Source organism: Carcharodon carcharias, chromosome 13 (genome assembly GCF_017639515.1).
Source record: "Carcharodon carcharias isolate sCarCar2 chromosome 13, sCarCar2.pri, whole genome shotgun sequence".
Taxonomy (NCBI): Eukaryota; Metazoa; Chordata; class Chondrichthyes; order Lamniformes; family Lamnidae; genus Carcharodon; species Carcharodon carcharias.
In genome coordinates, this window is record NC_054479.1 from 145,328,599 (window position 1) to 145,400,687 (window position 72,089).

Sequence of the window (72,089 nt, forward strand, 5' to 3'; positions counted from 1 at the left end):
GTCCGTCACCTCCATCCAGTCCCCCAGCTCCATCCAGTCCCCCAGCTCCATCCAGTCCGTCACCTCCATCCAGTCCGTCACCTCCATCCAGTCCGTCACCTCCATCCAGTCCCCCAGCTCCATCCAGTCCGTCACCTCCATCCAGTCCCCCAGCTCCATCCAGTCCCCCAGCTCCATCCAGTCCGTCACCTCCATCCAGTCCCCCAGCTCCATCCAGTCCCCCAGCTCCATCCAGTCCGTCACCTCCATCCAGTCCCCAGCTCCATCCAGTCCGTCACTCCATCCAGTCCGTCACCTCCATCCAGTCCACCAGCTCCATCCAGTCCGTCACCTCCATCCAGTCCGTCAGCCTCCATCCAGTCCGTCACCTCCATCCAGTCCGTCACCCTCCATCCAGTCCCGTCACTCCATCCAGTCCGTCACCTCCATCCAGTCCCCAGCTCCATCCAGTCCCCCCAGCTCCATCCAGTCCCCAGCTCCATCCAGTCCCCCAGCTCCATCCAGTCCCCAGCTCCATCCAGTCCGTCACCTCCATCCAGTCCCCCAGCTCCATCCAGTCCCCCAGCTCCATCCAGTCCCCAGCCTCCATCCAGTCCGTCACCTCCATCCAGTCCGTCACCTCCATCCAGTCCCCCAGCTCCATCCAGTCCCCAGCTCCATCCAGTCCGTCACCTCCATCCAGTCCGCCCAGCTCCATCCAGTCCCCCAGCTCCATCCAGTCCCCCAGCTCCATCCAGTCCGTCACCTCCATCCAGTCCCCCAGCTCCATCCAGTCCCCCAGCTCCATCCAGTCCCCCAGCTCCATCCAGTCCGTCACCTCCATCCAGTCCGTCACCTCCATCCAGTCCCCCAGCTCCATCCAGTCCGTCACCTCCATCCAGTCCCCCAGCTCCATCCAGTCCGTCACCTCCATCCAGTCCGTCACCTCCATCCAGTCCCCCAGCTCCATCCAGTCCCCCAGCTCCATCCAGTCCGTCACCTCCATCCAGTCCGTCACCTCCATCCAGTCCGTCACCTCCATCCAGTCCGTCACCTCCATCCAGTCCCTCAGCTCCATCCAGTCCGTCACCTCCATCCAGTCCCCACCTCCATCCAGTCCGTCACCTCCATCCAGTCCGTCACCTCCATCCAGTCCGTCACCTCCATCCAGTCCGTCACCTCCATCCAGTCCGTCACCTCCATCCAGTCCCCCAGCTCCATCCAGTCCGTCACCTCCATCCAGTCCGTCACCTCCATCCAGTCCGTCACCTCCATCCAGTCCCCAGCTCCATCCAGTCCGTCACCTCCATCCAGTCCGTCACCTCCATCCAGTCCCCCAGCTCCATCCAGTCCCCCAGCTCCATCCAGTCCCCCAGCTCCATCCAGTCCGTCACTTCCATCCAGTCCGTCACCTCCATCCAGTCCCCCAGCTCCATCCAGTCCGTCACTTCCATCCAGTCCCCCAGCTCCATCCAGTCCCCCAGCTCCATCCAGTCCGTCACCTCCATCCAGTCCGTCACCTCCATCCAGTCCGTCACCTCCATCCAGTCCGTCACCTCCATCCAGTCCCCCAGCTCCATCCAGTCCGTCACCTCCATCCAGTCCGTCACCTCCATCCAGTCCCCCAGCTCCATCCAGTCCCCCACCTCCATCCAGTCCGTCACCTCCATCCAGTCCGTCACCTCCATCCAGTCCGTCACCTCCATCCAGTCCGTCACCTCCATCCAGTCCCCCAGCTCCATCCAGTCCGTCACCTCCATCCAGTCCCCCAGCTCCATCCAGTCCGTCACCTCCATCCAGTCCGTCACCTCCATCCAGTCCGTCACCTCCATCCAGTCCGTCACCTCCATCCAGTCCGTCACCTCCATCCAGTCCCCCAGCTCCATCCAGTCCGTCACCTCCATCCAGTCCGTCACCTCCATCCAGTCCGTCACCTCCATCCAGTCCCCCAGCTCCATCCAGTCCGTCACCTCCATCCAGTCCGTCACCTCCATCCAGTCCCCCAGCTCCATCCAGTCCGTCACCTCCATCCAGTCCGTCACCTCCATCCAGTCCCCCAGCTCCATCCAGTCCCTCAGCTCCATCCAGTCCGTCACCTCCATCCAGTCCGTCACCTCCATCCAGTCCGTCACCTCCATCCAGTCCGTCACCTCCATCCAGTCCGTCACCTCCATCCAGTCCCCCAGCTCCATCCAGTCCGTCACCTCCATCCAGTCCCCCAGCTCCATCCAGTCCCCCAGCTCCATCCAGTCCGTCACCTCCATCCAGTCCGTCACCTCCATCCAGTCCGTCACCTCCATCCAGTCCGTCACCTCCATCCAGTCCCCCAGCTCCATCCAGTCCGTCACCTCCATCCAGTCCGTCACCTCCATCCAGTCCGTCACCTCCATCCAGTCCCCCAGCTCCATCCAGTCCCCCACCTCCATCCAGTCCGTCACCTCCATCCAGTCCGTCACCTCCATCCAGTCCGTCACCTCCATCCAGTCCGTCACCTCCATCCAGTCCCCCCAGCTCCATCCAGTCCCTCACCTCCATCCAGTCCCCCACCCTCCATCCAGTCCCCCAGCTCCCATCCAGTCCGTCCAGCCTCCATCCAGTCCGTCACCTCCATCAGTCCGTCACCTCCATCCAGTCCTCCAGCCTCCATCCAGTCCGTCAGCCTCCATCCAGTCCCCAGCTCCATCCAGTCCCTCAGCTCCATCCAGTCCGTCACCTCCATCCAGTCCCCGTCAGCTCCATCCAGTCCGTTCACCTCCATCACAGTCCCCCAGCTCCATCCAGTCCGTCACCTCCATCCAGTCCCGTCACCTCCATCCAGTCCCTCAGCTCCATCCAGTCCGTCACCTCCATCCAGTCCGTCACCTCCATCCAGTCCCCCAGCTCCATCCAGTCCGTCACCTCCATCCAGTCCCCAGCTCCATCCAGTCCCCCAGCTCCATCAGTCCCCCAGCTCCATCCAGTCCGTCACCTCCATCCAGTCCCCCAGCTCCATCCAGTCCGTCAACCTCATCCAGTCCATCCCAGCTCCATCCAGTCCGTCACCTCCATCCAGTCCCCCAGCTCCATCCAGTCCGTCACCTCCATCCAGTCCGTCACCTCCATCCAGTCCCCCAGCTCCATCCAGTCCGTCAGCTCCATCCAGTCCGTCACCTCCATCCAGTCCGTCACCTCCATCCAGTCCGTCAGCTCCATCCAGTCCGTCACCTCCATCCAGTCCCCCAGCTCCATCCAGTCCCCCAGCTCCATCCAGTCCCCCAGCTCCATCCAGTCCGTCACCTCCATCCAGTCCGTCACCTCCATCCAGTCCGTCACCTCCATCCAGTCCGTCACCTCCATCCAGTCCGTCACCTCCATCCAGTCCCCCAGCTCCATCCAGTCCGTCACCTCCATCCAGTCCCCCAGCTCCATCCAGTCCGTCACCTCCATCCAGTCCGTCAGCTCCATCCAGTCCCCCAGCTCCATCCAGTCCGTCACCTCCATCCAGTCCGTCACCTCCATCCAGTCCCCCAGCTCCATCCAGTCCGTCACCTCCATCCAGTCCGTCACCTCCATCCAGTCCCCCAGCTCCATCCAGTCCCCCAGCTCCATCCAGTCCGTCACCTCCATCCAGTCCGTCACTTCCATCCAGTCCCCCAGCTCCATCCAGTCCCCCAGCTCCATCCAGTCCGTCACCTCCATCCAGTCCGTCACCTCCATCCAGTCCCCCGCCTCCATCCAGTCCCGTCAGCCTCCATCCAGTCCGTCACTCCATCCAGTCCCCCAGCTCCATCCAGTCCGTCACCTCCATCCAGTCCGTCACCTCCATCCAGTCCCCAGCTCCATCCAGTCCCCCAGCTCCATCCAGTCCGTCACCTCCATCCAGTCCGTCACCTCCATCCAGTCCCGTCACCTCCATCCAGTCCGTCACCTCCATCCAGTCCGTCCAGCTCCATCCAGTCCGTCACCTCCATCCAGTCCGTCACCTCCATCCAGTCCGTCACCTCCATCCAGTCCGTCACCTCATCCAGTCCGTCACCTCCATCCAGTCCCCCAGCCTCCATCCAGTCCGTCACCTCCATCCAGTCCGTCACCTCCATCCAGTCCCGTCAGCCTCCATCCAGTCCGTCACCTCCATCCAGTCCGTCACCTCCATCCAGTCCCCCAGCTCCATCCAGTCCGTCACCTCCATCCAGTCCGTCACCTCCATCCAGTCCGTCACCTCCATCCAGTCCGTCACCTCCATCCAGTCCGTCACCTCCATCCAGTCCCCCAGCTCCATCCAGTCCAGTCACCTCCATCCAGTCCCTCACCTCCATCCAGTCCCTCACCTCCATCCAGTCCGTCACCTCCATCCAGTCCGTCACCTCCATCCAGTCCCCAGCTCCATCCAGTCCCCCACTCCATCCAGTCCGTCACCTCCATCCAGTCCGTCACCTCCATCCAGTCCGTCACCTCCATCCAGTCCGTCACCTCCATCCAGTCCGTCACCTCCATCCAGTCCGTCACCTCCATCCAGTCCGTCACCTCCATCCAGTCCCCCAGCTCCATCCAGTCCGTCACCTCCATCCAGTCCGTCAGCTCCATCCAGTCCGTCACCTCCATCCAGTCCCTCACCTCCATCCAGTCCGTCACCTCCATCCAGTCCGTCACCTCCATCCAGTCCCGTCACCTCCATCCAGTCCCCCAGCTCCATCCAGTCCGTCACCTCCATCCAGTCCGTCACCTCCATCCAGTCCGTCACCTCCATCCAGTCCGTCACCTCCATCCAGTCCCCCAGCTCCATCCAGTCCCCCAGCTCCATCCAGTCCGTCACCTCCATCCAGTCCGTCACCTCCATCCAGTCCGTCACCTCCATCCAGTCCCCCAGCTCCATCCAGTCCGTCACCTCCATCCAGTCCCCCAGCTCCATCCAGTCCGTCACCTCCATCCAGTCCGTCACCTCCATCCAGTCCCCCAGCTCCATCCAGTCCGTCACCTCCATCCAGTCCCCCAGCTCCATCCAGTCCCCCAGCTCCATCCAGTCCCCCAGCTCCATCCAGTCCGTCACCTCCATCCAGTCCGTCACCTCCATCCAGTCCGTCACCTCCATCCAGTCCGTCACCTCCATCCAGTCCCCAGCTCCATCCAGTCCGTCACCTCCATCCAGTCCTCACCTCCATCCAGTCCCCCAGCTCCATCCAGCCCGTCACCGGCTCATCCAGTCCGTCACCTCCATCCAGTCCGTCACCTCCATCCAGTCCGTCCACCTCCATCCAGTCCCCCAGCTCCATCCAGTCCCCCAGCTCCATCCAGTCCGTCACCTCCATCCAGTCCCGCCACCTCCATCCAGTCCGTCACCTCCATCCAGTCCCCCACCTCCATCCAGTCCGTCACCTCCATCCAGTCCGTCACCTGCATCCAGTCCGTCACCTCCATCCAGTCCGTCACCTCATCCAGTCCGTCACCTCCATCCAGTCCCCAGCTCCATCCAGTCCCCCAGCTCCATCCAGTCCCCCAGCTCCATCCAGTCCGTCACCTCCATCCAGTCCCGTCACCTCCATCCAGTCCGTCACCTCCATCCAGTCCCGTCACCTCCATCCAGTCCCTCAGCTCCATCCAGTCCCCAGCTCCATCCTGTCCCGTCACCTCCATCCAGTCCCGTCACCTCCATCCAGTCCGTCACCTCCATCCAGTCCGTCACCTCCATCCAGTCCGTCACCTCCATCCAGTCCGTCACCTCCATCCAGTCCCAGCTCAGCTCCATCCAGTCCCCCAGCTCCATCCAGTCCGTCACCTCCATCCAGTCCGCCACCTCCATCCAGTCCGTCACCTCCATCCAGTCCGTCACCTCCATCCAGTCCGTCAGCTCCATCCAGTCCCGTCACCTCCATCCAGGTCCGTCACCTCCATCCAGTCCGTCACCTCCATCCAGTCCCCCAGCTCCATCCAGTCCGTCACCTCCAGTCCAGTCCATCCAGGTCCAGCTCCATCCAGTCCGTCCCCAGCTCCATCCAGTCCCCACGTCCATCCAGTCCGTCACCTCCATCCAGTCCGTCACCTCCATCCAGTCCGTCACCTCCATCCAGTCCGTCACCTCCATCCAGTCCGTCACCTCCATCCAGTCCGTCACCTCCATCCAGTCCCCCAGCTCCATCCAGTCCGTCAGCTCCATCCAGTCCCCCAGCTCCATCCAGTCCGTCACCTCCATCCAGTCCCGTCAGCCTCCATCCAGTCCGTCACCTCCATCCAGTCCGTCACCTCCATCCAGTCCGTCAGCTCCATCCAGTCCGTCACCTCCATCCAGTCCGTCCAGCTCCATCCAGTCCCGTCACCTCCATCCAGTCCCGTCACCTCCATCCAGTCCCACCATCCATCCAGTCCCCCAGCTCCATCCAGTCCCCCGTCACCTCCATCCAGTCCCCCAGCTCCATCCAGTCCGTCACCTCCATCCAGTCCCCCAGCTCCATCCAGTCCCCCAGCTCCATCCAGTCCGTCACCTCCATCCAGTCCGTCACCTCCATCCAGTCCGTCACCTCCATCCAGTCCGTCACCTCCATCCAGTCCGTCACCTCCATCCAGTCCCCCAGCTCCATCCAGTCCGTCACCTCCATCCAGTCCCGTCAGCCTCCATCCAGTCCGTCACCTCCATCCAGTCCCCAGCTCCATCCAGTCCCCAGCTCCATCCAGTCCCCCAGCTCCATCCAGTCCGTCACCTCCATCCAGTCCCCCAGCTCCATCCAGTCCCGTCAGCTCCATCCAGTCCCGCACCTCCATCCAGTCCCCCAGCTCCATCCAGTCCGTCACCTCCATCCAGTCCTTCACCTCCATCCAGTCCTCACCTCCATCCAGTCCGTCACCTCCATCCAGTCCCCCAGCTCCATCCAGTCCGTCACCTCCATCCAGTCCGTCACTCCATCCAGTCCGTCACCTCCATCCAGTCCCTCCCAGCTCCATCCAGTCCCTCCACTCCATCCAGTCCCGTCACCTCCATCCAGTCCGTCACCTCCATCCATCCGTCACCTCCATCCAGTCCCCCACTCCATCCAGTCCGTCACTCCATCCAGTCCGTCACCTCCATCCAGTCCTCACCTCCATCCAGTCCGTCACCTCCATCCAGTCCCTCACTCCATCCAGTCCTCACCTCCATCCAGTCCGTCACCTCCATCCATCCGCACTCCATCCAGTCCGTCACCTCCATCCAGTCCTCACCTCCATCCAGTCCGCACCTCCATCCAGTCCCGTCACCTCCATCCAGTCCGTCACCTCCATCCAGTCCGTCACCTCCATCCAGTCCCCAGCTCCATCCAGTCCCACTCATCCAGTCCGTCACCTCCATCCAGTCCCCTCACTCCATCCAGTCCGTCACCTCCATCCAGTCCGTCACCTCCATCCAGTCCGTCACCTCCATCCAGTCCGTCACCTCCATCCAGTCCGTCACCTCCATCCAGTCCCCCAGCTCCATCCAGTCCGTCACCTCCATCCAGTCCCCCAGCTCCATCCAGTCCCGTCACCTCCATCCAGTCCGTCACCTCCATCCAGTCCGTCACCTCCATCCAGTCCGTCACCTCCATCCAGTCCCCCAGCTCCATCCAGTCCCCAGCTCCATCCAGTCCCGTCACCTCCATCCAGTCCGTCACCTCCATCCAGTCCCCCAGCTCCATCCAGTCCGTCACCTCCATCCAGTCCGTCACCTCCATCCAGTCCCCCAGCTCCATCCAGTCCCTCACCTCCATCCAGTCCGTCACCTCCATCCAGTCCCGTCACCTCCATCCAGTCCGTCACCTCCATCCAGTCCCGTCAGCTCCATCCAGTCCGTCACCTCCATCCAGTCCGTCACCTCCATCCAGTCCGTCACCTCCATCCAGTCCGTCACCTCCATCCAGTCCGTCACCTCCATCCAGTCCCCAGCTCCATCCAGTCAGTCCTCATCCAGTCCCCAGCTCATCCAGTCCGTCACCTCCATCCAGTCCGTCACCTCCATCCAGTCCGTCCCGCTCCATCCAGTCCGTCACCTCCATCCAGTCCCCAGCTCCATCCAGTCCCCCAGCTCCATCCAGTCCCCCAGCTCCATCCAGTCCCCCAGCTCCATCCAGTCCGTCACCTCCATCCAGTCCCCCAGCTCCATCCAGTCCCCCAGCTCCATCCAGTCCGTCACCTCCATCCAGTCCCCCAGCTCCATCCAGTCCGTCACCTCCATCCAGTCCCCCAGCTCCATCCAGTCCGTCACCTCCATCCAGTCCCCCAGCTCCATCCAGTCCCCCAGCTCCATCCAGTCCGTCACCTCCATCCAGTCCGTCACCTCCATCCAGTCCCCCAGCTCCATCCAGTCCGTCACCTCCATCCAGTCCCCCAGCTCCATCCAGTCCGTCACCTCCATCCAGTCCCCCAGCTCCATCCAGTCCCGTCACCTCATCCAGTCCGTCACCTCCATCCACGTCCCCCAGCTCCATCCAGTCCCCAGCTCCATCCCAGTCCCGTCACCTCATCAGTCCGTCACCCTCCATCCAGTCCGTCACCTCCATCCAGTCCCCCAGCTCCATCCAGTCCCCCAGCTCCATCCAGTCCGTCACCTCCCATCCAGTCCGTCCACCTCCATCCAGTTCCGTCCCCTCCAGTCCTGTCCCCCATCATCCAGCCTGTCCCCCTCGATCCAGTCCGTCACGCTCCATCCAGTCCGTCCCCGCCCATCCAGTCCGTCACTCCATCCAGTCCGTCACCTCCATCCAGTCCCCCAGCCTCCATCCAGTCCCCCAGCTCCATCAGTCCGTCACCGCCATCCAGTCCGTCACCTCCATCCAGTCCCCCAGCCTCCATCCAGTCCCCCCAGCTCCATCCAGTCCGTCACCTCCATCCAGTCCGTCACCTCCATCCAGTCCCCCCAGCTCCCTCCATTCCCGTCACCGCTCCATCCAGTCCCGTCACCTCCACCAGTCCCCCAGCCTCCATCAGTCCCGTCACCTCATCCAGTCCGTCACCTCCATCCAGTCCCCCAGCTCCATCCCAGTCCCCCCACTCCATCCAGTCCTCACCTCCATCCAGTCCTCAGCCTCCATCCAGACCGTCACTCCATCCAGTCCCCCGCAGCCCTCCATCCAGTCCCCCACGCTCCATCCAGTCCGTCAGCTCCATCCAGTCCGTCACCCTCCATCCAGTCCCCCAGCTCCATCCTGTCCGTCACCTCCATCCAGTCCGTCACCTCCATCCAGTCCGTCACCTCCATCCAGTCCCCCAGCTCCATCCAGTCCGTCAGCTCCATCCAGTCCCCCAGCTCCATCCAGTCCCCCACTCCATCCAGTCCGTCAGCCTCCATCCAGTCCGTCACCTCCATCCAGTCCCCCAGCCTCCATCCCGTCACCAGCTCCATCCAGTCCGTCACCTCCATCCAGTCCGTCCAGCTCCATCCAGTCCGTCCCCTCCATCCAGTCCGTCACCTCCATCCAGTCCGTCACCTCCATCCAGTCCGTCACCTCCATCCAGTCCCGCCACCTCCATCCAGTCCCCCAGCTCCATCCAGTCCCGACCTCCATCCAGTCCCCAGCTCCATCCAGTCCGTCAGCCTCCATCCAGTCCGTCTCCTCCATCCAGTCCCCAGCTCCATCCAGTCCCCCAGCTCCATCCAGTCCCCCAGCTCCATCCAGTCCGTCACCTCCATCCAGTCCGTCACCTCCATCCAGTCCGTCACCTCCATCCAGTCCGTCACCTCCATCCAGTCCGTCACCTCCATCCAGTCCCCCAGCTCCATCCAGTCCGTCACCTCCATCCAGTCCCCCAGCTCCATCCAGTCCCCCAGCTCCATCCAGTCCCCCAGCTCCATCCAGTCCCCCAGCTCCATCCAGTCCCCCAGCTCCATCCAGTCCCCCAGCTCCATCCAGTCCCCCAGCTCCATCCAGTCCCCCAGCTCCATCCAGTCCGTCACCTCCATCCAGTCCCCCAGCTCCATCCAGTCCGTCACCTCCATCCAGTCCGTCACCTCCATCCAGTCCGTCACCTCCATCCAGTCCCCCAGCTCCATCCAGTCCGTCACCTCCATCCAGTCCGTCACCTCCATCCAGTCCGTCACCTCCATCCAGTCCCGTCAGCTCCATCCAGTCCCCCAGCTCCATCCAGTCCGTCACCTCCATCCAGTCCGTCACCTCCATCCAGTCCGTCACCTCCATCCAGTCCGTCACCTCCATCCAGTCCCCCAGCTCCATCCAGTCCGTCACCTCCATCCAGTCCCCCAGCTCCATCCAGTCCGTCACCTCCATCCAGTCCCCCAGCTCCATCCAGTCCGTCACCTCCATCCAGTCCGTCACCTCCATCCAGTCCGTCACCTCCATCCAGTCCCCCAGCTCCATCCAGTCCGTCACCTCCATCCAGTCCCCCAGCTCCATCCAGTCCGTCACCTCCATCCAGTCCGTCACCTCCATCCAGTCCGTCACCTCCATCCAGTCCGTCACCTCCATCCAGTCCCCCAGCTCCATCCAGTCCGTCACCTCCATCCAGTCCGTCACCTCCATCTAGTCCCCCAGCTCCATCCAGTCCCCCAGCTCCATCCAGTCCCCCAGCTCCATCCAGTCCGTCACCTCCATCCAGTCCGTCACCTCCATCCAGTCCCCCAGCTCCATCCAGTCCCCCAGCTCCATCCAGTCCGTCACCTCCATCCAGTCCCCCAGCTCCATCCAGTCCGTCACCTCCATCCAGTCCCCCAGCTCCATCCAGTCCCCCAGCTCCATCCAGTCCGTCACCTCCATCCAGTCCGTCACCTCCATCCAGTCCGTCACCTCCATCCAGTCCCCCAGCTCCACCCAGTCCCCCAGCTCCATCCAGTCCGTCACCTCCATCCAGTCCGTCACCTCCATCCAGTCCGTCACCTCCATCCAGTCCCCCAGCTCCATCCAGTCCCCCAGCTCCATCCAGTCCCCCAGCTCCATCCAGTCCGTCACCTCCATCCAGTCCGTCACCTCCATCCAGTCCGTCACCTCCATCCAGTCCCCCAGCTCCATCCAGTCCGTCACCTCCATCCAGTCCGTCACCTCCATCCAGTCCGTCACCTCCATCCAGTCCCCCAGCTCCATCCAGTCCCTCACCTCCATCCAGTCCGTCACCTCCATCCAGTCCGTCACCTCCATCCAGTCCCCCAGCTCCATCCAGTCCGTCACCTCCATCCAGTCCGTCACCTCCATCCAGTCCGTCACCTCCATCCAGTCCGTCAGCTCCATCCAGTCCCCCAGCTCCATCCAGTCCGTCACCTCCATCCAGTCCGTCACCTCCATCCAGTCCCCCAGCTCCATCCAGTCCGTCACCTCCATCCAGTCCGTCACCTCCATCCAGTCCGTCACCTCCATCCAGTCCGTCACCTCCATCCAGTCCGTCACCTCCATCCAGTCCGTCACCTCCATCCAGTCCGTCACCTCCATCCAGTCCCCCAGCTCCATCCAGTCCCCCAGCTCCATCCAGTCCCCCAGCTCCATCCAGTCCGTCACCTCCATCCAGTCCCCCAGCTCCATCCAGTCCCCCAGCTCCATCCAGTCCATCAGCTCCATCCAGTCCATCAGCTCCATCCAGGTCCTCACCTCCAGCCAAGTGGACACCTCCTCCATTGAAGAGCTGGAAATAAGCAGCCTGGAAGACCCATCACAGCGCTTACCCACACCCTCCACCAGCGCAGAGACACACACCTCGGGGGGACCTAGATCTAGAGCAGGCTCAGGTTCACAATCTGGTGGTCACCGCGTAGACACGTGTCTGCAGCAGGAGGGGGCAGGTTCAGCCCAGCTCCCCGGCACTCGGAGGACTGCGGGGGAAGAGGCTTCTGTGAGGTTTGACAAGCCTCTGGATTTGGCCTTCCAACTCATCGTGGAGAGGCAGCAGAAGGCGTGGGAACATCATGCAGAGCTGTTGGAACCTCACAACAGACTGGCACACAGGAGTGCGTCTGCCTGTTCTCAAGTGATGCCCACATGTGTGCGCATGGAGATCTCCATGGGAAAGATGGCTGCCGCCATGGTGACCCTGGTCCAGCAGAACATGGAGATGTGTGCAGACCTGCACTCCATCATGGGAGCTATGATTGAGTTCCTACAGTGGCAAAGCAAGAGGGAAACAGGGCACCTCAAGGTCCCTCGAGGTGCTCCTTCCCCTCAAGGAGTCAGGCCAGGGTCCTTGGACACCTGATGGGAGGAGGAGCAGCAGCTGGACTCCCCTGGGTCATCCACTCAGGAATCTCAGAGGCTGTGCATTCCCTCTGAGACCCCTTTACCTGTGACCCCCTCAACCTCGTCCTCTGTCATTGCAGAGGGAGCAACTGGCCCACAGGAGGACAGCCAAAGCAAGTCAGGGCCTTCAAGGCCTCGGTACTCCAGAGGACCCACGCTGAAATCAAAAGAGGCAACAGGGCCAACACAGCACAGGCTGTCTCCACCCCTGCTGCGGATGTCAGGGCAGCACCTAGAAGAAGTTTTCGGTCTAGAAAAGTATAGAAATTCTGACCACAAGTGGTTGCACAGGGAACACATTTTTTGTCACTTAATAATTGGAAAATATATTCATTTTCACTGAGTAATATGTAACGGTGTCTTTCAGCTTCATTGACAGGCTCTGCAAGCCCTCCCCTGATTCCACCCCCTCCCCCCCCCACTAGCAGTTCAACTGTACGCAGCCAGCCCATGAGTGATTCCAGAGGGAGAATTGTGTATGTGTGGCAGGGCCTTTCAGAGCCTTGTACAAGTCTCTCCCACGCATGCAGATCCTTCTTCCATCATATTCATCCCAATGTCCCGAGTACTTTCAATCTTGCCTGCTGAGGGTCACTATCGATTGTCCATCTGAGCTGACCTGTATCTCCACCACCCACTGATCACACTCCCATGCAGCACCTGAGTCTGTCCAACACGAGGCTCCACTCACTTTCCATTTTACAAGATGGTTATTGTGAAGCATGTGTTCATCTACCCCACCACCCCCCCACCCCCCCCCACCCCCACAGTCTCTCATGTACTTTCCTCCATCACTGTTGACCCACCCGGCATCCCCTTCCACCCAGAACCTTTTCTTTCTGGGATGTCCAGGTGAAAGCACATTCCCTATCCTCCCGAGGATCCCACCCCCATCCAGATTGACCTCCCTAAACTCCTCCTCCTACCCCGAGGGTCCGTGTCTACCTCCAAGACCTCACCAACCGCCCTTGGCGACCCTTCTACCGCTACCGTCACACCCTCACCCTCCCACCCTTCTAGCTCTCTCTGACCCCTCACATACTAACCATCCCCTCCTACCTCGCCCACCCTGAGTTCACTCCCCAGGAGGCAGTCATTGACTTTACAGCCCCCACCCCTTGCATATTCACCTGGACATCCCCCTCCCCTTACTTCTTCCTCTCTGCTTACTCCTTCCTGTGCCTTACTCCTTCCTCTCCTGGACTCCTTCCCCCTCCAAGCTCCTTCCACCTCTGAGCTCCTTCCTCCCGAATTCCTTCCCATACACCCTCCTGCCCCTTACACCTATCTCCTCACTTGCTGCATTCTCCCCTGTTACACGCGTCTCCCCCCGTACTCCCCCACACCATTCCCAACCTCACCCCCAATCCCCACCTGACCCTGGTACACCTTCCTCTCCCAGTTAAATCTCGATCTTCCTCCCACACTCACAGCTGGATCTTCCTCTCCACCCCCTTGTCGATCATCCATTGCAGCCCACGGCCAAGACACTGATGTCCCAAAGCAGGCCCTCAACAGTGACCTTCCATGAGTTGCTTCACGGCAGAGCCATGTCCATGAGGATCCACCCAGCATGTGATGCACGATCTTCCAGGGTCCGGTAGCTTTCAGGCTCCAGCATCTTCTGCTCCTCGGATGTCTGCAATCTGAGCAAGGCCCTAACGGTAGCTCCCAACTTCTTCATGTCGCACTTGTCGAGACGTGTTCTAGGCCAGCGTGTTTTCCCACCGATGTGTGCAGTAAATTTGACGTGGGGGAATGATTCTGGTGGGCAGGGCTTCTAATGATATGCAGATGTATTAAAATGATGTTCCTGATGTGCAAGAGAGAGCAGTCTGCCATTGATGGGTGGAGCAGATGATCGCAAATTGGCTTCACAATGACATGAAGCCACTTTTTGGCTTTCCTGCCATATTGTCTGCACATGGTCCCCTCATGACGCCCAATGCCAATGAGGACAGACACTTATACTCACTGTCTAATAATTCAGCAAACAGCTTCTCAGAAATACATTGTGATGGTGACATTCCTGCAGTTTGAAGACTGCTGTGTAAAAAAGAATATACATTTTAATACATGAAGGCAATGACATCTCCCAAGGATACAGGAGAACCTGAAGCCACATGGTGAATTTATCTATCGCCAGCTGATTGGTAACAAGGATAATTGTAGCATCTATTACAGAGCACTGAGTGTTGTTCATCATTACATTTTTTCAAAAGGCTGCTTAAGGATTTTTTCATACATTGAAAACTTGAATTGGTCAAACAAACAGATATTCCTTTTATTTAGATCCTCATCAATGCTCGATATTTTTCTGTCCAATCTTCTTTCCATTCATTGACGCATTGACACTCCACCCCCCACACCCCCACATCCAAAGGTTCCAGTCAAGTGGCCAATATTCATGAACAAACCTGAACAATGGGCAGACTAACTAACTGCAGAGAACATGATCAAGGAACCACTCCTGCCATAAGCCAAGATCCACATGAGTTTCTTTCAACCAGAGGGTACTGAGAGTTAATCAGGAACAAGCACATGGTTTGATTTTCCTCTCCCTTAACCCAAGGTTGCCCTGGCGTGGCTGTGCCAAGGTAACTTAGCCTAAGCAAGGTTTTAACTTGAGATCTTTCTTCAATGGCTCAGAGGAAGGGAATTTACTCCTGAGGTGTGAAGAGGTCAGTACAAGTATCTCTGTAGAGTGGGGAGATATGGTCCACTTCACCTTCTCTCGCTCTGCACAAATTACGCTAGGACACACTTCGTATAAGACGCCAACAATAATAACTTGCATTTGTATAGCACCTCTCACAATTTGAAAATGCAATAAAGTTATTTTTTTTAAATTGCAGTTGCTACTATAATTTTGGAAAATGTGTTAGTCAATTTGCATACTCAGGCAAGCACAAACAGGGATGTAATAATGAGCAGATAATCTAATCTAGTCATGGCGATTGAAGAATAAATATTGGCCAGGACACCAGGGAGAACTCCAATATTTCTCTTCAAAATAGTGCCATGGGACCTCTTGCATCGATCTGAGACGGCCTTGGTTTGTTGTCTACCTGAAAGACATATTTTGTCTCTCCCTATGTGGCAGTGGCATCCAAACTTTGACACTTGGTAACCATGCCATAACCAGCAGAGAGGTACAAGCACTGATCTACTCAAAGAAGGATGTCGAACTCAGTTTTTCGGCTTGGTGAGCAGGGTCAGGGCCCACTCGCTGGCGCGTGGAATGATGTGCAGTAATGTCGGGTGTGTATCCCAGCGCCACCACGCATCATTCCAATTTTCAGTTCAGCAAACTGTCAAAGGCCTATTAAGGCCAGTTAAAAACTAATGAAACACTTACACACAGCTGCCCGTCCAATCCTAAGGTTGTGGAGCAGGCGAAGTGCCCAGGCGACCTTCGCATTTTTCTTGGAACCTCATCTACAGGCGGGATGAGATTTCATAAATGTTTTATAAGTGAAATAAAGATTTTCATTAAAATTCGTAGACATGTCCAAGCTCATGTGACACTTGCAGATGAGGGGACATGTCCTAATTTTTCTTGTCCTTTATTAAAATTTTTGAAACTCCAACTAATCTCTCTGATGCAGCTCTGTGCCTCAGGGAGATTCCTGCACTCTCTCAGGCGCATGCGCAAAAGAGCCTAGGCCCCGAGTCAGGCTACTCCCCCCGCCAGCACAGGGAGCGCTCAGCGCTTCCGGGTGTGTTTCACGCTGGCAGGGCCTTAATTGACCCGCCCACATAAAATGGCGGTGTGCAGCCAATCGAGGGCGGCGATCAGCTGTGCGCCTGCCCACACCCACTCCCGGTCAACCACCAACCCAGCGGCCCCCCCCACCCACCCTCCCCGATGGGGAGAAAATTCTCCACAGTGTGTGGAACATCCCTCTGGCATTTGTCCATCCAGAATAAGGAGAACATGCCAAGTGCTGCAGATGCCTTTACTGATTCCTTCAAAATGTAATAGCTGAAGATGGAAATATTTTAATGATTATGAGAAAAATGAAAACAATGCATTTGTTTGAGGGAGTAGTTTGTGCATGTTTTTAATTAGCTATTTGAGGGAAGCAACAGAAATATTTTTCAATTTTTTTATTTTTCCTGTTCCAAAACACTTTGTAGCTCAATTTGTTAAAAAGCTTTCACAGATAAGCCATATCAATATCCTCTCATAGACATGTTCCTGTTCCTCAGTGACCTTCCTGGAGATGGTTAGCTGAATATCCTGGGTAATGATCTCGTTTCTGTATAAAGGAATTTCCATCTTTCACAGCAGCAATCAAGGAATCTGCAGACTATATTCCTATGGGCCCCTCTAAGTTTGGCTGGCATTTCAACACAATTGCATTGGAACTCCAACTCTCACACCTGCCAAACATCATTGTTTAGAATTTGTTTTCCAGGTTCGACATAATTTCCCATGTTCACTTGATCCTCTAGGGTCCACATGACTTCATACCAACTCATTGGGCTATCCCGTCAGTCCACATCTGATAACATGGTCAAGGACTCCTGTCAAATCTCTAGCAGCGAATTCCTAGCTTAATCACTTGCTGGCTAAATTCCAACAAGTAAATGTTCTCTTACTGAAACCCAGGGGGCTCAATTTGAACTCCTGGATGGGACACAGGAGGAAGTTCAAAGAGTTTTAGCAGACAGGGTTTATTAGCATGCCCCTTGCCAACTTCAAGAGCAATATTGTGTATCTGTCTTCATTGTGAAAGACACAAAAAAATCCTAAGGATTGTAGAGAATCAAAGGTCAAAAGGGAGGGAGGAACTTAAAGCAATCAGTCACTAGAGAAAGAGCACTAGGTAAACTAAAGCGACTAAAAACCAGGATCTGGTGGCCTGCATCCTAGGATTTAAAGGAAATGTTCGCAGAGATAGTGGATGCATTGGCTGTGATCTTCCAAAATTCCATAGATTCTAGAAAAGACCAAGTGGATTGGATAATATAACAGCTCTATTCAAGAAAGGCAGGAAACAGTAAGAAAGAAACAATAGGTCAATTAGTCTAAATCTGTCATTGGGAAAATGCTAGAATCTATTATTAAGGAGGTGATAGCTGGCCATTTAGAAAATCATAATGTAATCAGGTAAAGTCAGCATGCTTTTGTGAAAGGGAATTGGATGGATGAAGGGAACTGGTAGATGCAGTGCATTCGCATTTCCAAGGACTTTTGATAAAGTGTCACATAAAAGGTCACTGCACAAGATAAGAGCTCATGGTGTTGGGGTAATATAGTGGCATGGATAGAGGGTTGGCTAACTAACAGGAAACTGAATCAGGATAAATGGGTCATTTTCAACCTGGCAAACTGTAACGAGAGGAGTGCTGCAGGGCTCATTGCTGGAGCCTAACTTTTTGCAATTTATATTAATGATTTGGATGAAGGGGTGGGGCTGTATTATAGCCAGATTTGTTGATAATACAAAGATAGGTATGAAATTAAGCTGTGAACAGAAAGGGCTGGATTTTCGCAGAGTTGAGCCTGCAAAAATGGTGTGCAGGACCTAATTCCAGGATTCATGCCCTCATTCATGGTGTCAGCAATGTTTTGTTGATGTGAGATTAACGGTGTAGATAATGAGCCCATACCCTGCATTCCTGAGTTGGCTGACTTCACTTCACTTCATCCTGTCTGAACAGACCCTAATGAGCTAATACATTAACAAGTCTATCTTATACCCTAACATTCAGAATCAACAAGGGATACATGTGAATTAAGAGGCAAACTGTGGTCGAACACACTACACTACACAATAAAGGGCAAATGCAACCAACTCAGATTCCATGGGCTTCTCAGCAGTCCACCCAGACACTGTGAATTACATAATCTCATTAAAACTCTGTCTCCCTCATGAGGGATTTCAAGTCTTCAAGTCTTTCAAAAATCTATCCTCTGAATTCCCTCCAAAAGTCACCCAGGCTCGGACTGCACAACAACTGCCCACCTCATGATGGTTTAATTCCTTTCTCCTAACATTAAGTTCCACTGGCTACCCAAGGCTGCACTCCAGCACTGGCTAACGGAACAACTCCAGCTCTTCATCCACACTAAGCAAAGCACCACTGCTCCAAAGTGTTATCTTTGCCCCATCAACCCATGGAGTGGAATCACAGGCCTTACACCGGCCTTTTCAGCTCTTCAGGGCTTCTCCTGAGCTCACACTACCTGGAACCTGCCAACAGCAGTACTTTTGCTGCCTAGAGTCTCTTCAATCTCCCGGGGCACCCAGTGCCGTGGATTCTCTCTCCAATGGTTCCTACTGGTCATTGCCTCCCAGTGGCCCTGTCTCTTTGGGCTCTCCCCTTGGGTTTGCTCCCTCTCTCCTGGGACTTTCTTTGTTAAGGCACCTAAAACTGGGTCCCATGATCATTGTTTTTGTGCCATGTGGGTGCACTCCCGATGTCATAGGAACATAGGACTTAGGAGCAGGAGTCGGTCACTCAGCCCCTCGAGCCTGCTCCACCACTCAACAAGATTATGGCTGATCAGGCCATGGTCCCAACTACAGACTGCTGTCCACCCCCCACAGCCTTCAACTCCCTTTTTTTACCAAGATTCTGTCTAACTCTGCCTTGAATAAATTCAATTACCCAGCTTCCACTGCTTTCTGGGGAAGAGAATTCCACAGACTAACTACCCTTTGAGAGAAAATAATTCTCCTCATATCCATCTTAAATGGTAGACCTCTCACTCTTAAACTACGTTCACTGGTTCTAACCGCTCCCACAAGTGAAAACATCCTCCCGGTATCCACCCTGTCAAGTCCCCTTAGGATCTTTTATGTTTCAACAAGATCGCCTCTCATTCTTCTAAACTCCAATGGATATAGGCCCAACCTGTCCAACCTTTCTTCATAACATAAACCCTTCATCCCAGGGAAGAGTCAAGTGAACCTTCTCCTAACTGCTTCCAATGCAATTATATCTTTTTTCAAATAAGGAGACCAAACCTGTATACAGGTAGCCAAGTCCTTTTACTGACAAAAACCAAAACTAGAACAGAGCATGCGCAGACTGTTCCCTGCTGTGCTGGAACTTCTGGGCTTGCCAGAAATGGAGTCTTCAGTTTTCCACCCGGAACAAGGTAAGATCACATTTCTTAACAGACTGACTAATGGATTAGCTCAGCGGGGGCTTGTTCTTTGAATAGAGTCATAATGCTATGGAACATTTCACATGAGATCTTGATTATGTGTAATAGACAAAAAGATGATGTAGGCAGTCACCAGCATTGAACCCGTGCACAGACAGTTGCATGTTATGAATAAATTGCACTAATTATTTTCACTGAAGCCAGTTACAAAGCGATCACCCACAACTCATTAATCGGGAAGGCCATGTTGGGTAAACTTATACTTTTTTTCCCTCCTTGTTGTCATTTTTGTATTTACATCCCTCAATGGGTCATTCTGTACCTGTGTCTATTTTTTTCTGAGATTCACAGGTTTTATGGATTCGTTGGTTGTTGGGGTTGATGTTGAGGTGACTCCTCAGAAGGCAAGTGTAGGAGTGGGTGGGGCAGGTGGTGGTTTTGCTCGATGCTGGAGGTGCACAGGAACATAGCCAGCATAAGTTCACTTTGGAGGGAATCTCACCCCCTATGGCAACAACAATGGCTTCAGTTCCAGCCTCGGACACTTCCTGTTCTCATTCTCTTCCACTGTCTCTAAAAGACAATAAAGAAATCAAGCACTTACAGTGGGCTAATCTCATTAACACCAGCGCACCTGCTTTAAGCAGTTGGAACTATACGTACCTGTAAATAAAGGCAAAATACTGTGGACGCTGGAAAACTGAAACAAAACAGAAAATACTGGGAAAAACTCAGCAGGTCCAGAAGCAAGTGTGGAGAGAGAAACCGAGTTAATATTTCAAGTCTGTATGACCCTTCTTCATACCCACTCAAAACGTGAACTCTGTTTCTCTCTCCACAGATGCTGCTAGACCTGCTGAGTTTTTCCAGCATTTTCTGTTTTTGTTTGCGTTATATATACCTGTATTGTTTTCTTCACAAGAGAGGTAACCTCATGTTCTATTATTAAAGAAACACCATAATCCGTTGGATAAGATGGGATGGTGTATAATGGAAAGGACGGGTGGTGGATCCATGGAGCATTCGATTTCTAATGGATTTGTTGACCGGACAACTATGATTGTGATGATCTGCTTTAAGTTCACAATCTAAGGTTTCTGTGCAGAGTTCCCTGAGTGAAGTATAAAGCAAGATTCAAATGGAGCATGACACTGACAAATGTCGATATTTCTACTGTTGACTCGATGTTATGACCCAGCAGTTGGTAAAGGTGAGTTATTTAAAAATCCCAGTGGGAAACTTTAAATAACTGTCATAACCTATATTTTAGTTTTATATGTTTGAGATGCAGCTCTAAATCTAGGAATCAGACTACCAGTTCTGGAGAGGTTTTTATATTAAACTAACTGAAACATTTTATTTAGCTACAACACATTAACCACATACACATGGCTACAAATTACTACTATGATAACTTTTAAATTCCCAAACTAATCTCCATTGAGGCAACAGCAACCCATAGATTTTTATCAGACACCAGGCCAAGCATTTTCACCTTACAAATTGAAAATGAGATTCCTTTCAGTTTGGTTCCTGTGGAGACATTTGTAGGCTTACAGCATTGCCTCTGCCCCGCACACATAAAACTGCTATTGGTTATATCCAGCACATCTCATTGAATATAAATCCTTATCACTAGCCTCTCTGGACTCCACCTCTTCTAACAATAAAACCCCTTCCATAATACCAATTGTATTAGTAACATAAATATTGCTTGGTCTCTGCTAGCTAGGTGCCAGATTTCACCCCCCTGAATGCTCTATTCAAAAAAGTGCAAATGCACTCTACATCTCTTACATCTCAAAGCTAGTGCACATCAAAACACCCAGACTAGCTGGCTTTAATCCAATTAAGGAAACCAACAAACTAAACGTCTACTTAAAATAAAAATAATTTCCAATAATATACATTAATAGCTTCATGACACTTGAGTAAAAGTGACCCCAGCAACCAATTCTGCAATAATTATTTCAGCAAAAGAATGTCAAGCATTTGATGGACTGTCACTTCAAAACTATAAAGACTTGTTCCAAAATAAAGTCAGTATAATTATAAAGATCTATAACGTGTTAAAACTCCTATCATATATTGGCTTTAATTTAGTTAAAGTTGTAGTTCCATTTAAAAATGATAGTAACCACTTGGTGAATTACCAATAATAAAGCAGGTGAGAGGCACCAGCGGAAAGTAGCAGGTGATATGTTAAGGCTGGGATTTTACAACCCCATCATAAAATGCCACCGGTATAAAACTCCGCCCATGGAAGGTGATGTTTTCACCAATGATTAGAAGCATTAGAAGAGTAAAAATTTATCAACTAATATTCATTACAAAACCACGGACTCCCACAGGAACCTTCACATTTCTCACATCTTGCTTTTTTAAAGGACCCTGTTCCGTTCTCCCAGTTTCTCTGTCTCCGTTGTATCTATTCTGACGATGCCATCATCTACACCAGTGCTTCAGTCATGACTTCCTTATTTGTCAACCGAGGATCCCCACCCACTGTCGTTGACAGGGCCCTCTACTGTGTCTAAGGTCACTCACTTCTGTTTTCAACTGTTCCTCTCCATCACAGTGCCATGATGGGGTTCCCCTTGTCCTAACTTTCCACCCCACCAGCCTCCATATTCACTGAATCATCCTCTGCTATTTCTGCCAACTCCAGCATGATGTCACTATCAAGCACATCTTCCTCTCATCACCCCTTTCAGCATTCCAAAGGGACCATTCCCTTTGTGACACTCTAGTCCACTCCCCAGTCACCCCTAACACCTAACTCCAGCACATTTCCATGCAAGCACAGGAGGTGCAATACCCGCCCTTCCACGTCTTCTCTTCTCACTGTCCAAGGTCCCAAACACTTTTTCCAAGTGAAACAGTGATTAACTTGTATTTCTTTCAATGTAGTATACTGTATTCGCTGTTCATGATGTGGTTTTCTCTTAACTGAGGAGACCAAACTCAGACTGGGTAATAACTATGTGGAACAGCTCCATTCAGTCCACAAGCAATGGTTTACAGCTAATTATCTTTGTCCTGCAGACATTTAAGATTTTTGAGTGTAACGTTTTTGATGCTGCATTGTAGATATGACACCTTTGAAAGGCGTGAGTCCATGGATATGCACTTTAAACTATAAAAATTACTTTTACATTTCCAAAGAATGATTGATTATACAAATATCATTGTGTCACAGGTGAAACAATTCAGCTTGGATATAAATGTCTGTAGAAAAGATTTAAGGCAATTCTCACTGATGCCCCATTTAAATGTTGTGGCATTGGCAGATATAAGGGCATAAGGATTTGGAGCAGGAGAAGACCATTCGGCCCCCCAAGCCTGTTCTGCTAGTCAATAAAATTATGGCTGATCTGCCTTTTCTCCACTTTGCTGCCTGTCCTCCATAAAGTGTGACTTCCTGTAGCTCAAAAATCTATCTGCTTCTGCAGTTTTGCAACACAACACTGTGGTGTCCATAGGCACAAACATTAAAGCTAATGGGTGGAATTTATGCCTGTGGGATTTTACAGTCCCACCGAAGTCAATGGAGTTTCAGACGGCCCCATTCCCACTGTGATGGAGCCTTAAAACCTGACTAATGTTTGTGAGGCTCCATTACCAAGGCTCAAAATTAGACATCTCATCTCACAACATTTATCCTGCACAGTTCAATATGAGACATCAGCCTTTTTAAACTAGTGTCAGCTAGACAGTTAATAAGGAACAGCTTTCAATTTTAATTCCAGCATTGTGCTGAGGGAGGGCTTTGGAAGCAGTTACTGTAGATCAGGGAGCGGTCTGGCCAGGGTTTTACTGGATAATGGAAACCAACACTCCTTTTGCATGTTCCAAGCTATTATTATAGCTGTTTATTATAATACAACATCATGATATTTACATTAGAACCTGACTAGAGTAAGTGTAGTAATTACAACCCTTTTGTGCATCAAAACATTCTTCCGCTCCCAGAACTCGTTGACCATTAAAGGAATTCTAGCCATGTGAAGATGAACTCCATACAAAATAAAGCAGTTTGTTAATTTGTAACAAACTGGAATAATGGAGGTCAACTATAGATGGGAATCGTGGCTTGAAGTTGCATTCATCCGAAAGAGAGTTCTGCTGCAGAAATATTGATGCAGGTTAACTTCAATCAAGAATAACTCAGTGTTCTTCAGGAATTTGTAGTTTAAGGGTTTCGGACACAAACCTATGCTCCTGTATCCTGATGCTCTCCATTTGAAAAGTTAAATGACATGGTTAACAAGGAAGAAAATAATAATTATAATTATCAATAATTGCCCCCTCTATCTGAAGGATCATCATAAACAATCCCATGGTGTGTTTAACAGAGGCGACTGGAATTAAGACATCCAGGAACTTCCAAACAGTTAGTAACTTTATATAACTATGTCCAGGGAAAGATAAGCACGAGGGCCCTTCCAGAAGCATCTCTCTCTAAGTTCCAATGATACGTGAAATGACATTACCGATGATATATCTTAGCTATTAGCATAATAGCTCTTAACACTTACTACTACACCTTCTCCTAAATATTTCAAATACTTACACATTCCACTTCCCCACCAGCCCCCACAAAGTCAGTTTCCCTGAGTCAGAGGGCAAGATGCTGTGGTTGTTTGACCAGTCTGCTGGGTTGTGTTCTTGTTTCCTTTGGAGGGGGTCCAGGATCACAGTCTTCCTGTGGAGGGGCCTGTAAACTGTCTAGTAAGTTGGCCGAGTTGTCTTCTCGGTCATCTGGGTAGGCAACCCTGGATGTCTGCTGGTGGATACCAGGGCAGATCTGTTCCATTTGAGGACAGCATGGTCAATGTGCACATGATAGGTGGAGGGCGGGGGTGTGGATGAATGGACTGATTCAAAATCTGGCTGTTCTTATTCTTATCTCGGACCCAGATGAACTCCCCTGGTGAGAGTGCTGGAAGATCCTGTGCTTTATGATGATGGTTGTTGTCACAGTCTGGTTCACAAAATACCGGTCCTCTTTTTCTCACATCTTTTCTATCTTTATCCCTTTCAGACACGGCCGACATGTATGTGGGAGACGCGTGAGCTGTGTGCATAATCTCCTACCCATTAAAAGTTCCAGTGGATTCAGATCATTCTGTAGCGACATAGGTCGGTAACTCAGTAAGGTTAGGTCAGCTTTGTTATTTTTCTTCAGTAGGGATTTGACAGTACAGGCTCCTCTTTAGGCTTGCGGGTGCGTGGACGAGCTGGTGATGTGCAGCATTTGAAGGGGTTATTTACAAGCAGCAGGCCATTGTCAGAAACAATCAAATCAGCGATGCCAAGTATAACAAAAATCCCCTTCAGCATGACAACAACCAGCACCGAGCTGGGCCCATGTAGCTGTTTGACCTCAATTAAGCGAGAGTAATAATCCAGGGCAATAAGAAACGTTTCATCCTTGAAGACAAAACAATCCATCCTGAGGCACTCCCATGATCAGGATGGGAATGAGGACGCCATAAGTGGTTCCTTGTGGACTTGTTTATGGATGGCTTAAGTGGTACAGTGGCTGAACCCTGGGTTTCTCCAGCAGCTACCTTTTGACTCCATGGTCCAGGGGGAATCCCACTGAAGGTGCAGGGGCAGGTGGCCGCTATACTTTGATGTAATGAAAGAGAACTTGCTGATGCTCTGTATGTTATTCATAATCAGGATGCATGCATTGTACACAAACCCCTACAGTACCAACAAAATAACCATCAACCCTGCTTGAGAATAATCTTCATTCTTCTGTTTATCTGTCTGATTCATCCATGTTTATCTGTTTATGTCTGATTCATCCATGTTTATCTGTTTATCTGTCTGATTCATCCATGTTTATCTGTTTATCTGTCTGATTCATCCATGTTTATCCCTTTATCTGTCTGATTCATCCATGTTTATCTGTTTATCTGTCTGATTCATCCATGTTTATCTGTTTATCTGTCTGATTCATCCATGTTTATCTGTTTATCTGTCTGATTCATCCATGTTTATCTGTTTATCTGTCTGATTCATCCATGCCTGTAACATTCGAATTGCTCAGAACCTCAGCCCATGGACAGGGGTTCTTAAATATGCTTAAGCAAGAGATAATTTTGCCAGACAATTGACTTGTTGGATGGAAAATTGTTGACCTACTACAGCTGGACAAACTGTAGTCAGGGAACAAAGTCTTATTCCTTCAGGAAGGAGCAGCTAGATAACATCGAAAGGGAATTCCACAAAAATGGGAAGGAGAAGAATACACCCATTCCTTAGTTTTCTACAGCAAACAGAAGCCTACAGATTCAACTCTGTCCCAGGAAGATCATGGAGAGCATACCTACTACACCTCCTGCAAGAGAGCCGAGAACATGGCTGGAGATTAATGCCTAATGCCATCACCACAAGAGACTCTGCTGGGAGGGGTGGGGGTTTGTTGGGGGCAGAGTGGAGGGGGTTGGGTGGAGAGGAGGATGTAGATAGTGTGTAGAAGTTTAAAAGGTAATGTTAATGTTAAGGCTTGGGGGAGATGTAGTATAAAGAGGTAACAGCTATTATGCTAATAGTGACATACATCATCAGTGATGCCAGATCATGTGTCACGGGAACTCAGAGAGAGGGGTTATTCTGGAAGAACCCTCATGCATCTCTGTCCCTGTACATAGTTTTATAGAGTTAATAAATGTTTGAAAATTCTTGGAGGCCTTAGTTCCAGCAGACTATGTTAAACACACCCTGGGACCATTTGTGGTGATACTTCATTTTCAAGAAATCAACCATAAATTTCTCACATTCGGAGAGAGCTGACACAATTCAGGGGCAGGATTTTGCAGCTCCTCTCGCTGGTGGGATTCTCCAGGCCCATCAAAGTCAACGGACTTTTGAAGGTTCGTCACATTTTGTGACCCGGTACTTGTAGCAACAGGGCCATAAAATCCACCCCAGGCCTATGATCAATAGGTTATTCTATTCATAGGAAAGATTCATATTATAACAATACATCTTCAACTGAAGCAGTCCATGTCCAAATGCAGCAAGACTTGGACAATATCCAGGCTTGGGCTGATAAGTGGCAAGTAACATTCACACCACACAAGTGCCAGGCAATGACCACCTCCAACAAGAGAGAATCCAACCTTCGCCCCTTGACATTTAATGGCATTACCATCACTGAATCTGCCACTATCAACATCCTGGAAGCTATTGACCAGAAACGGAACTGGACTAGCCATATAAATACTGAGGCTACAAGAGCAGGTCAGAGGGTAGGAATCTTGCAGCGAGTAACTCACCTCCTGACTCCCCAGAGCCCGTCCACTATCTACAAGGCACAAGTCAGGAATGTGATGGAATACTCACCACTTGCCTGGATGAGTGCAGCTCCCACAACACTTAAGAAGCCTGACACCATCCAGGAGAAAGCAGCCCGCTTGACTGGCACCACATCCACAAACATTTACTCCCTCCACCACCAACACACAGTAGCAGCAGTGTGTACCATCTACAGGATGCACTACTGGAACTCACCAAGTCTCCTTAGACAGCACCTTCCAAACCCACAACCACTACCATCTAGAAGGACAAACGCAGCAGATACATGGGAACACCACCACCTGGAAGTTCCCCTTCAAGTCACTCACCATCCTGACTTGGAAATATATCACCGTTCCTTCACTGTCTCTGGGTTAAAATCCTGGAACTCCCTCCCTAACAGCACTGTGGGTGTACCTATACCACATGGACTGCAGCGGCTCAAGAAGGCAGCTCACCACCACCTTATCAAGGAGAACCAGGGATGGGCAATAAATGCTGGCCCAGCCAGCGAAGCCCACACCCTGGGATGAATAAAAAAAGTTAGGTTGGTACTGATGACTGGCATTTAGATTGAAAAATCCTTGCATAATGCAGCTAGTGAGCTTTGTTCTGTGGTTAGTGATGAGGTTTTGCTGGTATTGCTGAGCAACTTTCTATGTTTAGAAATGATTCATATTATACTGTTATTAAGTACTTTATGCTTCAGTTTCTATTGTTCAGAGCAATCATTTATTTTGTGAATGAACAATAAACAGAACTACACTTGGTATAAATAATGCTATTGAAATGTAAAATAAGCCATACTAGAGCTGGATGAAAATTAATGCCTTTGTTATTATGTGTACTGAGATCTCAAAGGTGCTTCCTTCAGATGGTGGCGCATTGACACTATACTCAGAATTGTCTTCCCCAGCAATGGATCACAAATTCACTGAGTCTATGTCCCAGTGAAATAACCAATAGACAGAGATCGTCAACGGGTCAAACTCTGCTGTCAACCTAACAGGGAAGCGAATGATGCTCAGTGTTGTACCTGCAGAAATGGTACTACAGCATCAGGGGAAGGGTAGATTTATGATTACCAGGAGAGAAATTGAACACAAAGGTGTTATGGTTCAGTTATACAGGGTGACCACATCTTGAATATTGGGCAGAATATTTTGTTCTGGGGCAGGTGTGCACCCAACCCAAGTGGGAGTGAAATAGTGCTCAATGATGTCAGGCAAGCGTCCCAACATCATCGCACACTCTCGCGATCTTTCACTCGGCTGCGCAACTGTCGACAATTAAGAGGCCTGTTAAAGCCCTTAAGCAATTCATTACATTGTATTTTTCGCTGCTCGCCCAATCCTTGGGTTAGCGGGCAGGCTAATAGGCCAGGTGGCCTTTGCAATTTTCACAAAACCTCATCCACGGGCAGGATGAGGTTTCCAACAGTTAATTTAAAAAAAATGTTTAACATCATTTTAGACATGTTCCCCTTCATGTGACTGAGTGACGTGTGGGGACACGGTTATATAATTTGCAAAATGTTTATTTTTATATTTAAAATCCGTCAACTCCCTGAAGCAGCTCCATGTCTTCAGGGAACTTTAGTACACACTCCCCGGCGCATGCACAGACTTCAGCGCTCACACTCCTCCCACCCCCACCCTGGCAACGATGAGGCTCTGAGTGCACATTTTACAATGGCCGTTAATTGGTCAGTCAGCGTGAAATCGCAGTCGGAGCCCGATCGCAGGCAGTGGTCGGTCTCATTCAACAAGTGGAAAGTCCTGCCCATTGTGTGTAAATCGGGTTTCCTTGGGTTTTCCTGTTTTAAAATGAAAGGGGTTGCCCTTTTAGGACAGCGATGAGGAGAATTTCTTTCCCTCAGAGGATTGTGTGACTTTGGAACTCTCTGCCTTAGAAGGCAGTGGAAGGGGGTCATTGAATATTTTTCAGGCAGAGTTAGATAGATTCTTGTTAGACAAGAGAATCAAAGGTTAACAGGGATAGATGGGAATGTGGAACTCGAAACACAAACTGATCAGCCATGATCTTATTGGATGGCAGAGCAGGCTTGAGGGGCCAAATGGCCTACTCCTGCTCCTATTTCATATGTTTGTATGTTCATATGATTAATCACAGATATCCGAAAGTTGCTGTGTGAGTTTAACTACTCCATTGTTAGCTTCGTAGAAATGGTATCTAACTCTGCCTCATTATCAACAGGCATTGAATATCATAAAGTTTCAGTACATGAACTAAAGCAGGTTGCAATATTTAGGACTAGTAATTACAAGCACAAGTATCATTTTAATGATTTAATGAGTGATAATGACTGTCAATCAACCTCTCTGCCACCAAAAATTAACTATTATATATGAAAAATATCACGCATTCAGGTTGTGAATTGTTTTAAGAGATTCTAAAAGTGCCAAACTTTTAATCCTTTCTTACTTTTCTTTTCTATCTTTTCTCTTTCTTAGTTCCAACTATCTTTCCTGCTGATTATTTCCCTTTCTGTACATTGACATTGCATCCATTCCCTTTCTTCTGTTCTTAACCCTTCTGTGATTTTCCAATCTTTAACCTTAACTGGTTTAGGAGATTCACAGGTGCTGCACCATTCTTAGCTCACGGGTCAAGCAACTTGATGGATAAACATTCTTGGGCTGAAAGGATGAGTATAATTAACAACAGATGACAGTAGATGTCCTGTTATAGCAAAGACTGTCCCAATGTTGTGTGACTAATATTCACTGCTAAAATAATGTTCTGTGTGGTCCTGAAACCAATATTCTTTTCAATTGCTGAGATGGTAAGCTCTTTATAGAAAGTTTTACATGATTTAAATATAAGTGTATAATACTTGAGAGGAAACAAAAGCAGATGTAGAAAAATCCACTACTTATAAAGCTTATATTACTAAAACCATATTTATGCATATTATCCTGGTTAACTCAAATAAAACTCAAATCCCAAAAAACAATCCGTATGGAATATTGAAGCATTCTATCCTGTGATTATTGAGTCTTCTTGTAATATGTCTAGTTAGTTTGTGTCAAGCTTGCCTTTACTTGGAGACTTCTTGTGACCTTCTGTTAGGGTCATGAGACCTGTCATATATTAGATAATTAGGATATGATCTTCAGCACAATGCTCCAACTGTTAGAAAAAATTGAAAGTTTTATTTAAAAAAAATCAGAGTATCTCTAGAGGCTGACTTGTTTCCTTTTATTTTTGTCCTGGGTGCCTGTGTAATGAATGGCATTGAAGTTATCTATAGTTGCAGTTCCCCTCCTTGGTGATGTTATTGTAAAGTTATAGCAAATGGCATCTTTCTGGTAGATCACCAAACAATTAATCCCTTGGATCGGAGATAGAACGTGAACGTTAGCTGCTTTCTCCAAAAGAAGGAAAGGTGAGTTATGGAGAAAATTTACAGGGTAAAAAATGCAAAATAACTAACCAATTTAAATACAAGTGAGCATATGATGCAGTGTGATATGCATTTAAAGCAGAAACATTTATATGAGATTTTTCTGTCTGCTTAAGAAAGGGAATACCCTATTTAAAGTTCAGAGCCTAATGCCTTCACTAAAAGCAGCAGATAGATGGGAACACCACCACCTAAAAGGTCCCCTCCAAGCCACTCAGCACTCTGACTTGGAAATATATTGCCGTTCCTTCACTGTCACTGGGTCAAACTCCTGGAACTCCCTCCCTAACAGCACTGTGGGTGTACCTACACCACATGGACTGCAATGGTTCAAGAAAGCAGCTCACCACCACCTTCTGCAGAGCAACTAGGGATGGGCAATAAATGCTGGCCTAGCCAGCAAAGCCCACATCCTGTGAATGAATAAAAAAAAGGTAGGATACACCACTGCGTACAGAACCACCTAACGTCATAATGTCAACATCTAATGTTTAGTGTTCCTTGCAGAACAGTGATACACTTGCCCTCTGCAATTTACAAATCAGAATAAACCCAACACCAGTATTTTGATAAAATATCGATCCAATTTCATATTTAAACATTACTTTCCTTACCTCTGTGATTTGCTGAATGGGCGTATGAACGAGTATATACACAAGAGCTCTACAAGCATCTGGTAGTGATCTCTGCGTACAATGTACACCAACTCAAAATAATTATGGCACTTGTGAGAGAAATTGGCTCAGTCCACCAAGGCTGGTCATGACTTTCTGTGGGTCTTCTAGGCTGAGTTATGCTTTGTGTATGGAGATAAATGTCGAACAAGATAGAGGTTGATTAACTGTGAAACATCCCAGATACACACAAAAAAACACATACTCACTAAATGATTGGTTTGTCAATCTTATTTAAATAATTTTCAGATTTTGTTTTATTTCTCTGCATCCTTGTGCGGTAATAAAAATGCTGTTTTCATAGTTTATCTGCCAACATACTCCTCTAACACAATGTTATTCATCAATATTGCTGTAGTGCCTTCCATGGGGCAGTTATTGCAAAAGAATTTCAGTGAACCTATTGCCAAGAGACGGAAACAATAACATTCTTGAGTGCTTAGGGACCAAGGATTGTTATTTTTCCTCACTATTGCATAAATGTCTTCCCATTTTGGAGAACATGCTCTGTAAGGACTGGAGATTACAATTAATTTTTACATATAACATTGTTCAAAAAGCTGGACAAATAAATCTCTGCAATCTAGCTTTTGATCACTTCTCTCTTTCCTAATCTCTTCCTTCCTGGATCACCGTCGCCGCCCCTATTTGTGCATTGTGGTGGACATTATTTGTGAATACCAGAGGTACTTCATAAACGCAGGTCGTTGTACCTAAATATAATGGATAGCATCCAAGTGGCAGTTTGGAAATCTAGTACAATCGAAGATTCATGTTAGTCGAGTTTTTATGAGCTTTGGATGCAATGTTGCATTCCTGAAACAAACTTCAGTCAGATCCCCATTTCCCACAAAATTATCCATGATTCAACTTGACAGCCAATGAGAAAGCAAAATAGAATTGTGGAAAGTCATAAAGAGGTTAGAGCACGCATATGGCTTAAGATTCACATCTTAGAGATTTCTTTCTGGGTTAGGTGAGTTCTGTACAGCCAGGAAAGCTATTGTGCATTTGTTCTTAATTATTCATATTTGATTGCAAAGCAAATAGTTGTTTAAATATGGGTGGGATTTTCAGTCCTGCCAGTGGCGAGCAATGTCACAAGCAGGACAAGACAATTTGGAGAGCAGCCAAAATTCAATTGACTTTGTGGTGGGACTGGAAAATCCCGGCCATAGTTTTATCAATCAATGTTCCTTGACACAAAGGCACCTTCGCCTTTTTAACTTGGATCATCATTGAGAATTATGATACAATGGGAGGCATGTGGTCGAAGATGATAGAACACTGGGCTCTTAACCAGCAAGCCTGAATTCAGATAATCATCTTTATTCACACCAGGGCTTTCTTACAGAGCACATGGTTGCTTGTGCTGGGCACAATTTTGAAATTTGCAGGTGACACAAAACTTAGAAGTATAGTAAAAAGTGAAGAGGTTATGTCCTATGTCCTTCAAGAGGGCATAGATAGGTTGGTGGAATGGGCAGAGGTATGGCAGATTAAATTCAACATAGAAAATTGTGTGGGTGATACATTGTGGTAAGATGAATGAGGAGGAATAATCCTTGCTAAATTGTCCAACTTTAAAGGGGGTGCAAGAAGAGACAGGTCTTCAGAAGTTTGTGTACAAATCTTTATGAGAGTGACAAGCCAAGTCCACATCAATAATGAGTAATAATAATGACAAAGCTGAGCTTGTGTTCCTTAGAGCAAAGCAGGCCAAGAGGAGATTTTGTGGAGGGATTTATAATCCTGAAAGGTTTGGATAGAGTAAAGAGGCACTCCTTCCAGTAGCTGAAGGGTCAATAACCAATTTAAGGTGATTGGCAAAAGAACATGAGGAAAAGATCTTTTATGCAACAAGCAGTTGGGATTTGGAATGCACTGCCTGGTGGTGGATAAGATAGTAGAATGCAGAAGGGTATTTGATAAATATTTGAAGGAGAAACAAATAGTTTAGAAAGATTGGGGAGGATGGGACTAACTGGGTTGCTCTTTGAAGGGCTGGCACAGACCCAAAAGATCAGAAATGTCATAAAGATGTCATATTGAATAAACATTCTACCCTGATATCTGATATAAAAATATTTTTCTTTTACTATTATCAGTAGATCAATGTTTCACTTAGAAGTAAAAAATACAAACCTGTCAGATCCATAAAATTAGGTAAATTCACTTTACATGAAACAGAGTAAAACCTTTCTTTGTTGCAGAAGATTGCCTGCTTAGATACAAAAAGTATTTGGCTTCAAATGGCCTTAATGCTGTAAGTATTTGAAAGAACTCATGTCAAACAATAGCCAAGCTTGTTCTTTTCTGTTTAATGCTGAGATGGTCTATTAATGCACATCACGATGTTATCGTGATGTCAGTCATGTAAAACTTTTAAGATTAAATATTCTTTTCAAGGCTGATAAAGAAGGGAATTTAATTTTTCAAAGATGTCATTAATTATGCAAACATGTCACCCCTTTACAACAGTCTCCTTTCAAGATGGCCCGCTAAGGGTCTGGCTCACTGGAATGTCAGAATTTATCTGATAAAGACTGAACAATGGAACAGAAAATGAGTGGATGAATCCAGGGTTAGACCACTGGTGGCTGATTTTTTCAAAAGAGTTTGCATCTTAAATGGGAGACATGAGTAAAGCCTCCAAGATAAGACCTGGACGAGGCTTTCTAGCTTTAAAGAGCTGATCTGGCAGGAAAGAGTTCCCTCATCTGCAACTCATGGATGGGAAATATAAGAACAGCTCGATGTCAATGTGGCCTTAACTGTAAACTCAGTCACTTTGTTGTTTGCATATTAGAGCAGAAAGATTGTTGCTACTGCATTATTCAGGGACTACAGTAAGTTTCTGGGGTAGGTCATCACCTGCCAGCATTGTTTCTGCCAGTGGATTTCAGACACCTGAGGGCTGGGGACCAGAAAATGGCCCAAGATTACATTTTCCTGTCTGCCCTCTTTACTCAGGCAGTTTGTGATGCTCTGACAAAGGGGCCTTTGTTCAGATGCTCAATGCCCCCATATAAATGTTGCAAGAGCTTTACAGTCCTCGTGCAAATCAACTCCTCTATAATTTACTAATCCCGATTCTAAAATTCTGATGGGTTTTAATAGAGTCAATAGTGAGAAAATATTACCATTGGCAGGAGGGTCAGATAAAGAGAGGACATGGGTTAAAATCATGGATCAAAAATTAGCCAGGTTGGAGATGAGGAGATTTTTTTTTAAACTCAACATGCTATGGTGATTTGGAATGTGCTGCCTGAAAGAGCAGTGGAAGCAGATTCAATAGTAACTTTGAAAAGAGAATTAAGTAAATAGTTTTAAAAGAAAAATTTGTAGGGCCAGGCTGCAGAAAAAGAGCAAAGAAAAGGGACCAATTCAACAGGTCTTTCAGAGAACTGGCACAGGTCTGAATGGCTCCTTCTGTCTGAACGCAGTCACCCTGCCCACATCACATGACCTTAAAGGTCAAATCATGTCTTGCCCTTGTAGTGAACACTTTCTCAAAGGTGAATAGTTTTACGTTTGCTTGCTGAAAACAAAAAGATTAATATAGGAATGGCATTCAATGTTTCTCAATCCTTTTGCTTTTCGGAGGGTAATTAAGAAGATGGACAAAGCAATGCCATCAAGGTAAGAACGAACAGCACCATCAAAATACCGGCAAAGGTTCACTGGGTAGATCGTGATGGAGTGGGATCACCTATTGTAAGTTGATCTACAGTCAACCTCAACTTCAGGGACTCCAATGCTCATGGCAGACAAGGTTATATTCCTCAGGTTTGACAGCATCCAGGCCAAAGCAGCCCACTTGATTGACACCCCTTCCACAAACACTCACTCCCTCCACCAACGACCTACAGTAGCAGCAGTGTGTACCATCTACAAGATGCACTACAGGAATTCACCAAGGCTCCGTCGAGAGCACATTCCAAACCCATGACCTCTACCATCTAGAAGGACAAGGGCAGCAGATAGATGGGAACACCACCACCTGGAAGTTCCCCTCCAAGCCACTCACCATCTTGACTTGGAAATATATCACCGTTCCTTCACTGTCACTGGGTCAAAATCCTGGAACTCCCTTCCTAACAACACTGTGGATGTACCTACACCACATGGACTGCAGCGGTTCAAGAAGGCAGCTCACCACCCCCTTCTCAAGGGCAATTAGGGGTGGACAATAAATGCTGACCCAGCCAGCGAAGCCCACATCCTGTGAATGAATAAAAAAACAAATTAAAAGTTCTTCGCTTCCATTTGCTTTGAGGATGCTGCAGGAATATCTGTGACGTCAACTTTCAGCTGTGCCCAGATGCATCATGCAGGTCAGTGATGCTCTTTTACCAGGTGAAACACCTTTATCAATTTCCCCATGAAAAAAATAGCTGACAAGTGACATGGCTAGAATAATTCTACATTGAAGATTTATCAGAGTCCAGGACATTATTGGTAACACTTTACTGGCTACCCACAATGCAATTCCTTCAATAAAATTACAAAGACTTTTGTTTCATCAATATCCACATGGCCAGGATCACGCAAATCATTGATTTCATGTTTTGCCAATTTATGGGATGTGGGCATCTCTGGCCAGGCCAGCATTTGTTGCCCATCTCTAATTGCCCTTGAGAAGGTGGTGGTGAGTTGCCTTCTTGAGCCGCTGCAGTCCATGTGGTGTAGGTACACCCACAGTGCTGTTAGGAAGGGAGTTCCAGGATTTTGACCCAGTGACAGTGAAGGAACGGCGATATATTTCCAAGTCAGGAAGGTGAGTGACTTGGAGGGGAACTTCCAGGCGGTGGTGTTCCCAGGTGCTTGTTGTCTTATTTTTCTAGAAGAACCAATCACAATTCTTTTATTTTAAGATGTTCTCTGTGCAGGGGTTATTTGAAGTGGAAAGCAGGCGTAAAGGAATGCAAATGTGCTTCAGTTAAGTCATAAATGAGTGTGCTCTCAGACTGAAGACAGCATGAGAATCGTGGTACTAGTTTCAGCCTGGAGAAAACCTTTAGCTTCACCCTTTATTATCTTTATTCTATCTTCCTAACAGCTAGGAACTGATAAGACCTTCTCAAACACATTGAAGGACTAAATGCCCTGGTCCTCTCCCTTTGGATATCTGACACCTCATTCTGCAGGTGGAGCACTGCTTCATGATGCAAATGATATGCCCAGCAAGAATCTTGGATAGTTACATGAGCTGCATAGTATCAGTGACCAGGTTTCATCTGTAATTGCTGCTAGATCCCAATCTCTGAGGCTGAAGGGAATCAGCCACATGAGCAACAATTAAACTTTACTTTCCCATTCAAGTAAATTTCTCTCAGCTGATTGGCATAAAGTAAATGCATCAAGAGTTCACATCGCTCCTGCTACATTGTTGGTCTTTCTGATAAATCATTAGTCACCTCTTTGATGCACCTGTGAGCAGCAAACATGGGCCAGGATCTTTCCCCCTGTCGGGGGGGAGGTTGATGAGCGGCGCACATAGGCGTGCCTCCAATTGGGGGCATGCTGCCATTTTACGTGGGTGGGCCAGCATGACGTCCGCAGGGAAGCGCTATGCGCTCTCTGTACGGGCAGAGGGGTTGGAATCCCTAAATCGAGAGTGCGCTCCTTCAAACGTGTGCATGAAATAGCGCACTCACCTCCCTGTGGCTAAGTGCTGCCTCAGGGAGATCGGCTTTGCTGTCAAAAATATTAAAAATAGAAAAAGAAATTCCCTGACGTGTCCCCTCAAGTGACACTGTCACATGAGTTGGGACATGTCCATAACTTCTAAAAGTACTTTAATTAAATTTTTTAAAACCTGCATGAAACCTCCTCCCACTCGTGGATGAGGTTTGATGCTTTTTCTAATGCCCGCCAGGGCTCCCAGCCTCACCACTGACCTTAAGGTGGGACGGGCAGGTCCATCAATTACTTTAATTGACTCTGTCAGTGACCTCAATTGGCCATTGGCAGGTCGGTGGGTGCACAGCTGATTTTGCTGAGCCCCCGCCTTCCTGATAATTTAAGAGGGGCGGGTGATGTCGGGAGTTCCGCCCCGCGTCATTTTACGCTTTGGCGAGTGGGGGGGCAGGGGCTCATTCGTCACCGGGAAAATCCTGGCCATGGTGTCATTGTAAACACAGGCAAGCACCAATGCAGACTGGTTAATTTGAATAACCTGTTTGCATCCGTTTTAGCCTGGTCACTATCCCTCTGCTAAAACAGAGCCTAAAAGACTGTCCTTTAGTCAACCCCTGATGGCTGCATTCAATGTGCGGTGTCATGACAGATCCGGGCAGTATACACTTGGTGCAGCTTAAATCACTGTCACCTCATTGTTGTTTATCCTTCTCAGCCAGTTCGAGAGCCAAGGGAACAATGATTACACTACACATCGTGATGTTTACACAAAACAATATCATGACTAAATCAGGAAAGTCTGTTTCAATACATGTGTTATAGGAATGGAAAAAACACATGGCATTGGCCATCCACAAGGCGCTGTGGACCATCAGCAGCAGCAGAATTATACTCAACCACAATCTGTAACTTCATGGCCCGGCATAACCCCCACTCTACCATTACCATCAAGCCAGGGGAACAACCCTGATTCAATGAAGAATGCAGGAAGGCATGCCAGGAGCAGCACCAGGCATACCTAAAAATGAGGCATCAAACCTGGTGAAGCTACTCCACAGGACTACTTGCAAGCCTAACATTGAAAGCAGCAAGTGATAGACAGAGCTAAGCAATTCCACAGCCAATGGATCAGATCCACGCTCTGCAGTCCTGTCACACCGAGATCCAAATGGTGGTGGACAATTAAGCAACTCATATGGAGGAGGAGGCTCCTCAAGTATCCCCATCCTCAATGATGTGTGATCCCAGCACATCAGTGCAAAAGGTAAGGCTGAAGCATTTGCTACAATCTTTAGCCAGAAGTGCTGAGTGGATGATACATCTTGGCCTCATCTGTAGGTCCCCACATCACAGGTGCCAGTTTTCAGCCAATTTGTTTCACACCACGTGATATCAGGAAATGGCTGAAGGCACAGGACACTGCAAAGGCTATGGGCGCTGGAAATATTCCGCCAATAGTACTGAAGACTTGTGCTCCAGAACTTGTCATGCCCCTAGCCAAGCTGTTCCAATACAACTACAACACTGGCATCTACCCAGCTATGTGGAAAATTGCCCGGGTATGTCTGTCCACAAAAAGCAGGACATACAAACACATGCATTAGGAGCAGGAGGTGGCCATTCAGCCCCGGCAGCTCTCTCTGCCATGACTGATCTGATTGTGGTTTCAACTCTACTTTCCTGTCTACCCCTGTACCTTTTGACTCCCTCATTAGTTAATAATCTATCTAACTCAGTCTTAAAAATATTCAAGGACCCAGCCTCCACTGCTCTCTGGGGAAGAGAATTCCACGCACTGGCCAGCCTCTGAGAGAGAAAAAGTTCTCCTCATCTCCATTTTAAATGGGAGACCCCCGATTTTTAAACTGTGTCCCCTAGTCCCAGTCTCTCCCACATGGGGAAACATCCTTTCAGCATCCACCCTGTCAAGTCCCCTCAGGATCTTATATGTTTCAGTAAGATCACTTCTCATTCTTCTAAACTCCAAAGGGTGAAGACCAGCTTCTCCCAACGTTCCTCACAAGTCCAACCCCTTCAACCCAGGGATCAGTCAGGTGAACCTTCTCTGAACTGCTTTTAATACAAATATGTCCTTTCTTATATACGGAGTCTAAAACTATACTCAGTACTCGAGATGTGGTCTCACCAATACCCTGCACAACTGTAGCAAAAGTTTCCTACTTTCATATCCCATTCCCCTTGCAATGAACAACAACATTCCATTTGCCTTCCTAATCACTTGCTGCACCTGCATACTAACTTTTTGTGGTTGATGTACCAGGGCACCCAGATCCGTCGGTATCTCAGGGTTCTGCAATCTCTCTTCATTTAAATAACATATTGTGTTATGACCAGTCCCTGGGTCAGGGTCCCACAAATTGTTATGATCCCAGGTCAGGAGGGATGAACTGGCTCTCCTTCTTTATTCGACCCCCTCAGTTGGTCTCGACAAGGTTAATTTTTAAAAGGATCCCTTCCCTCGTGGATACCTTTTCCCAGTCCAAATGTATTTATGTTTTAAAAGGAGCCAATTTAACTGGGCTGTCTTGAAGCAAAGAAAGAGTGAGTTTATCAGTTACTAAACATGTTGCTAAAAATGCAACACACATACACACAGATTAGAAATGAGAAAGTGAGTCCAAAAAATAAAAGTTAAAAAAGAAATATGAATTAGTCCTTTGGCTCGTCTCTGAAGAGTAGATGGTGAAACGTTGCAGCTGTTAAGTTGGGTGATTCCAATAGCGCTGGCATTAGTAGTTGAGCAGTTGGGTTGGAGATTCTTAGTTCTGCAGGTGAGCTGAAAGGAGTTGTCCTGTTCCCTTTGTGACGGTGGCTTTGCTGACTTGTGATTTGATTCCAGCAATCAGAGAGAAAACCTTTTCACCTGCAAGCACAGGGATAACTAGTAGGTTGTTCTTCAGCTGTGACCTTCACAACACACACACACACCAGAACAGAACATCAGATGAGCACCCAGAACTAGGGTTGCAGTTGCTCTTTTTAAAACCCATTTCTTTGTGTATTGCTGGAAAGGAAAAAAACAAAAATATCTTTCAGCCAAGTCTGTTTTCCTTTCAACTCAGTTCATGTCCACAGTCTGGGATATAACTCAACGGGAGGTGGTATCAGCTGAGATCATGGAATCTCAGAATCACACAGTGTGGAAGAGGCCCTTCGGCCCATCGAGTCTGCACCTACACATGAGAAACACCTGACCTACTTACCTCATCCCATTTACCAGCACTTGGCCCATAGCCTTGAATGTTATGATGTGCCAACTATTCATCCAGGTACTTTTTAAAGGATCTGAGGCAACCCGCCTCCACCACCCTCCCAGGCAGCGCATTCCAGACTGTCATCACCCTCCGGATACAAAAGTTTTTCCTCATATCCTGCCTAAAGGTCCTGCCCCTCACCTTGAACTTATGCCCCCCTCAAGACTGACCCTTCAATTAAGGGGAGCAGCTGCTCCCTATCCACCCTGTCCATACCCCTCATAATCTTGTACACCTCGATCAGGTCACCCCTCAGACTTCTCTGCTCCAATGAAAACAACCCAAATCTATCCACCCTCTCTTCATAACTTAAATGTTTCATCCCAGGCAACATCCTGGTGAATCTCCTCTGCACCCCCTCCAGTGCAATCACATCCTTCCTATAATGTGGCGACCAGAACTGCACACAGTACTCCAGCTGTGACCTCACCAAGGTTCTATACAACTCCAACATGACCTCCCTACTTTTGAAATCTACGCCTCGATTGATAAAGGCAAGTGTCCCATATGCCTTTCTCACCACCCCACTAACATGCTCCTCTGCCTTCAGAGATCTATGGACACATGCGCTGAGGTCCCTTTGTTCCTCAGAACTTCCTAGTGTCATGCCGTTCATTGAATACTTCCTTGTCAAATTACTCCTTCCAAAGTGTATCACCTCACACTTTTCAGGGTTAAATTCCATCTGCCACTTAACTGCCCATTTGACCATCCAGTCTATGTCTTCCTGTAGCCCAAGACACTCAACCTCACTGTTAACCACCCGGCCAATCTTTGTGTCATCCGCAAACTTACTAATCCTACCCCCACACAGTCATCTATGTCATTTATATAAATGACAAATGATAGGGGACCCAACACAGATCCCTGAGGTACACCACTGGACACTGGCTTCCAGTCAGTAAAGCATCCTTCTGTCATCACCCTCTGCCTCCTACAACTAAGCCAATTTTGAATCCACCTTATCAAATTACCCTGTATCCCATGTGCATTTCCCTTCTTTATAAGTGTCCCATGTGGGACCTTGTCAAAGGCTTTGCTGAAATCCATATAAACTACATCAACTGCACTACCCTCATCTACACACCTGGTCACCTCCTCAACAAATTCAATCAAATTTGTTAGGCATGACCTCCCTCTGACAAAGCCATGCTGACTATCCCTGATCAAACCTTGCCTCTCCAAGAGGAGATAGATTCTCTCCTTCAGAATTTTCTCCAATAGTTTCCCTACCACTGACATGAGACTCACTGGCCTGTAGTTCCCTGGCTTCTCTCTACAACCTTTTTAAATAGCGGAACCGCATTAGCTGTTCTCCAGTCCTCTGGCATGTCTCCCTTGGGCAGAGAGGAATTTAAAAATTGGGTCAGAGCACCTGTGATCTCCTCTCTTGCCTCCCTCAGCAGTCTGGGACACAAATCACCTGGACCTGGAGATTCATCCACTTTTAAGCCTGCCAACATCTCCAATACCTTGTCACTCCCTACATCAATTTGCTGCAGAACCTCACAGCCTCTCTCCCCAAATTCCATACCTTCATCCTCATTCTCTTGAGTGAAGACAGATGTGAAGTATTCATTCATCACAGGAGATGACAATTCATTTTGCATTGTATATTTTACTTTGAAGTGTCACTGCCTGAAGGAGGCTGTGTCATACGTTTGGATGCCACATTCTGTTCTCTCTGACTAGTTGGTCAAGTAATTTTTTTAAAATTCATTCTTGGAATACGTGCTTCACTGGCAGGGTCAGCACTTATTCCCCATCCCTAATTGCCCTTGAGAAGGTGGTGGTGAGCTGCCTTCTTTAACTGCTGCAGTCCATGTGGTGTAGGTACACCCACAGTGCTGTTAGGGAGGGAGTTCCAGGATTTTGACCCAGTGACAGTGAAGGAACGGTGATATATTTAAAGGCAGGATGGTGAGTGACTTGGAGAGGAACTTCCAGGTGTTGGTGTTCACATTTATCTGCTGCCCTTGTCCTTCTAGATAATAGTGGTCATGGGTTTGGAAGGTGCTGTCTAAGGAGCCTTTGTGAATTCCTGCAGTGTACCTTGCAGGTGGTACACACTGCTGCTACTGTGTGTTGGTGGTGGAGGGAGTGCATTTTTGTGGTGGTGCTAGTGAAGCGGGGTTGCTTTGCCCTGGAAGGTGTCAAGCTTCTTGAGTATTGTGGGAGCTGCACTCATCCAGGCAAGTGGGGAGTATTCCATCACACTCCTGACTTGTGCCTTGTAGACGGTGTACAGGCTTTGGGGAGTCAAGAGGTGAGTTACTCGTCGCATGATTCCTAGCCTCTGACCTGCTCTTGTAGCCACAGTATTTATATGGCTATTCCAGTTCAGTTTCTGGTCAATGGTAACCCCCAATATGTTGATAGCTGGGGATCCAGTGATGGTAATGTCATTGAACATCAAGGGGCGATGGTTGGATTCTGTCTTGTTGGAGATGATCATTGCCTGGCACTTATGTGGCAGGAATGTTACTTGCCATTTGTCAGCCAAAGCCTGAATATTGCCCAGGTCTTGCTGCATTTGGACTGGACTCCTTCAGTACCTGAGGAGACACGAATGGTGCTGAACATTGTGCAATCATCAGCAAACATCCCCACTTCTGACCTTATGATTGTTGAAGCAGCTGAAGATGGTTGGGCCGAGGACACTACCCTAAGGAACTCCTGCAGTGATGTCCTGGAGCTGAGATGACTGACCTCCAACAACAACAACCATCTTCCTTTGTGCTAAGTATGACTCCAAGCAGCGGAGAGTTTTCCCCCGATTCCCATTGACTCCAATTTTGCTAGGGTTTCTTGATGTCTCACTCAGTCAAATGCTGCCTTGATGTCAAGGGCAGTCACTCCCACCACACCTCAAGAGTTCAGCTCTCTTGTCCATGTTTGAACCAAGGCTGTAATGAGGTGAGGAGCTGAGTGGTCCTGGTGGAACCCAAACTGGGCATCAGTGAGCAAGTTATTGCTAAGCAAGTGCCACTTGATAGCATTGTTGATGACCCCTTCCATTACTGATGATCGAGAGTAGGTTGATGAGATGGTAATTGGCCAGGTTGGATTTATTCTGCATTTTGTGTACAGGACATACCTGGACAATTTTCCACATAGCAGGGTAGATGCCAGTGTTGTAGCTGTACTGGAACAGCTTGGCTAGGGGTGCGGCAAGTTCTGGAGCACAAGTCTTCAGTACTATTGCCAGAATATTGTCAGGCCCATAGCCTTCGCAGCTTCCAAATAGGAATTTTCCAGCAAGTGGTTACCTTACAGTCTCAGCCAGCTTTTGCTTGTACATCCTTTTTTAAAAAACATATGTCTTACTTAAAAGTTCAGTATGTCCATAAACAATTCAGGGATAGGATCCGTGCTCATGACAACTGCTTTTCTATTCTTCCTGCCAAAGTGAACAAGTTCACATTTCCCCACATTATATTCCATCTGCCAAATTGTTGCCCACTCAGTTAGCCTGTCTATATCCCATTGCAGACTCCTTGGGTGGAATCTTGTTGAGGTTTCTAGGCTCTCGCCTACCTCTTGGAGAGCCAGTGAGAGACCTGTGCCCCCTCTTCTTAGGAGGCCCACTGAACCAAGCCAATCAGGCAATGGCGAGGACAGCAATGGCCACTAAATCATGGCCACTAAGAAATGACGGCCAATCAGAGGCCAGCAGTCATGTACCCTGCAGCGCACAGATGTCCCAGGGTCGCTGAGTGATGCAGGCCACAGGTAAGTAATGTGGGGTGGGGGGGTTGGAGGGTGGGGTGGGGGGGTTGGGGGGGTAACGCGGGCTGTGGGTCACACAGAGAGGGGTGCAAGAGCGTGGGTAACAATGGCGGGGGGTCTGTGGCTCTCAGTAGCTCCTCCCTTCCCAATGTCCTGTCCCTCAATCAGACGCTGAGTGCCTTTGATCGAGGGACACCTCCCTCCCCCACCCCCAGAGGTGACAAGCTGGTTTTAGTTGCCATGCAAACTATATGGTGACAGGTCCACCTGCAGCTGGGTTAATACAAGTGGCGGCATGTGGAGGCCCTTAAGTGGTCATTAGTTGGCTACTTAAGGGCTTCAATTGGCAGCGAGATGGGAAGGTTGACCATGCGCCTTCCCGCCCAGAACTTTATTCTGGTGGAGGTGAGAAGTACACCATCCCACCTCAGTAAACACCCTTCCAACCATCGATGGCAGCACAAGATTCCAGCCCTTACTTCCTCTTCACAACTTACTCCCCTGCTTAAAATTCCAATTCAGCCAATTACCACCCCGTTAGTCTGCTCTTGATCATCAGCAAAGTGATGGAAGGAGTCATTGACAGTGATATCAAGTGACACTTAGCAATAACCTGCTCACTGATGCTCAGTTTGTGTTCAACCAGGGTCACTCAGCTCCTGACCTAGCTTTGGTTCAAACATGGGCAAAAGAGCTGGACTCCAGAGGTGAGGTGAGAGCAACTGCCCTTGGCATTTGGGGATGTGGTGGTGTCGTGATATTGTTGCTCAGCTAATAACCCTGAGACCCAGAGTAATGCTCTTGGGATCTCGGCTCAAATCCCCCCATGGCAGATGGTGGAATTTCAATTCAATAAAAATCTGGAATTAAAAGCTTAATGATGACCATGAAACCATTGCTGGTTGTTGTAAAAACTCATTGGATTCACTGATGTCTTTCAGGGAAGGAAATCTGCTCTCCTTACCTGGTCTGGCCTTAATGTGACTCCAGACCAACAACAATGTGGTTGATTCTTAATTGCCCTCTGAACAAGGGCAAATAGGAATGGGTAATAAATGCTGGCCCAGCGAGTGATACCCACATGCCATGAAATGAATTTTTAAAAAATGGTCAGGTATGGCACCAAGGCATCCTAGAAAACTGGAGTCAATGGGAACCAGGGGGAAAACTCTCTGCTGGTTGGAGTCATACCTAGCACAAAGGAAGGTGGTCGTGGTTGTTGGAGGTCAATCATCTCAGTTCCAGGACATCACTGCAGGAGTTCCTCAGGGTAGTGTCCTCGGCCCAACCATCTTCAGCTGCTTCATCAATGACCTTTCCTCCATCATAAGGTCAGAACTGGGGATGTTGTTTTGATCCTAGACCAGACTCCCTAGTTTTAGGTATGATTTGGTTAGGGACAGTAACATTTTGTTTAAAGTAGACAAAGTTTGAGATTGAAAATACTTACTAAGTGAATAAAGCCACAAGATTCCATGGGGTTTGAAGAAAAATAAAGCAAACTTTACTATACAAGTCAGAAAGGTAAAGCAATTTACAATATCTATCTTATACACTAATGTTCAGGGTTAACATGAGGTACACATGAATTAACAGGCAAACCATTATTGAACATGCTACACTGCATAATAACTGGCAGATGCAACCAAGACAGACCCCATGGATTTCTCAACAACCCAACTAGGTGCTAGTAAACACTGTGAGTCAACCAATCTTGTCTCTTGCACAAGGAATTCCAATCTTCACCTTCAAGGATCTAGCCATGGTGACTCCACACCTCACAGGGTTTCAATTTCATCTGCTGAGACTCCATTTCTCCTGGGTTCCTGAGTCTGTGCTCCAGCACCAACTCACAAGCACAACTTCAGTTCCTCGGCTGTGACTGAGCCAAGGAGGTACCATTGTCCCAAAAGCCCACAGCACTGAGTAATCAACATTCTGCTGCCTTCTTTGATCTCCTTCTTCTCCTGAGCCTTCGCAACCTAAAGTCTGCCATCTGCAGCCTTTTCCTGTTTGGGGTCCCTTTCCCTGCTCTTCTGTCTCTCCCTTTAACTGGGACCTCACTCTATACTTTCTCCCTGTCTCAGACGCTTCCCTGATTATGGCACCCCGCTCCTCAATCACATGATCTGGTTTCTGTGCTGTTTCTTTTCCTTTTCTTTACGCAGGTGCATGGCTGTCGGGATGGTCGAGGCCTTAATCTGCCGGAGGAGAAACCCAGAACAGAGCATGTGCAGCCAGGTTCCTTGGTGCAAAAACCCACGGCCTGTCCGAGATTGTATTCCTCAGCCTCCACCCAATGATAAGGTAAGTCGGCTTCCCAACAGCTACTGCCTTGGGAGAGATAAACTACTAACAAATAGCTTATTACATACTGTACAATAGATGTTTCATTCTGTTCCACAATTACACATAACTTATAATAAATGTATAGAGGCTTAAGCAAAACAAAAGCCAGAACGTGTAACTAGTAGGATTAGCAGGATTTAACATCATAGAATGATCATAGCTCAGAGTCTGTGATTTTAATTCTGACATCTGTTCTTTTAACTCAGCAAAAAATGTTTCACTTGAGTCCACAGCCCAACTGTCACTCCTTTTGTCAGCTGTGGGTGCAAATCTGTCCTTAGGTTTATTTTCCAAACTCAAAGGTAGTTAATTCTCATTTTGGGACAATGTATGTGCTGATAACTTATTTCTCCCCTGACTGAAATCACTTTTAGCCTTTTCAAGGGTATTATTGAGATGACTTTTATGTTCACAAAAAGGGATTGGTATTCCTGCTTGGTTTGATCCTTGGACATTTTAAGATCTTTCAGTTTTTCCTGATGCCATTCTGGATGGTTCTCATTTAATTCTGTTCAAGCGAGATCGATTGCTTCCCCATTCTGGACTTCTAGTTTCTTTGACAATACTTTGAGTCTTCCATGTAAATCAAACAGTGCATCATTCCAATCAGTTTATAAGGTTTTTGTTATGACCAAAGCAGTTGGTAAAGCGGAGTTATTTAAAAATCCCAGAGGGAAACTGTAAACAACTGTCATAATCTATAATTTTAAGTGTTATATTTGAGATGCGACTCTAAATTCAGGAATCAGACCACCAGTACTTGAGGCCTTACATTAAACTAAATGATAAATGTTATTAATTAACAGAGGTTAAAATATATATAAACATGGCTTCAAATTGCCACTATCATCACTTTTAACAAATCCCCAAACTAATCTCCATTAAGGCAACAACAACCCATAGACATAACCAAACACCAGGCAAAGCATTTTCACCTTACGAATTCAAAATGAGGTTCTTTTCACTTTGGTTCCTGTGGAGACAGTGGAAGGCTTACAGCTGCCTTTGATCTCACATTGCCTCTGCCCTGCACACCCGAAAACTACTGAAGTTATACCTACCACCACTGATCGAATGCAAATTCTCATTGTATCACCTGCCTCTTTGAACTCCACCTTTTAACAGTAAAACCCCTTTCATAGTACTAATTTTATTAATAATATAAACATATTGCCTGGTAGCTGCTAGGTAGGTTTTCACCCCACTTCTTGAATGCTCTATTCAAATAATGCAAATGCACACTATCTCTGTTTACATATCAAAACCAGTACCCATCAAAGCACCCGGACTAGCTGGCTTTAATCCAATTAAGGCACACCCACAGACTAAACCTCTATTTAAAAAAAAACAATATTTTCCAATAATATTATATATATTAATCACTTCATGACAGTTTTAAAAGGCCTTTTTTACATGTCACTTGCCTGGATTCCTGATGCTCGATCCGATGTCTGACAGCACTTTCACGTTGGTGTCAGGTGTCACTAACTCTTTGGGGTCACTTTGAGGCCTCAGTCTTTCCTGTTGAAAAACTTCACCAGGCAATTCTGCAGGCCCTTGTATGGCCTCTGTACCATCCGTTACTGAGGTGGATACATCAGTATTTTCTCTTAGTCAATCCTTGGTTCAACTGGGTCACAAATAGGCTCCTTACTTTTACTCACTGGAACAACTTTGGAACTGTGACACCCTGTCCCAGGATGTGGAAAAACACCATAGCCTGTGATATCAAATCCCAAGAAAGTCTACATTCTTCAGGAGTGATTTAGAAACAATTCCAACCTTACCAGACCCTTTTACCAGATCACAATTTTAAGTTTACTTTATGCGATGGGAGAGGCACACACTTTGCATCAATCCCCTGGATTAAAACATTCTAATTCAGTGAGCTTCCTGAAAGAAGGTCTAAATCCTTTGCTAACAATAGCTCTGAACTGAACCAGTATCTCTCAGGAGAACAAGCTTTCTAGACTTGTTCTTGGGCAAAAATGGAGTGACTTCCCCTTCCAATATAAACCCTTACCAATCCTCTTCAGTTCTATCTCAACAGATTGGAAGCAATGGAATTCTCACAAGTTTCACTTTCTGCTGCGGCTTTCCTGGTGAAAATTCCTGCCACTTGTACCATTGCCACTATCCTAACATCCACTGCCACTAACTGCCACTATCCTAACCTCCGTTTCCTGGTACTGTCTTTTCTGAAGACTCCTTAAGTGTCATTACTGCCACTAATTTACCATTCAGCTTACAACAATTGGCTTGGAGATGCCCTATCTGGTAGGCAATAAGAGCATACTGGTTTCCAATACTTCAAATCTTCCACATTGCCACACATTGTGCATGCGCCGAAACTCACAGCTGGTGGTGAATTTTAGTCCTTCGCCTCCACCAGACGGTAAGGTAAATAGGGATTCTGAACAATGTTCATGGATGATTGCAAAATGAGTAGTACCATTTGTAACCTCTCAGGTGCTGAAGCATTCCGTGTCCATATTCAGAAAGTCTTGGACAAAATTCCGGATTGGGCTGATAAGTAGCAAGTAACATTTGCCTTACACAAGTGCCAGGCAATCTCCAACAAGAGAGAATCTAACCATCTGCACTTGATGTTCAATGGCATTAACATCACTGAATCCCCATGATCAACATCCTGGGGGTTACCATTGACCAGAAACTGAACTGGACTAGCCATATAAATACTGTGGCTACAAGAGCAGGTCAGAGGTTGGAAATCCTGCAGTGAGTAACTCACCTCCTGACTACCCAAAGCCTGTACACCATCTACAAGGCACAAGTCAGGAGTGTGATGGAATACTCCCCACTTGCCTGGATGAGTGCAGCTGCCGCACACTCAAGAAGTTTGACACCATCCAGGACAAAGCAGTCCGCTTAATTGGCACCACATCCAGAATCATTCACTCCCTCCACCACCGACACACAGTAGCAGCAGTGTGTACCTTCTACAAGATGCACTGCAGGAACATACCAAGGCTCCTTAGACAGCACCTTCCAAACCTGTGACCTCTACCACCTAGAATTAGAAGGACAAGGGCAGCAGGTGTATGGAAACACCACTACTTGCAGGTTCCCCTCCAAGCCACACACCATCCTGAGTTGGAATTGTATCACTGTTCTGTCACAATCACTGGTTCAAAATCCTGGAACTCCCTCCCTAACAGCCCTGTGGGTGAAAGTGTAGCTTAGCGTATGTTTTAAACTTCTCTACGGTTTGGCCTATATAACTCTCAACATGAAAAATCTTCCATGTGCTAATGCACACAATGGGCAGAATGTTATGGTCCCTCCTGCCAGTGGGATCTTCTGTACCTGCTGAAGTCAATGGAGTTTTGAATGGCTTGTGGCTTTTGATGGCCCTGACTCTGCCATGATGGGGTTGTAATATTTTGCCCTGTATGGGTGTAACCACACGGACTGCAGCAGTTCAAAAAGGCAGCTCACCACCACCTTCTCAAGGGCAACTGAGGATGGACAACAAATGCTGGCCCAGCCAATGAAACCCACATCCCATGAAAAGAATTTTGAAAAACTTACTCCACCTCACATTAACCACCAATTATGCTGCCACTAATAAGCTGAATTGTGGTTGCACCCATATTGTGTGCATTGGGAGTTATATAGACAAAACCAAAGGGAAATTTAAAACATATGCTAAGCTGCACTTTCAATTCTCATGCCATTTTTCCCTGAAATTCTGCCAGTGAAAGATTTTACACTGAGAATTTCCAGGCTCATGTTTAAGCACTGAGAGGCAGCAATATACAAAATTAATAGGATCGTGGTTATAATAGGGAAGTGAACAAAGCTCACATTATAAGTAAGTATGGCCGAAGCTGCAATGTTCTCACGCAGATAAGGTTTAGTTGAAGTGGGTCAGAAACAGGCTCATGTGTAGCATAAACACTAGCATGGACTGTTGGGCTGAATGGCCTGTCTCTGTGCTATAAATCTGATGCAAAGTTCCTCCAGGTACTGCACACCGCACCAGCCCTGCAAACCGGAGGCAATACAGGGAGAGTAATGAGCCCAACTCCAATGAGCAACATCTTGATGAACAAGGATTTTGAAATGAAGGATCTCAGAAAAATACTTTTTAAGAGATAGAAAAATCACTTAACCAGATAAAGAAGTTAACTCTGAAACATTAAGATAAAAGCAAAAAACTGCGGATGCTGGAAACCCTGAAACATTACTGTCGATTATGCCTGGACAGCAAGACAAGGACATAGGGTCATTGTTGTTAAAGTTAGACATAGGTCAAATATCAGGACGTATTTCTTTACAGTGAATGAGCCAGATATCTCAGTTAGACATGAATAGTCCATTCAGGTTCCAGTCCATTTGGCTGTGATCACAGGTGAAATGCTGAACAAACTGGGCACCTGCTGGTCAGTGAACTGAATGTACAATATGCAACAGCTGGAATCATTTACAATGGGAACAACAGGACTGGGACAGATGCTGCAGCTGTGGAAAATGAGCTGGAAGAGGCTCTTGACAGTGCTGCAGGAAGTGGTAATTTGTGGGGAAGGAGGGAAAGGAGATGAGTGTTGTTATGAGCAGGTTAGGAGGGTTGAGCTCTCACCTCTCTTTGTCCCATCCCTGGATGGGTTATAACAGAGTTATTATAAACCACACACACAACACCTTATAACCCACACACACACACCTTATAACCCACACAGGCAACATCTTATAACCCACACACGCAACACCTTATAACCCGCACACACAACACCTTATAACCCACACACACACCTTATAACCCACACACATAACACCTTATAACCCATACACACAACACCTTATAACCCCACACACAACACCTTATAATCCACACACACACCTTATAACCCCCACACACAACACCTTATAATCCACACACACACCTTATAACCCCCACACACAATGCCTTATAACCCACACAAACACCTTATAACCCACACAAACACCTTATAACCCACACACACACCTTATAACCCACACACGCAACACCTTATAACCCACACACACACCTTATAACCCACACACACAACACCTTATAACCCACACATGCAATGCCTTATAAGCCACACACACACCTTATAACCCACACACACAACGCCTTATAACCCACACACACAACGCCTTATAACCCACACACACACCTTATAACCCACACACACAACGCCTTATAACCCACACACGCAACGCCTTATAACCCACACACGCAACGCCTTATAACCCACACACGCAACACCTTATAACCCCCACACACAACACCTTATAACACCCACACACAACACCTTATAACCCCCACACACAACACCTTATAACCCCCACACACAACGCCTTATAACCCACACACACAACACCTTATAACCCCCACACACAACACCTTATAACCCCCACACACACACCTTATAACCCCCCCACACACACCTTATAACCCACACACACAACACCTTATAACCCCCACACACAACACCTTATAACCCCCACACACAACACCTTATAACCCCCACACACAACACCTTATAACCCCCACACACAACACCTTATAACCCCCACACACACACCTTATAACCCCCCCACACACACCTTATAACCCACACACAACACCTTATAACCCCCACACACAACACCTTATAACCCCCACACACAACACCTTATAACCCCCACACACAACGCCTTATAACCCACACACACAACGCCTTATAACCCACACACACAACACCTTATAACCCACACATACAGCACCTTATAACCCACACACACAACACCCTCAAGCGTGCACAACAAGAAATAAAACTTACAGAGTATCAGATGTTAAAACTTGGCCAAGTGAAAAAGGTAAAGTCAGAAAAATTATTCACGGCTAGTCTGAATACTTATTCACAGCTAAAGAGTCACTTTTCCACAATGGCTGCTGGTACTTTGGCTTCTCACTGAAGCAGTCGCTCTGCAATTGTGGCTGGTGGATTCTCTTTTCTCTTGAAGGCAGTGGTGCTGAGCAGGAATCTTCCTTTAAGAACTCTCGGTTTGCAGCAATGAGATCTTCTGATAGGGTTTCAAACCACAAACAGAGCTCAGCTTTGTTGACAGAGTCAGAGACAGAGGGTTAGGGGGGTAAGGTTGTGCCCCTGCTGTCCCTGCAGCAGTCTCTGTTAGTTCAAATCTATTTATTTTACACCCAAGAGCTGCATTACATGACTATGGTTTCAATATGGGGCTTATTTTAGCCATCGCCTCTGAGAGCTCTGTCGGCTCCATGTCTCCATAAAGTTACTTGTGCCCTTTACAAACGCAACTTAGTAGTTGCTGTAGGCCGGTTTCCTTCGTTTGGCACAAAATGTTCTTTTCAAAAAGTTGATGACATTGCAAATTAATATTCCACATAGCACAACTTTGTAACAGTGTCTTTTTACTGAGGAGGTGGAGAGAAGAATTGAAAGCAGCACCTCAGGATGACAAGAAGTAAGGAATACTAGTTTAGTGGAGGAAAGAGGCCTAATTTTGCAACAATTTCTTGGGATGAGAGCAGGAGAGTGCCAATGTTAACTGAGGAAATAGAGAATTTGAGTGTGAGGTTGGGAGGGGGTGGGGAGAAGGACACGGCATGGATTGAAGGTGAAGGCCAGCTTCTGTGTGTGGCTGGGAAAAAGGTCAGCTTGCATGGGTAGGAGCAGTTGTAGATTGAGTACCAACTTGAACTGAGGATGTTTGAGTTTGCAACATGAACTGGGAAGCTTGAAGGATATGTCTCTGACAATTGGTTTGGGTGTTGATGAGGCTTTAGTACCTTTGCAAATTGAATTCCGCAAAGATAGATTGAAGATTGTTGAGGTGGTTGTTGGTTGAAGTGATCTTCTGGCAAATTGATTCTTGTTCAAGAGTAAACATCTGCTCCGTTATGATATCAGTTTCAAATTAACCAGCATGCCTATTTTGTTGTGGAAATTCAAAATTTGACTGGAAAGGCTCATGCCTTACATTGGCATGGACGTGCTAGGGGTCAGCTTTTGGAAGCAATGTACAGTATTTGGAATTTGCCCCTAATGTAGCCCTGGAGCCCAGGAATGACTCCACAGTCAACAAAAAGGGGATTGGATTCTCCCATAAAAATTAACCTTTCCCCCAAGCAGCCTACTGCTTCTGAGAAAGTAAAGTTTTAGAATAAAAATGACAATAATTCATTTTCAAATGACATAGAGAAAGTTGTTTTTAATAAAATATAGCAATGTTCCAACATTTTTTAGATGAAATAAAACAAAAAGCCCATATGTTTTTCTAGATTTCAAAACACTGGCAAATGTAAGAAAGAAAACAAGTGTTAAAACTCAGACTTTAGTTATGTGGTGTATTCAGTCCAAGAACCTCCTAGAAAATAAACTTTATGCCCTCAATGTTTATATCGCCTTTCAGGTTTATAAGTAGATGGTTTATTTTCTCCAGGATGATTGAGGGTTCTCCTGTCACTAGGCTTATTATTCACTCCTCCATCACTTGGGTTGCAGTATGTACCAGCCACAGGAAGCACTACAGCAAATTACCAAAGCTACTTCAATAGCACCTCCCTCCCCTGCAATCTCTTGCACTAAGGTGAACATGAGCAACAATGGCCATGGGGAAACATCAACCACAATTTCCCTCTAAGTCACACACCACACTGGCTTGGATATATAACGCTTTCCTTCATCAATACTGGGGTCAAAACCTTTCCCCCAAAGCCCCCCATGGGAGCATAATCATCACAAGGCTTCTGGTGGAAAAAAAGTCCTTTTATCAGTTTAGCAAGGGATTGGCAATAAAAGCATCACCCACATCCCAAGGACATTTTTTAGAGGCACACCGGTAGCTGTCATTACTGGTCTGCGTCCCCCTGCACTTTCACTGCAGTTGTTTCTTTCATGTCAGGATTACTTCCAGGGGACTTGTTAAACTGTCAGCTTTTTAAGGAAGTTTGTCAGCCTTTTTGAAGTTGATGATTAGTTGTCTCTAATTTAAAGTATAGACAGTTTGATCAACAAACCTAACCCAATTAGGAGGAATGATGAGTGAGTCTCAGAGACCGGACTCTTCTAAGAAACAATTAGATATTATAATTGGATCAGATCAAAATGGATGCTGTTTCCAGGCTTTCCATGACAGCTGGTGGGATTTGAATTTAATTAGTAACTCTGGAATATTAATCTAGTCTCAGTAATAGTGACCATTAAACTATCATTGATTGTTGTAAAAGACCATTTAGTTCACTAGTTCCTGTAGAGAAGGAAATCTGCTGTCCTTACCTGGTTTGTCCTTTAAGTGACTCTTAACTGCCCTCTGAAATGGCCTAGCAAGCCTCTCAGTTCAAGGACAATTAGGGGTGGGCAATAAATGTCATGGAGGACGCTCGTGTTAGTCCGGCAGTCCTCCCATTGGATCCCCAGGACTTGATGCAAGCACCACTGATGGAAGCTGTCAAGGATCTTAATGTGGTGTCAGTAGACAGTCCATGTTTCACTGCAGTAGAGGAGGGTGGTCAATCCAACAGCCTTATAAACCAAAACCTTTGTTGACTTCCAAAGGTTCCTGTTGTCAAAGACACTTTGGTGCAGCTTCAAGAAGGCAGCACTCCATTAAAAAGCCAGCTACCCTCGTTTAACAAGGTGGAACTTTTTCAAGGGTTTAGACAGTGAATAAGCAGCATTGATTGGAGGGTTTTATCAGTTCACTGATTATTTATGGATTACACTGTCAACAGTGTAGTCTTTGAAGGAATGATCACTGATTGCAACATCTGGGGTAGGATCTTCCCCCTGTCAGGGGGGTTGCATGGGAGCGGACGTGAGTAGGCGGGCTCCCGATCAGCGCCCCCGGTCAGGAGTGCGCTGCCATTTTATGAGGCGTGACGTGCTCCAGGAAGCACTATGCACTCCTTGTGTGGGCGGGGTGGGTGGGGGGATTCGCTGAGCTGGGAGTGTGCTCTTTCATGCATGCGTGCACAAGAGCGCACTCATCTCCCTGAGGCTAAGTGCTGCTTCAGGGAGATCGGCTCAGGTTTCAAACATTGAATATAGATGAGAAAAATAATTACTGACATGTCCTCTCATGTGCCACTGTCACAAGAGGTGGGACATGTCAATTTCTTAGACATTTCATACAAATTTTAATACCCTCATGAAACCTCATCCCGCCCGTTGATGAGGTTTCGTGTTTTTTCAGAAGCCCGCCAGGGCTCCCGGCCTGTCCATCAACCTTAATGTTGGACGGGCGGGTCCATTGATTACCTCAATTACTTTATTACTGTCCTTAAGTGGCCGTTGACAGGTCGGTGGGTGCGCAGCCGGCTCGACTCCCTGCCTGCCGAGCTGGAAATGTAAATGATGTGGGGTGACACCGGGAAGCCTGCCCTATGTCATCCTGCATCATTTTACATGTCAGTGAACAGGCTCCACCCCCCCCCCCGCCCCCCACCGGCTGGAAGATGCAGCCCTTGGATTCTACATTACGTTTTGCACTCCTGTAGTTATTGTCAGTTTCAGTGACGGTGAACACAAACAGTTTCACTGTCATTCCCAGTGAAAAATGCAAGCCACACCTCTTTCATTAATTCTCAGGCCATAAAGAATGTTAAAACAAGTTGAAACTAAGAATTCTATGTTTCCTCTTTCTTCAGTGTTAACAGGCCGCTGAATCACAAAGACAATCACATCTGATCCTGAGTCTATTCTCATCCAGAACCCAGTCACTGCACTGGCTACCAACAGTTATTGGGGAAGATATCAGAAGTGAAATTCTGTGCCTGCAAGACTATTGACCTTCCCACCACCATGACAAAGATCAGAATAATCTACACACTTCAGCTGAATTTAAATGGAGCAACTATTTGAACTTATCCAATACAACTTAGTCAGGACTTAGATAATTGTGACTTTATTGCCTTTTTTCCCAAACTTCTGTCCCCAATTGCATTTTGAATGCAATAAAAGGAGTTTTTTTAACATATTAAGATAAGCAGAATTATTAAATGTTGTCCAATGGTTTTTAGTTGCTTCAGACGGCTGATTGCTGTATTACTTGTAACTCGGAAGGAATGCAAACGCACCAGATTTAAAGACCAAATCCTGAAGCAAAATACCCACAAATGACAGTAAGAGATTATTTATAATGACATGAATGCAGGGAGAAGGGACAGTTCACCATTATCAAATGTTCATTCTTAGTTATTTAGATCAACACCACCTGCTATTGAATCATTTCCTTGTAGCACTGACCAAACCTGAGCTTTAACGAGATTGGGAGTGGTTGGTGTTTTCTTCTCTATTCTGACTAATGTGGAGATCCTCTGGAGGATATCTACTTCATATTTTCCCCTGCCATTTTTTCATGCAGCTGGGAGCTGAACCCAGTCTGTCTCTGGCTTGCTTGGTAAAGGTTTTTCAGAAAACTCACATCTGGCAGCTATACACCCATGAGTCCCAGCTCAATACCATGTAGAAATGATGGAATCCATTATCAGAAATGAACTTGAGTTTAATCAACTAGTTTACAGCAGAGAAAACGATATTCCTTTATTGAGGAAGAGACATTCCAAGCGAACCTAGATTTTTAAAGGGTATTTAAAAAATTCCCTTAAAATGCTATAATTTAAATTCAATGCTGCAAGGATTGAAGGTAATTGAGAATGGCTACACAATTAGCTGAAGAATGAAAACAATGAATACTTGTTAAAGGGTTTATGTCAGGGCAGTGGGAGAGTTGCTTGGGGTGATAACAGGGATTGAACATTCGAACCCTCTACATTTCTACTTTGTGTGGATTCAGAAATTCATTGCACGTTGGTCAGACTTGCATTTTACCCAACTGATTCTGAGGAGGTAGCTTTGAAAATAAAAAATGAGTAGTGATGGATTCTCCCATCGCTTTGACAGGTGAGTGTTCAGCAAGGGAGCCAACTGTTCACCATCTAGATTGGAAGTTGTCTCATATGTGATGTTAAACAAAATCTTGATTTGTCGATCTGATTGCAAGCATTACAACTGAAGTCAATGTTGGAGTGGTGGGTGAAGGTGTGCTCGCTTGTCCTGTAGGGACCAGATTCTATTTCCTCAAATGTTGAGATTACTCAATGACAGAGGCTTCATTTGTTTCTGTCTAGGGTTGCTTTTTCCCCATGGGGTGGTGTCCAACTTGTAAGGCAGAATTTTACAACAGCAGGATTTTACATTCCCGCTGTCGTCAATGGGATTTATAATGGCCCACTGCATTTTACAGTCGTAAAATTCTGCCCATAGTCTCTGTATGTGTCTTTGTATCTGAGTTTAGGATATCCTTTGCTGCAGGTTCCTATGCTCAGCTGACTATAGAATACTGCCTTTGGTACACAAGAATCCACCATACAAACTGTCACAAAAGATTAATAATTCTCATAATATTATTGTGATTTGTTGTAAAAGTAGGCTAATAGTGGGGTTTGGATAGGCTGTGTACGTATGTGTGTGTGGATGAGTTAATTGAATTGGAGGCAGCTGGTCTGGAGGCTTTGACTCATCAAAAGAAGCTAGGTTTGAAATGCTAAGTACGTAAATATGGCTGACGTTTTCGAATGTAAGGTGAAGAAAATTTATATTTTTAGATAAACCAGGGTAGCTTGAATTTCAAAGGGATGGTAGGATGTTTACACCTAGCCAGAGAAGCTAGGACAAGCAGTGTGTTTATTTTTCCCAAAGGTTACTGACAATATTAGCATCATGAAATGATTTACATTGTGAGAAAAGTAAAGTTCCAAAGGCATATGGGAACAATGGAATTTACATTAAAAGGGAGAAACATGTAAAAAGGAGAAGAGGCTGTGGGTGGGATTTTTTGGACCTGCCCACCACCGGGATCATCCGGTCCCACTGAAAGTTAATGGACTTTTGGCTAAGTCATCGCATTCCCCGCTGGGGGTCCTGCCACAGTATGGCCAGAAAATCCCGACTTATGTGTCAGAGAGGAGGACGTTACAAGACTTACCAAGAGTATGAAAAGCCTCCAATATCTGTGCAATAAACTTCTGTCTACAGAAACCGAAGCTGGGAAATGCCATTTTGAATTCTACTGTCCAGGATATTGCGTCAACTGGCTAGAATCTATTTAAAATCTATTTTCTTGTTTACTGTTGCCTTAACAGGGGTGTAACTGTAATTAGGGGTTTTAGGAGTTATGATAGTAGTAATTTGTAGGCCTATGTATGTGCTTGAAACCTTTTCTTTTGTTAATAAATGTTTAATCGGGTATTGTAAAAAAAAACCCAAGACTCTTGGTGGGCTTATTACTACTGAATTCAGGGCATGCGTCTCAAAATAAAATACAAATTGCAAAATTGTTTTGACCGCGTGATCCCTCGAGGATTTGATCTGCCTGGTACACATCGTCTGCTGCGTCATAACAGAACCACTTGGCTGCCCTTCCAAGCTGACCTCTGGTGTGTATGCTCTCGATACCAGGTATGCAGCACCCTGATACTGCAACACCAGGTATGCAAGAACTTCAGTGTTAGGGATTTTGTCCTGTCACTTGCAGATAGATTTTAAGCAGCAAAGGTGGAATGTATTTCATTGCTTTATGCGACACCAGTAGGTTATCCATGCCTCACAGCCATAGAGAAGTGATTTGAGAACCGCTGCCTGGTATATTTGATCTTGGGGTTTTGAGACAAACTCCATGTTCTCTTCAAAAAATGTGTGTGAGCCTACCGAATGCTGAGTTCCTTTTTGCCAGGCAATTGGCGATTTCATCATCCAATGCTGGAGAGGATGGTTCCAAGATAGCAGAACTTCTGAACTGAGTTGAGGGTTGTATTGTTTATTGTAACTATGACATTTTGGAGTTTGTGGCCAGGAGCAGGTTGGTACAAAACTCTGTCTTTTTCAGACTTATTGTAAGGCGGAAGCATTCTGAGGTTTGGGCTAAGTGGTCAATGAACAGTTGGATGTCCTCCGAATTGTACAAAATGCCTAAGTGGGTAGAGGAATAGCACATGCAATTTAAAATGAACAAGTGTAAAGTGTTGAACATAGGGCGAAGAATGGGAAAAAAAAACAAAATATTGCAGGTGCTGGAAATCTGAAATAAAAGCAGAAAATGCTGGAAATACCCTCAGGCCAGGCAGCATCTGTGGAGAGAAGACGGTTAATGCTTCAGCTCACTGATGAACATTAGTCCGAGGAATAGCAATTAGACGTATGCTTCATGAATGGCACAAAATAGCTAAGGATTACACTGAAACAGATGTAGGGTTCTGGGAAGACCTTGGGGTCACCAAATTCATAGAACAATAATTGAGAAAATGGAATACTGAACTATACAGCCAAAGCAGTAGAGGATAAGTCATGAGTCCCCTGGCTGATCTCGAGTGTCAGGGGTCTGAGATATGAGGAAAGAGCAAAGGAATTTTTCAGCTTTGAAAGGGAGAGCCCAAGCATTGATCTTCAAGAGAGGTATTCAAGCTAGCAAACAGTATTAAATCCAAAATATCACTTTAAATTAATTTACCAGGGTAGGACAAAAGTACATTGGCTCAAACTAGTAAATGATAAATTTAGGCCTGATGCCAGGAGCTTTTTGATGCAAAGTGTGTAAATAGTTGAAGCAAAAATCCTAAATCATTTCAGAGAAACCAGATACTGCAACTGGGAACAAGATGGGGAGTCACAAGTATTGGATGGATGAACTAGCATTGATCAAATGGCCTTCCTCATCTGACAAGGTCACTATCACTTTGTAAGTGAATATTAGAAAAAATTCAAAACCATGCTTTTACTCAAAGAGTTGCAAAGGGAGCATTTCGAGTGCACAGGATAACATGTTCTGAAAACTCAGACGTAGGTCACTATACTCTTGACCAAATGCTAACACTGTAGTTTTTTTTTGGAATCAGCTTCAGTAATAAATTATCAATCTGTTGGGTTGGATAGGTCCAGGTACACAGTGATGCCATATTGCAGGTTAAGTGTGAAATCATAGAATCCAGCTTGCTCTGTGAGAGATATATATAGGAAGAATACCCTGCATATTCAATATAAAATGGTCAAAACTAATAGAAGGGGGGAAAATGCTCAGACAGAAACCAATACAAAAAGAAAGAGAGGGAGAGTCAGATTGCAGTCTTGAAACCTATATTCTTGTGTTTAACCATGATTCACTGATTCCATAACAATACATTTAGCAGTGGTCTTAAACTCCAGTCATTTACAGTCTGACCAATGAAACTTCAGCAGATCTGTACATTGGAAACAATCTTCTGTCTTTTGTTATTTCCAGCCTCCTAACTTCCTTCATGAATAAGGTTATGGCAAAATATTGTACAATTTAAAAAATCAAATGTTACTTTTGTTCATGCAATTTAATTATCAGTATTTCACACTTATAATCTGTAATCTAAAGTTCCAGTCATGTGTCAGCAATCACAACACCTCCTCTCTCTAACCCGTATTCCCCCACCCCACCCTCTCAAACCCATTGACTAACTGGAGAGCTTCCATTCCTCTTCTGCACAACACAACTACTGTCGCTGGCCAGAAAACTATTGTTGAATCCTGGATGGAGAAATTCTTGTAAGAATAGAAGCCTAGCATATAAAGCCAGCAAAGTCAGCCATTAACATCTTAATAAACCTGTGTAACTTCAAAACCATTGAAGTTTAAGAATTGAAGAAGAAATAGAAAAGGAACCATAGGGGTGGAAATGAGGCGAATTAGTGTCACTTCAGGTATAGAATGAGAAATAGAGAAAAAGCTGGATTAAGAGAAATAGAGAAAAGGAGACATAATGAAAACTAAGAAAAAAAGTTGCCATTTTTAAAATCTCAACAATCTGAAGGATGAGATTGAAGTTTGAATTGCTTCTTTTTGGAGCCAGAGAGAAGGTTGGCATTGCATTCACAATGATCACATTGTTATAAAGGGTGATTAGGCTGCTGATTACCGACACTAACGGTCTGTGGTGGGCTGAATGAACGATTATTTGCAAATCCAGCAAAAACTTAAAAAATAACATGCAGCTTGAAGGTGAGATTGGAAAACCAAACAGCAAGTTCACAACTCCCAGACTATCATTTAATCCCTTGATCTTATTGGCAGGTTTGCACATAAATAATGGTGTGTTTTAACAGCGTGCCATTATTTTTCCAGTGAGTTTTGGTCCAATATCACCAGGAAATTTATGTAATTTATATTCAATAGCTCTGTAAATGATTCTTTCAAACTGGAAATTTCCATCAACAGTGCATTTTTACAGAACACAGCATTGGGTAAAAGTTGAAATTCATTGCAATGTTGATTAAATGCAGCCTGTGTGTGTTCAGATCTACTCTGCCATGCAGTGCCACTGGAGTGGTTTTTCCCTCATAATCCCTTTAGCAAGCAGTTTATAATGACATTTGCACCAGGTTGGACGGTAGTTAAGTGGTTAGTTAAGTGGTTAAAGGAGGAGTCCGTAGACATACTGCACTTTGATGTGGCACCTTATCAAATGCCTTCTGGAAATCCAAGGTTATTATAGAAAATAGAAACTCATGGTGTAGAGGGTAACATATTAGCCTGGATAGAAGATTGGCTGACTGGCAGGGAGCAGAGAGTATGCATAAATGGGTCTTTTTCGAATTGACAGGATGTGACAAGTGGAGTTCCACTGGGGATAGTGCTGGGACCTCAACTTATTACGATTTACATCAGTGATTTAGTTGAGGGGAGTGAAGACATGGTAGCTAAATTTGCAGGTGACACAACGATAGGTAGGAAGGTATATTGTGAAGGTGTCATGAGGAGGTTGTAGATGGATATAGATAGGTTGAGTGAGTGGGCAAAGATCTGGCAAGTAAATAATTTAAAAAATGAAGTTTATCATGGGAAAATGTGAAGTTGTTCACTTTGGCAGGAAGAACAAAAAAGCAGAATATTACTTAAATAGAGAACGGCTGCATAATTCTGAGGTGCAGAGGGATCTAGGTGTTCTAGTTCATGAGTCACAAAAAGCTAGTATGCAAGTACAGCAAGTAATTAAGAAGGCTAATGGAATGCTATCCTTTATTACGAGAGGGATTGAACATAAAAGTAAGGGTGTTATGCTTCAGTTATACAGGGCATTGGTGAGATCGCACCTCGAATACTGTACGCAGTTTTGATCTCCTTATTTAAGGAAGGATATAAGTACATTGGAGGCGGTTCAGAGGAGGTTTACTAGATTGATACCTGGAATGAGTGGGTTGTCTTATGAGGAAAGGTTGGACAGACTGGGCTTGTTTCCACTGGAGTTTAGAAGAGTGAGGGGTGATTTGATTGAAGTATACAAGATGCTGAACAGCCTTGACAAGGTGGACATGGAAAGGATGTTTCCCCTTGTGTGTGAGTCCAGAGCTAAGGGGCACTGTTTTAAGATTAGGGGTCACTCTTACAGGTCAGAGATGAGGTGAATTTTTTCCTCTCAGAGGGTTCTGCAACTTTGGAAGTCTCTGCCTCAGAAGGTGGTGGAGGCGGGGTCATTGAATGTTTTTAAGGCAGATAGATTCTTGTTAGGCAAAGGAATCAAGGGTTACTGGGGGTGGATGGGAATGTGGATATTGAAACACAAGAAGATCAGCCATGACCTTATTGAATGGCGGAGCAGGCTCAAGGGACCAAATGGTCTACTCCTGCTCCTATTTGTTATGTTCTTATGGTCAGGTACTTTCATTGAACAAGGGGAAGATCAGAATGTGAAATAATCTAGCTACAGGTTGCCTAGTTCAAAGCAGTTCCCCTTAACCCCAAATCAGAAAATTATGCATACATGGGAGGCAGGAGTGTTACTTTGATCTGGTATTTCACAGCTGTATCAAATCATGGATATGCATTCCAAACTGAGTAGACTAGCCACTGGAGCAGGAGAAGATAATATTCAAGAGCAAACTGATGGTGTTGGCGTTATTTATTCCTATACCATCTCTGATTGGTAAAGTAAGTGTATAATTGCTTGTACACAGGGTATCAACTCCATTCTAATACTGTACAGTTTCCATTTAATATATACCTTTAAGTAGTGTCAAGCGTTCATGTTATGTTAAATTCACTTTAGCTGATGACTCAATTGAGTATTTTTTTAGATAAATGTAATGTTCTTTGTTAGTTCCTTAAAATGGTTTAGTATTTAATTGTGTAGTCATTTTATGATCCACCTAGGATGCTGTAATCAGAGTTCTCTAGTTGATCTCCAACTATTACAAGAGCTTCAGCTGGGACAAACTCAGGCAGACCTCCTTCAGATCTTCAAAGCTTTCCTGCTTCAACAGTACATTTCCATAGACCGATACTCAAATATTCTCAGCATTTTTATGTACACCAGCAAATCAGGGACAGAATTAGTCACATATATCAGTCTTTACTTTATCCTAGTGTTATTTGGAGACATTTATTGTTAAATACATCACAAAATGTCTACTTTTATATATATATAAAACACATTCTGATGGATATCTGCTGACCTACAGCTTAATTCTTAACTGTAGTATCCTTGTTCTAACTCTTACTCATTGAAAGTCTCACTTTGCATGTCCATTGCTATGTCAAATTAATTTCTAATGGTACCATTACATCTCAGCATGTTCCTGAAATAACACATCAACATAAAAAAAACATTTTATTTCACCAGTAATGATGCAAGCCAGTTTTTAAAAAAAATATGGTATTTTCCAGCCATCAGTCCAGGGTTGACATCTATGGATTCTCAATTTACACCAAAATGTAAAGTTTCAGATTCGGTTCTAATTGTATTGGGAATGAATGGTACAGATAACAGTTATTCCACTCTGCTATTTCATATCAGCATTTCAGAAGCTGAGCTAATATTGCACTCTTTTGGAGTTTTCAACGCAATTGGAATATAAGAGAGAGAGAAAGTTTGCCCTCCAGAAAGATGATTTCCCCACCTTACAAAACCAGTTTGAGATTCTATCACTTTCATTCATACTTAAATGTATTTATTACTGGGAAGTACGTTTGAGCAGTTACTGTTAAGAAGCTTTCCCTGTTGTCCTAGCTCCTGGCTTTCTCCACCATGCTATTCTCTTTGGTTTTGGCATTACACGCTGTATGTTCTGTTAATATTCCATCTTTTTGGCACCGCACACAATGTAACACAGAATGAATTAATCCAAGGCGATTGCTGTGCTTATGACAGAAATCCAGCACATGCAGCAAGAAAATATTTCCAAAGTAATGTTAAACGAAAGGCTTTGTTAGGAAGAGTCATTAATAATAAATCTTTGTTGCATAGAAACTCATTACATGAATTGCTCCCAAAAACAACCTTAGTGATTTATATGATCTATCAGGAACTGTCATCATCACAATAAATTTGGGTTTATTCTTCAGATAAATTCTGCATGATTTTGGCCAAAATTGTAGTGATAATAACAGAGGCTAAAAGCATTCTAATGGAGATATTTTCTAGAGGAAAAGTGGAGGGCAGCAGAAAGAGGGGTCAACCATTTGTAGTTGGATGATGGACATCATTGAGCAGTTGTAGACAAACTACAGCTGGATGTGTGAGGATGGCATTAGACAGATGACTGTGACATACCATGACAGCAGATCTCCTGGCCGGAGCAGCTATAAGCAGCACTGTAATGGTATTCATTGTTATAACAAATTAAATCAAACACCAACCTCTGGTGCCTGCACATGCATGTTTAAATGTGAAATCCAGAGATTGCCGACAGTTGCATTCCTGTTCTTCCACAAGCTGCAATGTATCAGTCCTCATCAAGCGAATCAATATTAAAAGACTGGCAGGAGGGGAATTTGGGTACTTACTCACTAATTCCTTACTAAAGATGCCAGAAATATTAGGGCTGCTGCATTCTTGAGTAATGGTATGATAACAGGTAAATAACTTCACTGGGCCTGAAAATATAATTTTACAAATGTGGAGTCTCATTCCTTCAGAAGCTGTTTAGCATTAGAGATTTACAAAACAACACTTCCCCTCTTCCCTGCAACCTGCAAATTGTTCTCAGATTTTCTTATGTGATTCTCTTAGTTTTCAAAGTCTGACTAGTTTTGCCATGCAGGTTTCTATGGTTGTCTCCCCACTTAGAACCTTCCTACGCATTATGAAGGTGTAATGATTACAATGGCCTAGCCACTGGGATTTCCCCTGCTGCTAATTCTCATGGAAAACCGAGAAGAGGGTTAGAGGTAAGAAATAATATGTAAGGCATCGTGACCTGAGACTGCAATGATCTGGCCTCTAGTTCCTCTCTCCCTGTTTCCAATACTCAGTATTAATTCCATTACAGGCAGTGTTAGAGGAGCTGTGTGTACGCACGCTGTGCTTCACAATGGAAGCAAGTGGTCACTTTGGAGCAATGCTACAGGGGTATTGCTGAAAAAAGAGACATGTTGAAGCTTTTCATCTTGCACTCATCAGGACAGGTTGCAAGGATATCAATATAAGGGGAAAACAATCATTTATACTGCATATGAAGACAGTGCTGATTGGTTGGCAAGTGGCATTCCCATGAATCCCATGGATTCTTATGAGATGTCCTGATGAGTGCAAGACAAAAAGCTCTGACATGTGTCTCTCTTTTCAGCAATACTCTAGTTCTGTACTACTAAAGGACTATTTGTTACAGGAAGAGTTGAACCCATGATTTACTTTCAGCAGGACCTTGGCAGTGAGAATGAAAGTGATGACAGGCCTCAATATCTCTATGATTTCAATCAGCCTCTGGAGACTTCTTGCACAAGAGACAAGGAGCAGATGGGAGTAGACAAATCAACCTTGCAGGAAATCTCACCCTATAAGCACAGTGCAAGAAAAATCAGAGTAAAAGTAGAAAATGCTGGAAAAACTCAGCAGGTCTAACAGCATCTGTGGAGAGAGAAATAGAGTTAACGTTTCCAGTCCACATGACCCTTCTTCAAGGCTGAAGCTTCAGAGCTCCAGAGCAAGAAAAGTCAGATTGCCTAACTACCTGATTTATTCCAGGAAATGCCACATCAAAAGATTAAGGAAAGGAGAAGGATACCTTAGTTCATTAATCCATATTCAGCATCATCCTAGAAAGAACATTTTCAAGACTGAGATTTATAGATTATTGTTAGATAAGGTTATTGTGGGTTTTGGAACAAAGGTGGGTAGAACTGAGGTATAGATCTATCATGATCTAGCTGAATGCTGGGGTAGGCTCGCAGGGCTGAATGGCCACACCATACTCCTATATCTGCAGCATTTTGGGAGAGAGAATTCCAGATCCCCAATGATCAATGAAATGTGCAGGAAAGCTTCCTGATCTAATCAAAGTGATGCCAGACTTAGCATTGTTCAAGAAGTAGAAAGTTGTTCATTCTGTCTAGAGTATATCCCACCATGAAAAACACAAGGAAATATCTTCCAAGGCACTGGTAATCACATTTTCTAGAGCTTGAATGTTTAATAACTGAAATCAACACAAGATGTGAAGTCAAGAACAAAATTCAGTGTGAACTGAGAGGTCCAATTTTATAACTATTTGGAGTGACTGGAATCAGATAGCTGTGTCATACCGTCATTATTGCACAGAAGGAAGCCATTTGGCCCATCAAGTCCATGCTAGATCTTGGCAGAGCAATTCACTCAGCCCCATTCCCCTGCTCTATTCCTGTAGCCCTGTGAGTTTATAGTTTTTTTTTATTCATTCACGGGATGTAGGCTTCGCTGGCTGGGCCAGCATTTATTACCCATCCCTAATTACCCTTGAGAAGGTGGTGGTGAGCCGCCTTCTTGAACCGCTGCAATCCCTGTGGTGTAGGTACACCCACAGTGCTGTTAGGAAGGGAGTTTGAGGATTTTGACTCAGCGACAGTGAAGGAGCTGCGATATATTTCCAAGTCAGGATGGTGAGTGACTTGGACGGGAACTTCCAGGTGTCCCCTTGCATCTGATCCATCTGCAGTTCAGCATGTGCGATGCCAATGTGCTAAAGGCTTCTTCTGAGGATCTGTCCATTTGGCTTCTCAACCTTGTATGACCGTGGCTGTGTGGCCTTTGGCAGGGCCTTTCCCTGTACCCAAGTCTTTGTGTGGGTATCTGGAATGTGCACACTTTGACCTACATTTAACTGTGTTAATGGTTTTACTCTCTAGTTGTACTGCTGAGACATACACTCTCTCCGTTCCAGTAGAACATCATGAGTTTCCATCTGGATTGGGGGTAGATGGGACAGGAGGTGGGTACAGGCTTACCTCCTAAACATCAAATTGGCGGGTGAGGTAGACCCTCTCCATGTAGTGTGGCACAGAGATTGAACATGGTGATTCGGAAATCTTGCTTGGTTGCCTTCCACTTTAGAGGTGTCGCTTTGACCATCTTGATGGTCCGTTCTGCTAATCCATTGGACTGAAGGGAGTGCGGGGAAGATGTGATGCGTTTCACATCCCGTTTTGTGAACGTGTCCTGGAAGGGTTGTTCTGTAAATTGAGGATTCTTGGCTGAGACGAAGATTTTAGGCACACCAAATACACTGAAAACCATGGTGACTGTGTCAACAATTGTAAAGCTGGTCATGTCCTTGATCTGGTGAACGAAAGGGAACTTGGTAAAATAGTCCATTACCAAGATGTAATCTTTGCCCTCCAGACGGAATAATCAGTGGCTATTTTGGACCATGGAGCAGAGGGCATATCATGTGGTAACAATGGTTCTCTCCCTGCTGTGGTTGGTGCATCTGGGCAGGTAAGACACATCTGTGTCAATCTGTCAACGTCGCTATTAATACCTGGCCAATAAACCAATTGCCTGGCAAGGTGTTTTGTTCATTCTGCGTCCGTGTGTCCAGCATGTAGGTGACCTGACATGGTTTGATGCGTTTCCTGAGGTATGAAGGCTTGCTTGCCTTTGAATATGATGCTTCTCAAAATGCTCAGTTCATCTTTGTACTGCCAAAATAATCAGATATTTTGTGAACATCCGGTGATGTGGGTGGGCCAACCAGAGAGAATGACTTGTTTCAGCTGTTGAAGCCCGGGACCTTCTTGGGTGGCTTGTTGTATCATTGCAGCTTGACCTTGCCCAAAATGGACCAAGTCAACATGGAGATTGTCTTCCACCTTGTATTTGATTTGGCCATGTGGAGCTCTAGAGACACACTTGTGTTGTTGTCTGGGTTGGGGAGCTCGCTCAGGGTGTCAGAGGTTACCATTTTAGAGCCTGGTTTATATTGGACATAAAGTGCACAGCCCTGAATTTCATGGGTAGACGCTGGAGCCATGGTGGTGCACTGGTGAAGAGGTTTTCGGCAAATCATCTCCAATGGCTAACGGTCTGTTTCAACATGAAGCGTTTTCCAAACAGGTACATGTGGAAGCTTTGGGTGCCAAATACTAATGAGAGTTTCCTGTTCAATGTTAAAGTAATTGGCTTGTGCGGAGGTGAAAGCCTTTGAGGCAAAAGCTACAGGCTTGTTAATCTGTAGTAGGCACAAACCACACGCTTCTGTAACGCATTCACCTCGAGTGCAGTGTGCTGGAGGGGTTGTAGTATTGCAAGACACATGATCTTGAAGACAGGATGTCCTTCAAACTCTGAAAAATGTGCTGGTGGTCTTTTTGCCATATGTATGGTGTGTTAGTCTTGAGGAGGTCTCTGAGTAGGGCAATTTTGAGTGCAAAGTCCATGATGTACGGGGATAGCAAGTTAAAAAACTGAAGGTACCTTTGTAGGTTGTCTTTGTGTAGTGGGGTGGGAATCTTTTGTATATCTTCTATTTTTGCTAGATCTGGCTGAATGCCTTGGGAGGAGTAGATGGAGCTGAAAAAGTTGATCTGACACACATTGATTTGGCATTTGGCATTATTAAAAACAAGGCCAGGCTTTCTGGCTGCCTCCATGAGCTTGTGTAGGTTGTTGTCAAGTTCTGCTTTAGCCTTACCAAGAACTACTTTTTAATTGGTGCTGCACAGGCACCCAGGTACGCCTTCTATGACGTGGTCCTTGTGTTGTTGAAGCACATCTTAGCTCACCAACAACCCTTGCTTTCCTGTGCGGTGACAATGGCCTCTGCCATGTCATGGATCGTTGCCATGTGTATGTTAGTGCACACTGGAAGACCGATCATTGTTGGGCCACTGGTTTCTAAAACATAAAAGGTCTCCAATGTCCACCTGGATGTTTCGCATTGGCATTGTATTGTGATGATGCCAATGCATGGGATGTCAGGCCCATTGTGGGGGGTAAGCCTGTCAGATGTTGGCTGCAATATGCCACGCTATCGTCCCATGTATGTGGTGCTGAGAATGTGCAATTGTAAGATGTTGGCACTTGTACTGGTATCAATTTTTGCATGTATGGTATACTGTCCATAGTGTTGCTGGTATTTAACATTTACAGTGGCAAATACTTCAGTTCGCTTGATTCTGTCCGCATGGTGAGTGAGGATGAGGATATGTACAGTGCGGCTTGGATCTGTACAATGTGGTGTATTGGGGATATTTTGCAGTTTATTGACATGCTTATGTTTTGTGGGACAAGCCCTGGAACTATCATTGGTGTCGGATTTCTGTGGAATCCTTTGTTGTGAGTTTTGTACTTTGGCTATGTCTGGTTTGTTGAATTTTTGAGATGTTTTGCCCAATGACCTCTGGTAAAGCATATTTTGCACATGTTGAAAAGTGCTGGACATTGCTTGGGTAAGTGTGTAAGACCACATCACATGCAGGTTTTGGGTGCCTTTGATGTTTTGGTTAGCACAGCACTGGTAGATTTGTGATTGAAGGTGCTGTTCGCCAGCCACTAGTGCCTTAACTTTCTACCTTCGCCCAGGAATGCATTTATTGAGTAATCTTTGGCTTTGTCTAGTAGCACTTTTCTGAAAGACTTGATGAGTGTTGAAGCAATGCCAAGCTCCACCAATCTCTCTGCAAGGCCTTCGGCATTGAAGTCACATTTGGCTCTATTGTGCTGGCAACTGTTTATAAATCAATTGACGCTTTCATGTGGCTGTTGTTGGTACGACTTTAACTCTAGCCTGTGAATTCTAAAGTGAACTTGGACCTTTAGTTGATTTTTGATGAGCTTGAAGATTTTATTGGGGTCTTTTTGGTCTTTATCAGATATTCCTGATGAGTTTACATGCATTAGCCCCTTGTTGCCAAGAGCAATTAGTGATCTGGCAGCCTTCCTCTCTTGTTCTTTTACCTGTTGATCCGCAAAGTGTAAGTGCATCTTCTGTCTAAAGAGTTGAAATTTTGCAAGAAGATTTCTTGCATGCCAGCTCATAGTCAAGTCTCTATTGGCCATGATGCCCTTGGTTATTGGCTGCACTGGATGCTGCACAAATGTAGTGTTGAATGCTGTGCCTCTTTGGATGAGAATTTACGCTTGCTGCCTCTCTTTTGTCCTTGTGCTATTGGGGGACAGATGGCGTGACATTGTATCACGTCAGGGCCATGACAATGAGCTACTAATGGAAAAAGCTTGCTTCTCCTTTTGCTGTATATTTTAGCAGTAGCACTTTTAATGCTTGGCTTCTTCTAGCCTGGCTTGAAATAAAGACAAAGAATTTTAAGTTGCAGATCTTTAGATCGCAGAGATTGTGCCTTGCTTGTTGTTTCAGCTGCTGTATTGAAACTTGCCTTTTTGTTCTGCTGGGTTGCTATCATGCCTCGATTGGTGGGCTGAGAAAGCTGATTCTGGTGCTGAAACTGAAAAACAAAATGGCGGAATCAACCAATAGTCATGCCGAGCACTGCTGAGAGCTGTTGGAACTTGCCTCTCCCAGACCTCTCAGTCTGGGGTATTTTGGAGGTTTTTTTAACAAACAAACTTGATGGTCTTCACTGTTAGGATGAGTGGCTTCCAAATAGCTGATCCCAACGTTCAGATGAAATGAAACCTGCTGCCCAAATCACTGAGCTTGGAGTGAGGTCTTCACTTGCTTCTGAACCCAGGTGTTTGTTGGAACTAGTCTCTGTGGCTAATGTCAGGTGATTGAGGAACTGGACCCTTTTTGTTTTTAAACCTAGACTGAGGTTCCCTGTAAGTGACTCCCCTTAAGGTGCTTTACTTACAGAATGTCCTTTCCTTGAGGAGTCTGGATTGGAGCTGGGGAAGCAGACTCACTACAAATGGTGTTGCTGCTTAACTCATCTCCTGCCTTGTGTTCTGGTATCTTCAGAAATAATCTTCACTGCTGTGAAATCTTTAGAAGTGACCACCGTTGCCACCATGTTGTGGTCTCTTCCAGTCTGCTGCCACCATATATGTTGAGAGTCCCAATGTAGACCTCAAGGAATCTGCCTCTATGCATTCTATACTAAATAAGATATTGAGACTGATGAGGGTTGTGGTTGAACACAATTACATGAAATTTATTACTAGCAACAACTATATACAGCTCTGCACAGACATTGACCTATCCTGTGTCCAAACAGTTACATAGAATAGAATAGAAAGCTAATAGAATGTTATCATTTATTGCAAGGGGAATTAAATACATAAGTAGGGAATTTATACCTTCAGATGTACAGGGCACTAGTGATGCTATATTGGGAGTACTGTGTAAAGTATTGGCCAGCTTATTTAAAGAGGAATATAAATGCATTGGAAGCAGTTCAGAGAAGGTTTACCAGACTAATAACTGGAAAGAGTGGGCTGTCTTATGAGAAAAGGTTGGAAAGACTAGGCTTGATTCCGTTGGAATTTAGAAGAGTAAGAGGTGACTTGATTGAAACATATACGATCCTGATGGGTCTTGAAAGGGTGGATGTGGAAAGGATGTTTCCTCTTGTGGAAGAATCTAGAACTAGGGGTCATTGTTTAAAAATAAGGGGTCACTCATTTAAAACAGATGAGGTGAATTTTTTTTCACTCAAAGGGTTGTGAGTCTTTGGAACTCTCTTTTTGAAAAGGTGGTTTGAGTATTTTAAATATTTTTAAGGCAGAGGTGGGTAGATTCTTGGTAAGCAAGGAGGTGACAGGTTATCGGGGGTAGGTGGGATGCAGATTTCAGGTTACTATCATATCAGCCATGATCTTATTAAATGGCAGAGCAGGCTCGAGGGGCTGAGTGGCCTATTCCTGCTCCATGTTCATATGCACGTATGTACATATGTATGTTCATAGGCTGATTACTTTCCTCTCTCAAAACCCTCATCCATGCCTTTGTTACCTCTGGACTCAGCTATTCCAACAGAAGCCTGGCTGCTCTCCCACACTCTACTCACTGAAAACTTGAAGTCATCCAAAATTCTGCTGCCTGTGTCTTAACATGCAAAAAGTCTCTCTCCCCTATCACCCCTGCATTTGCACTGGCTCCTGGTCAAGCAACATCTTGATTTTAAAATTCTTATCCTTGCTTTCCTCCATGGTCTCATCCCTCCCTATCTCTGATCTCCTCCAGCCCCATAACCCTCTCAAATATTTCTGCTGCTCTAATTCTGTCCT